The sequence below is a fragment of the Silurus meridionalis genome, chromosome 2 (assembly GCF_014805685.1).
Source record: "Silurus meridionalis isolate SWU-2019-XX chromosome 2, ASM1480568v1, whole genome shotgun sequence".
Lineage (NCBI taxonomy): Eukaryota > Metazoa > Chordata > Actinopteri > Siluriformes > Siluridae > Silurus > Silurus meridionalis.
The window spans coordinates 1,054,965-1,108,017 of NC_060885.1; the positions used below are offsets into that span (position 1 = coordinate 1,054,965).

The 53,053-nt window shown below is 42.7% G+C and overlaps 2 protein-coding genes across 3 annotated transcripts in view; both read right to left on the reverse strand.

Annotated features, from left to right (window-relative positions):
- Positions 1-4,419, reverse strand: part of LOC124375653 (macrophage mannose receptor 1-like) — a 5,941-nt gene extending 1,522 nt beyond the window's left edge. The window contains exons 1-4 of the mRNA XM_046834191.1: positions 4,361-4,419; positions 1,471-1,535; positions 429-800; positions 1-20 (exon numbers count right to left, since the gene is read on the reverse strand). The exon at positions 1-20 is cut by the window's left edge and continues 316 nt beyond it. Coding sequence (XP_046690147.1) covers positions 1-20; positions 429-800; positions 1,471-1,510 — 432 coding nt within the window. The 5' untranslated portion in view covers positions 1,511-1,535; positions 4,361-4,419. The remainder of the gene's footprint in view (positions 21-428; positions 801-1,470; positions 1,536-4,360) is intronic.
- Positions 4,420-17,019: 12,600 nt separating this feature from the next.
- LOC124403761 lies at positions 17,020-37,592 on the reverse strand. 2 transcript variants are annotated; one of them, XM_046877506.1, is made up of 6 exons: positions 37,488-37,592; positions 27,845-27,909; positions 25,908-26,279; positions 18,230-18,565; positions 18,033-18,124; positions 17,020-17,821 (listed from the first exon to the last, which is right to left on the reverse strand). In XM_046877506.1, exons 1-6 carry the CDS (start codon positions 37,517-37,519, stop codon positions 17,678-17,680), a joined length of 1,041 nt encoding a protein of 346 aa, XP_046733462.1. In that variant the 5' UTR covers positions 37,520-37,592; the 3' UTR covers positions 17,020-17,677. The 2 variants fall into 2 exon arrangements, with proteins under 2 accessions (XP_046733462.1, XP_046733470.1); XM_046877514.1 differs by lacking the exon at positions 25,908-26,279.
- Between the last annotated feature and the right edge of the window lie 15,461 nt (positions 37,593-53,053).

Genomic DNA, 53,053 nt, shown 5'->3' on the forward strand with positions numbered 1-53,053 from the left:
GTCAGTGGCATTCTCCCTGCCTATGAGAATAGAAATAAACACATCATTAGAATAATGGTGTAAATAATTAATTTAGGTTTTATTTTTTTTCCTCCATGAACGTAGAATTTTGAACTATTTAAATAAAAGGTAGAAATGAATAATGTACATTTTTACACAACCTCATTATAAAGACCACAAGAAAACATATAACATGTACAAGTATTTTTTTGTTGTCACATTCGATGAAACATAATATAAAGATAAACATACATGTAAAATGATTCTTATTTTAAAATGCAAAATATAGTGTTAAAATTATGCCAAAAAATAAAGTTGTCACACTTTCTTATGGAAATCACTGAGATTTTGAAATGCTGTGTAAATTAAGAATATTAGTGATTTTTGGTATTTTAGAATAAGTTTAAATATAATAGCATATTACTTACCATCAAAACACACAGATTGTAACTGCCATTCACATGGTGCATCATACCATTTCCCTAGATATATGAAGCCACACCACTCATCTCCTAACAAGTTGTTAGGATCTACAACATTCCAGGATGTAAAATTAACAATCTGCTCATTTTCAAACGACCACAGCCACTTGTTGATCTCCGTGTACAGTCCAATCCAAGCCCTGGAATAGAATGCCTTTGCCACTGCTTCCTTCTGAATGTTGACCGTGTCGTTACTGGTGTCGATGGTAGCCAGGTCAGTGTAATTTGCTTGGCAATAAGCTTGAGCATCACTCCAAGACTTCTTTTCATTGATCAGGAAGTACTTACGATCGACAGACAGGACGAGAGGAAGAATCCCTGTGAAGAAGGTAATGCCTTTTTTAAATACTTTTTTGTAAATATGTAATTATAAGAACACAGTGATGGGTAAAAGAAAGTACACTCTCCTTAAATCCTATATTTTTATTTATCACATCTTGTATAACAATTGTGTGGTCCTCAACAGCTTTCAAAAATGCAGGTGTGTGTTTACAGCTGTCAGGCTGGAAGAACGTGCTGGAAACCGGAGTTCAGCAGAACGAAGGTTTATTGGAAGGTAGCACAAAAAGGGAAAAACGGTAAACAACACAGTACATAAAGGTCCAGCAAACCCTGGTAATCCCCTAGAAAGGCTAAGTCAGTGGAACATGCAATGTCCTGGAAAAGGCAGTAATCCTACGTGATACGGCGAAATCCGTAGCTTGAGTAGTCCGACGGTGTTCTTCAGCCTAAACTGTAGAACGGATGGTGACATGAACATGGCTACTAGTTTATGTAGGTAGAAAAATCTCGAGACAGCAGCTGCAGACATAACCTACTAACTCAGCGCCTTCTTGAAAGAAATTCCCACATTTATATATTTAAATATCAAATAAGAAAATGCAAATAGTTATTTAAATCTGAATCTATTTTTAGTTTCTAACTGGGTTTTAAATATAGTCTTTAAAAGCATTACCTTGATATTCTACACACAAGAGTTTGTCCTCACCTGTAAAAATCAGCAGGAATACAATCAGACGGTGATCCATCACTGCTATTCCTCTGCAGAACTCACTAGAAAAGACATGTGATTAACACCTAACTGTGTACATGTATTAATGGTTGTAATGAATTTTTGCTTGAATTGACAATAGAAATCAAATGTGATTTTAAAAAGGTTTAAAAAACATTTATCAAAATAGTTACAGGAAACGAAACAATAAAATCACACATTGGATTTTAATTAGCAAAATGTTCAAGTTGAAAATCATTACTTATACATATGTGTATTTTGTCGGTAACAAAAAGTTGTGACAATGGTCGAACCAAATTCATTAACCCATTAAGGGCTGGATTCGAAACCACTTTAAAATCACACCACAGATCAAAGTAAAATATTAAAATTAGCTGGTTCAACTTGCATATGCTGTGTAAACTTCTCTGCTCATCTGTGAAGAGAGCGAGTTAGACATGCCAGCTTTGATGTTCTCTAGAAAATGGCAAACAATACACATGGAAAAACACCGGAGAGGTAAACACGTTCACCATTTTGGAGCATGACGTGAGGAGGGCATTCAAGAGAGTGAATACTAGGAAGGCAGCAGGACCAGATGGCATCACAGGTCGGGTTCTGAAAGCCTGCGCTGACCAGCTAGCACCGGTGTTCACTGAGATATTCAACCTCTCACTGGAACAGTCCCCTCATGTTTCAAACAGTCCACCATTGTTCCTGTCCCAAAGAAACCCCAGTCTGCCTGCCTTAACGACTATTGCTCTGTAGCTTTGACCTCAGTAGTGATGAAGTGCTTCGAGAGACTGGTTAGAGACTTCATCACTGCATTACTACCAGACACACTAGACCCTCTACAGTTCGCGTACCGTCAGAACTGTTCTACTGAGGACGCCATTGCTCATCATCTCCACACTACGATCAGCCACCTGGACCAAAGAAATGGGAATTATACAAAGATGCTGTTTGTGGACTACAGTTCAGCATTTAACACCATAATTCCCTCCACACTCACCTCTAAGTTGGAGGTCCTGGGACTGGGACTGGGCTTGCCGCTGTGTCAATGGATCTCTAACTTCCTGACTGACAGACCACAAGCCGTACGGGTGGGAAAACACACTTCATCCACCCTCACCCTCAGCACTGGAGCTCCCCAGGGTTGTGTTCTGAGCCCCCTGCTGTACTCACTGTACACATATGACTGTGTGGCCACTTCCAACTCCACCACCATCATCAAGTTTGCTAATGATACCGTTGTGGTGGGCCTGATCTCCAACAACGACGAGACGGCCTACCTACAGGAGAAAACCTTCTCCTGAATGTCAGCAAGACTAAGGAGTCGATCGTGGACTTTAGCACAAAGCAGGAGCGGTCATATCAACCGCTAAACATCAACGGGACCCCAGTGGAGAGAGTGGACAGTTTCCGGTACCTGTCACACCAACACCCTGGTGAAGAAGCCCGGCAGCGTCTGTACCATCTGAGACGCCTAAGGGACTTTAAACTACCCTCTCAGGTGCTAAAGACTTTCTACACCTGCACCATTCAGAGCATTCTGACAGGTAGCATCACTTCCTGGTTCCTAAACAGCACTACGCAGGACAGGCGAGCCCTCCAGAGGGTGGTGTGTTCAGCTGAACGTACCATCCACACCGAGCTCCCTAACCTGCAGGACATCTACAGCACACGGTGCAGGACCAGGGCCAGGAAGATTGTGAAGGACCTCAGCCATCCCAACAACAGTCTCTTTTCTCTGTTGCGGTCAGGGAAACGCTTCCATCATCATACCGCACACGGACACTTTATGGACAATCTAAACCACCCTAAATTGTCTATTGTTTACTATTTCACTGTTTACTTGTATAAGCATTTTTTATATACATCCTTTTCTTTCATATACATATATATATCTTTATATCTTTATATATTCTTATATTTTATTTTATATAGTTTTATACTTTATTTATGTCTTCTTTTTCTTTGTATTATTTTTCTCCCCATCCTATTCCCTCATGCCGGACCGTCATAATAAGCATTTCACTGCATGTCCTACCCTGTATGTATGTGTATGTAACAAATCAAATTTGATTTGATTTGATTTGATTTTTGATTTGACATGGTGCAGTAAGTAAAACAGAATAGAAAAATTCAGCAGTAAAAAAGAGAGCAACAATCTGTGGCCACACCTCCAAAACCATTCTATTAACAAACTAATATCCCTGAAGATGAAATGACTTGGTGTTATATTAAGATGACTGAGCAATCCCTTAAATATTTTTAGCCTGTTTATTTCAGTTCCCTGCAGTGGGAATGCACCAGACATACTGTAAATCTCCCATTCAAACATAAAACATTTTTAATTTCAATATGAATTTTAGAGTTCATCAAGTTAAATTTGGTGGTGCTTGAAGTTCTCTTCACCTGAAAACCACTTGCTACTTGCTGCCTACAGATCATCTTGAGAGAGCTGTAATTGTACCACATACAGTTGAAACCAGCAATACAGTGGTATTTTCCTTTAGGTCTGCAATCGATATGAAAAGGTTTTGCTGAGTTCTCCATCATTAATAACTTCACTTCAATATAATAGTCTTTAAAGTTAAAAATAATTAATTTATAAACAACTCAAATGTGCATACTTATACATAATTTTCTTATTTTCACAAGTGCACTTTTTGATTCTACAGCACAGTTATAATTACAGAAATTCTATTCTTTGTCCAAAATACAAATAGAATTTAAATTTGATGTAGTTACCATATATTTTCCAGTGAAATTCTGGCATCTACTATGAACATACTAGTAAAATGAAATGTATAAAAACATTTGCCCTTACTAATATAAAAAAAAAAATAGCTTAAGTATTGCAGTAGAGTATTGAATAAAATACCTGAAATTTGGGCAGATGATCAGTCTTTGTAGCACTAACAAACCCCAATGTATTTCTAAAAGCCCCTTCTGGTATCTGGTAGAATGAGTTGGCTATTTGTGTTCTATCAGGTTAAATGTCTCATGCAAACTATTTGTGCATATTTACATACTCTAAACAGGATTACTGAAACTCAAAGTGGATGGAAAATGCTTCCATCCAGCCAGTTGTGTACAAGTTGGGGGCCTGCAATGAAAAAACATGTGAAGTTTGTGTTTGGTATCTAATTAAAGTGAGGATTTAGATCAGTTCGATTAAAAATTGGTGACTCACCGTATTTGAGAGGTCAGAAGGAATTACACTGAGGAAAAGCCATCTGTCTATCTATAACTTGTTACAGGTTAGTCAGAGGCTGATTTTGCTGAACTTTGCAGAACCAGGAAACTCCACCAAGAACACAGGTAATATGGCAGAACATCTGTTTATATTCAACATTTCCATTTTTCTGAACAAGAAATGAAAAAAACAACACTCGTGTCAGGGTTTTTCCCCTGCGTTACTGCTAGATGTCAGTATTGCTTTTCTAAAACCGCCACTACTTTGACACTCTCCCAAATTTTTTTTTACTTCGAAACTTCCCAGCATCTCTTTGTATGTATTTCCTTGCTTGGCTTGTCCCCATTCAAATACTAGTTCAGGTAACCACCTCCCCTTTTTCCTAACCAAGAGCCTGAGATTTGTCCGCTGTTGCCTTAAAGCTGTACACTACCCGGTTAGACTTGGCCTTAGATGTGGTGCACCACAATTCAGCATCCATGCAAAGTATCTAAGCAAAGTACTTATCCAACTAGCCATCCATCTCATGTTTGCATCCTTCAGGTTGAATGCAATGGCATTATACACTAAACATTCTTTAAGATAAGATAAGATAGAAATACAAACCCGATTCCAAAAAAGTTGGGACACTGTACAAATTGTAAAATAAAAAAGGAATGCAATAATTTACAAATTTAATAAACTTATATTTTATTCACAATAGAATATAGATAAAATAGCAAATGTTGAAAGTGAGACATTTTGAAATTTCATGCCAAATATTGGCTCATTTTGGATTTCATGAGAGCTACACAATCCAAAAAAGTTGGGACAGGTAGCAATAAGAGGCTGGAAAAGTTAAATGTACATATAAGGAACAGCTGAAGGACCAAATTGCAACTTATTAGATCAATTGGTGACATGATTGGGAATAAAAAGAGTCTCTCAGAGTGGCAGTGTCTTTTAGAAGATGGGCAGAGGATCACCAATTCCCCCAATGCTGCGGTAAGAAATAGTGGAGCAACATCAGGAAGGAGTTTCTCAGAGAAAAATTGCAAAGAGTTTAAATTCTCATCATCTACAGTGCATCATATCATCCAAAGATTCAGAGAATCTAGAACAATCTCTGTGTGTAAGGGTGAAGGCTGGAAAACCATACTGGATGCCCGTGATCTTCGGGCCCTTAGACGGCACTGCATTACATACAGGAATGCTACTGTAATGGAAATCACAACATGGGCTCAGGAACACTCCCAGAAAACATTGTCGGCGAACACAATCCACCGTGCCATTCGCTGTTGCCGACTAAAACTCTATAGGTCAAAAAAGAACCCATATCTAAACATGATCCAGAAGCTCAGGCGTTTTCTCTGGGCCACGGCTCATTTAAAATGGACTGTGGCAAAGTGGAAAACTGTTCTGTGGTCAGACGAATCAAAATTTGAAGTTCTTTTTGGAAAACTGGGACACCATGTCATCCAGACTAAAAAGGATAAGGACAACCCAAGTTGTTCTCAGCGCTCAGTTCAGAAGCCTGCATCTCTGATGGTATGGGGTTGCATGAGTGTGTGTGGCATGGGCAGCTTACACATATGGAAAGGCATCATCAATACTGAAAGGTATATCCAAGTTCTAGAACAACATATGCTCCCATCCAGATGTCGTCTCTTTCAGGGAAGACCTTGCATTTTCCAACATGACAATGCCAGACCACATTCTGCATCAATTACATCATCATGGCTGCGTAGAAGAAGGATCCGGGTAGTAAAATGGCCAGCCTTTGGGCTCTGTGTTAACAGTCTGTTAACAACAGAATGCAGGACGTCGCATGCCGATTCACCAACAGCAGAGGAGGAAATACACGCAGCTATCGTGATAACATGCGAGAATTCCCTGGGCATCATGCTAGTGACTAACAGCTTAATGTCCTTACAGCAGATTTGCTCTTTAACAGTGATGTGACCAGGTTTACACCATCTATTATTTACAAACACTGCCAGTCGTCCTCCCTTTCTCTTACCGCTGTCCATCGTTCTGTCCACGTGCAATAGTTGAAATTCATCCAGAGCCACATCGTATCTGGAGTTAGCTTGGTTAGCCATTACTCCTTGAACATGGTTCATGTTTAAAATCTGCCTTAGTCACTGCATTAGTACCTCACCATGTAACCGTGTTAAGCACATTCATGTCAGCTACAGCAGCGAGTTTTATTAATAATCTTCCGGAAATTACGATATTAAATAGATCTCCGTCTGACCCCGCAGAGCTCGACTGGGCCACTGAATACCTAGAATCAACGTTCCATTACACTCTAGATGATGGAGCTCCCCTTAAGACCAAAATGATCAGGAAGAAAAAATCAGCACAGTGGTATAATGATCATACACACACCTTAAAACAGACCACTCGAAAATTAGAACGTAAATGGAGTCTAACAAAATGAACAGTATTTAAACTAGCATGAAATGGAGAATCTCCTGAGTTCTAGAAAATCTCTTAGTGCTCAGTATATTTCTCCACCCTCATAGAAAATAACAAGCAGAATCCTAGATTTTTATTCTGTACTGCAGCAAAATGAACAGGAAATAAAAGCACTGCACTCACATGCACACCATCAATAGGTAGTAATGATAATAATAAAGTTAAAAACATCGGGCAAGAAATCCAGACGATTAAAATAAATCCAAACTAATTAATAAATAACCCTGTAAACAGCAGTGTCATTATAACAGACCATCAATTACAAAGTTTTACTCCTATTCATGAGAATGACTTCATTTCATTTATTTCCTCATCAAAATCATCAACCTGCATTCTCCATCCCTCGCCTACAAGTTTCTTTAAACAGATCATTCCAGAGGGAATTGAACCTTTTTTAAAAATGATAAACTCTTCCATTAGCACTGGTTATATACATCATCATAGCACAGAGACGGCGCTAGTTAAGGTGGTAAATGACCTGTTATTTCATCAACGCCTTAGGTGGTTCCATGAAATTCCAGAGTAAGAACAGGAGCTTTGAAGATGGATTGGACTGCAGTTAATGTCAACAGTCTGCTACACTGATTAAGGACTACAGTTTGCTCTGATCTCCATCACTGTACCCTGTAACATCATATACTGCAATAAATGGACATTCGGTGCAACCCGGATGAGGATGGGTTCCCGTTTCTTCCTTCTTCCTGCCATCTCAGGAAGTTTTTCCTTCCCACAGTCACCACCGGCTTGTTCATCACTGACAAACTTACAGTTATAAAGAACATATTCATTTTTTATCACCACATTATCAGTGTAAAGCTGCTCTGAGACAATGTTCATTGTTAAAAGTGCAATACAAATAAAATGAATTGAATTAAATTGTATCAGCTATTATTGAAGGGAATGTGTATGGGTGGGCTTAATTAATTTTAAGCAGTGTGGGATGTGTGCAGCATTGGTTAAGGAAATGTGGATAAGACTGTTAACATCTGCTTAAAGATCATTCCTTTTTGGGATTCCCCCCTGGAGCAAACACACAACAAACTCCAGCTGGTCCACTAAGTAAAAGTAATTAATGGTGAGTGAAACCAGCCAAACTTTGCTCTTGTCTACCTAGTTACAGTATAGGAAGTTATGCAGGAGACTCAAACAAAGGAAAACCCAATTGTTGGTTTTAAGGGGACAAGAGAAACTGCAATAGCAGGGCACTTGGGACAAGCCAAAACTTTTTACTATCAAATGACACTTCTCTTGGTTGAGAATTCCTGGAGATGTGCACAGAGAGCATGCAGCATTTTAGCTGAATGTCAGTGTCAGGGGTTTGGCGGACACCGAAGTACGGCTCGCTCGGGTTTAATACAGAGAGTGAGGGAGAGAGATACACACAAGGGCACACGCACACACACACACACACTCACACACACACATGCCCGCGGCAGTCTCTGGGTAGAGAGAGTTCGAGGTGCGCTTGGGGAGAAGCGTGGCTGGTCCAAGATGCGCTGAAAGGAAGCGCACAGCAGGTGCAGGATATTGGAGCCAGGATGAAACGGAACATAAAGAGTCCTACATGAAGCTATAAACACATACACATAGACCGCACGTAACGTCCAACACATATAATAACAAAAGCTGGGTAAATGTGAGAGAGTGGTTTATGTAGGAGCGGGGTGAAGTGATGAGGAGCTTCAGGTGTGCGTGATTAGGCCTGGAGCTCCAGAGAGAGTGGAGGCATGATTGCTGATGAACCGCAGGTATTCGTGGTTAAACCTGGAGCTCTAGGGAGAGCGGAGGCATAGAGAGCCACCAAAGGCGGTGTGGCAGGTGGTTCCCTGACATTACCCCCCCTGAGGGGGCGGCACCTGACGCCCCAAACCCACAGACGCTCGGAGGGCCAAGGCACTCGGAAGAGGATCCTGGTGTCCGTCCAGGGTCGACAGGGACCTGGTCAGAACCGCCGCGGAACCGGAGAAGGCCGGGAAGGACCTAAGGTGGGGTGACAGCCCAGGCGGAGGGCAGGAACCGGACGATGCCCATCCCGAAGACACGGAATGGAACCATGCTCCCAGCGGAGGTCCGAAATGGCGCGTAGCTCATCGAGGAGGCCAGTAATGGAGCGAAACACCGGCAAAGATTAGAGCCGGGACGAAGGCCAGATCCAGAGAGATGCTCCAGCGGCAACCGGGGATGGAGAGCTGCTTGTAGCGGAAACCGGGTAAGGAGGGACGCCTGTAGCGGAGGCTGGAGACGGAGAGCCGTCTTCAGCGGAGGCCGGAGGTGGAGAGGCGTCTTCAGCGGAGGCCGGAGGCGGAGAGACATCTTCGGTGTAGGACAGGGACCAAGCTGTGCCCGCAGCAGAATCCAGAGGCTGAGCGGCCTTCACAGCGGAGACCAGAGACCGAGTGATGCCCTCAGCGGTGATCAGGGGCGGATTGATCCCCACCAGAGAGGTCTGGAGCGGAGTAATGTCCAGCCTGAAGATCGGAGGCCGAGTGACACACTCAGTGGAGACCGGGAACAGAAGAACGTCCACGGCAGAAACCAGCGGCCGTGCGACGACCATGGCGAACTTGAGGGATGCAGATCTGTGAGCCATGACGACGCCTTCAGAGGAACTCGGAGGTGTAGCTTTGCCCGGAGAGGAGCCCAGAGGTGAGATGTCTCTTGGAGAGGGATGCTGAGGCGTGACTTCACCTTCAGACGGTCCAGGAGGTGTGGTTTCGCCTTTTGGGAGACTTGGGGCTGAGACGTCTTCGCCAGAGGAACTTAGGAGCGAGACGTCTCCTCCGGAGGAGTTCAGAGGCAAGACGCCGCCATTGAAGGAGCCTTTAGATGAGACGTCGCCGACGGAGGAGTTCGGGGGTGAGACTTCGCCTCCAGTCGAGCTTGTCGCCATCGGAGGAGCTCAGAGGCGTGAAGTCATCATCGGAGGAGCTCAGAGGCGTGAAGTCATCATCGGAGGAGCTCAAAGGCGTGACGTTCTCAGGATCCACCATATTGAGACTGTGTCTGTCCCCCGAGCAAAACCAAAATATAGGAATTATCAGAAAGTCTGTTTAAGTAACCTGATTAACATTAAATTAAATAGGACTAAACGCACAGCCAGCACCTCTGATCTAAAAATAGGATTGTTGAATATTAGATCTCTCACGCCAAAAGCGCTGACTATAAACGAAATTATTACCGACCAGGAGTTTAATATAATGTGTTTGACAGAAACGTGGATTAAATCGAATGAATATGTAGCATTAAATGAAGCGAGTCCTCCTGGGTATAGTTACATACACCAACCCCGTCTAAATGGCAGAGGAGGCGGAGTCGCAGCTATTTATAATAATAATCTAAACGTCACACAAAAGACTAAACACAAATGTAAAACATTTGAAGTTCTTTACACCAACATAAAATATTCAGTGTCCGAAAGCAGGTCAAGTCAGTTAATTCCACTAATTATTATTTATAGACCCCAAGGGGCCCGACTCTGATTTTCTGATAGAATTTGCAGATTTCATTAAAATCTAGCTACTTCTTTAGACAAAGCATTAATTGTTGGAGACTTTAATATTCATTTTGATAATCAGGAAGACTCCTTAAGAGCAGCAGTTGTGTCCATTCTAGATTCAGTCGGAATTAATCAGAATGTTATAGGACCCACTCATAGTGGTGACACACTCTCGATTTGTTGTTAACATTTGGATTAAAAATAAAAAACTTAGTCATAATTCCACAGTCTGAAGCTATTTCGGCCCTTATCTCATCTCGTTTAAAATTTGCCTAAGTCATTGCATTTCTACCTCACCACGTTACCGTGTTAAGCGTACTTTCACGTCAGCTACAGCAGCGCGTTTATTAATAATCTTCCGATATTACGATATTAGATAGATCTCCGTCAGACCCCGCAGAGCTCGACTGGGCCACTGAACATCTAGAAACAACGTTACGTTACACTCTAGATGATGTAGCTGCCCTTAAGACCAAAATGATCAGGGAGAAAAAATTTGCACAGTGGTATAATGATCATACGCGCACCTTAAAACAGAACACTCGAAAACTAGAACGTAAATGGCGTCAAACAAAATTAACAGTATTTCAAATAGCATGGAAGGAGAGCCTCTTAAATTATAGAAAATCTCTTAGTGCTGCTGATCAGCATATTTCTCCTCCCTCATAGAAAATAACAAGCATAATCCTAGATTTTTATTCAGCACGGTAGCAAAATTAACAGGAATAAAAGCACTGCACTAACATGCACACCATCAATAGGTAGTAATGATTTCATGAACTTTTTAATAATAAAATTGAAAACATCAGGCAAGAAATCCAGGCGGTTAATATAAATCCAAATTATTTTACAAGTAACCCTGTAGACAGCAGTGTCATTATAACGGACAATCAACTACAAAGCTTCACTCCTATTCATGAGAATGACTTAATTTCATTAATCTCCTCATCAAAATCATCAACCTGCATTCTCGATCCTCGCCTACAAGTTTCTTTAAACAGATAGCTCCAGAGGTAATCAAACCTGTTTTAAAAATAATTAACTCTTCCATTAGCACTGGTTATGTACCTAAATCCTTCAAACTGGCAGTTATCCACCCCCTTATTAAGAAACCTGACCTTGACCCATGTCAGTTGTCCAACTACAGACCGATATCAAATCTCCCCTTTATATCCAAAATTTTAGAAAAGGTTGTAGCACAGCAGTTATGCTCACATCTGCTTATGAATAACATTTTGAAATGTATCAGTCTGGATTTCGGCCTCATCATAGCACAGAGACGGCGCTAGTTAAGGTGGTAAATGACCTGTTATTGGCCTCTGATCAGGGTTTTGTCTCCTTACTTGTTTTGCTCGACCTTAGTGCAGCTTTTGACACCATTGATCACACTATACTGCTTGCTAGACTTGAGAACGTTGTAGGAATAAAGGAACAGCTCTCTCTTGGCTCAGGTCTTATTTGACTGATCGCTATCAGTTTGTGGATGTAAATGGTGAGTTCTCCACACTCTATGAGGTAAAGTTTGGTGTTCCTCAAGGATCTGTCTTAGGCCCACTGCTTTTCTCTTTATATATGCTGCCTCTTGGTGAAATTATTCATAAACATGGGATTCGCTTCCATTGCTATGCTGATGACACACAGCTGTATATTTCAGCAAAGCCAGATGAGAGATCAGCTTAACAATGTTGAGAAGTGTGTAAAGGACATTAGACAGTGGATGCTTAATAACTTTCTTCTGCTCAACTCAGATAAGACGGAAGTACTTTTACTAGGACCACATGCAGCTAGAAGTAAACTTTCCGATTACGTAGCATCTCTGGATGGTGTTTCTGTTTCAGCATGTACGGCTGTCAAAGACCTTGGTGTGATTATTGACCCGAGTCTTTCCTTTGAGTCTCACGTGAATAATATCACCAGAATCGCCTTCTTTCACCTTAGAAATATTGCTAAGATTAGAAATATGATGTCGTTACAGGATGCAGAAAAACTAGTTCATGCTTTTGTTACTTCTAGATTAGACTACTGTAACGCTTTACTGTCTGGGTGTGCAGTAAGTGCATAAATAAGCTTCAGTTAGTCCAGAATGCAGCAGCAAGGGTCCTCACTAGATCTAGGAAATATGACCACATCACCCCTGTTTTAATCAGTCTACACTGGCTCCCAATCAAATCTCGCATTGATTATAAAATATTACTACTGACGATAAAGCACTTAACGGTCTTGCACCGCAGTATCTGAGTGAACTTCTGTACCAGTATGATCCTCCACGCCTACTTAGATCAAAAGGTGCTGGCTATCTGTTGGTTCCTCAAATAATGAAGACTACAGCAGGGGGCAGATCTTTCTCTTATAAAGCCCCACAGTTATGGAACAGCCTTCCAATCAGTGTTCGGGACTCGGACACAGTCTCAGTGTTCAAGTCGAGGTTGAAAACTTATTTATTTAGTCAAGCCTTTTATCAGTAGATTTTTCTTAGGTAAAGGCTCAGATCTGGAGGCATGGATATAGAGTGTTTGGTGAACTGGCATATTTGTATGCTGTCGCCCCTCACATTCACACGCTCACTCAGGTTTGTTGACGGTGGTGTGGTGGGTCGCCTCTTATCCCAGAGATCCCTCGTGTCTGTGTTACCTTCTGGTTCTCCCTTTTAGTTATGCTGCCATAGCGAGTCTTGCCGGAGTCCAAACTGCACAGTGACATTAACTTTCATACACCAATAGTTACACTTAATAATCCATATCCTTCTCTTCCTGTCACCCTCTCTCTCTCTCTCTCTCTCTCTCTCTTCGGTCGAGTTAAACATGCTCCTGAGGCTCCAGTGACCACTGTTCCTGCCCCTCTCCTCCATGGATCTTCACACTTCTGTGCAGCTCGGGACGGTCTCTCATCAACACCTTGGGTGGTTCCATGTAATTCCGGAGTAGAACGGGTGCTTTTGAGGACGGTTTGGACTGTAGTTGGTTTTGGCGGTCTGCTGCACTGATTCGGGAGTGCAGTTTGCTTCTGATCATCATCACTGTACCCCGCAACTTTGCATATATGCTTCAAATGGACATTTGGTGCAACCCAGATGAGGATGGGTTCCCTCTTGAGTCTGGTTCCTCTCAAGGTTTCTTCCTTATGCCATCTCGGGGAGTTTTTCCTTGCCACAGTTGCTCATCAGGGACAAACATACTTACAAAGAACATATTTACATTTAATCACCACATTATCTGTGTAAAGCTGCTTTGAGACAATGTTCATTGTTAAAAGCGCTATACAAATAAAAATGAATTGAATTGAATTGAACGTTGCCATCGGAGGAGCACAGAGGCGAGACGTCGCCATCGGAGGAGCCCAGAGGCGTGACGTCGCCACCGGAGGAGCTCAGAGGTGAGACGTCGCCATCAGAGAAGCTTGGGGCTATGGTGTCGCCCTCAGAAAAGTCTGGGACAGCGACATCACTGCCGGATGGCTCTGGAAGCGACCTGGGGCTGTCAGAGGAACCGTGGGTTGCCATGCCACCATTACAGGCGGACAGAGGTGATATGACCTCCTTCTTGCGGCCAGGCAGCAGTGTGACGACCCTTTTGCGGCGAGGCGGCGGCACGACATTCCTTTCGTGGCCAGGTGGTGGTAGTACGATGTCCTTTTTGCGGCCAGGTGGCGGTACAACGTCCCTGTTGCGGCCAGGCGGCGGCACGACATTCCTTCGTGGCCAGGTGGTGGTAGTACGATGTCCTTTTTGCGGCCAGGTGGCGGTACAACGTCCCTGTTGCGGCCAGGCGGCGGCACGACATTCCTTCGTGGCCAGGTGGTGGTAGTACGATGTCCTTTTGCGGCCAGGTGGCGGTACAACGTCCCTGTTGCGGCCAGGCGGCGGCACGATGTCCCTTTTGCGGCCTGGGGGCGGAGAAGTGCTCTCGGGGACTCATTGGAGCGGAGAGGTGCTCTCGGGGACACACTGGAGCGGAGCTGAGCTCTCCTGCCTGGCCGCATGAAGGAGATCATATCACCTCTGTCCGCCTGTAATGGTGGCATGGCAACCCACGGTTCCTCTGAAGCTTAGTGATGGAGATGCGTATTTTTGGAAGCACTGGAACGGAGCGGCACGCTCGTGGGAACCCTGGAACGGAGCGGAATCAGAACCGAGGTGGCTGCAGTGTGGAGCCGCCACAGTCATCCCCAACATCCCCATGAGAAGCTTCATGAAGCTGGTGCATGTGCTGAATTCATTTCCCGCCACGCTTCACATCTTACTGGCGAGAAAAAGAGCATCACCCGACAGGAGAGAGATGTGGAATCCGATCTTAGCTCTCTCCGTGGGGAACCGGAATGGATTCGCCTCCACGTACCTGCCGACGCTCCGTAGAAACACGCCCCACTCAGCCCTGTCACCGAAGAAGGCGAGCGGTGAAATCCATGATGTCAACGAGGGGGCATGGCTCTGCCGAGCACAATCCGTGCGACACGGCAGCGAGTTTCCGGGTTTTCCCGGAGGCGGAGCTTGGCTGCTGCTTCATCGTGGCAGAGCAAATCCCACCTCCGAGGTACGGCTCACACCGGGACCACGGCGATAATCCGATCATGTCTCTTGTAGTGTTTTTTTTTTTATCGTTATTTTGTTAGGTTCGTTATTCTGTCAGGGGTGTGCATGAAACGGAGGCGGAAGCCGAAGTACGGATCACTCGGGTCTTATACAGAGAGTGAAGGAGAAAGATACACACAAGCGCGCACACACACGTAGCGGCAGTCTTTGGGTAAAGAGAGTCTGAGGTGCGCTTGGGGAGAAGCGTGGCTGGTCCGAGATGCGCTGAAAGGAAGCGCGCAGCAGGTGCAGGATATTGGAGCCCGGATGAAACGGAACATAAAGAGTCCTACATGAAGCTATAAACACATACACATAGACCACACGTAACGTCTAACACATATAATAACGAACGCTGGGTGAATGTGAGAGTGGTTTATGTAGGAGCGGGGTGGAGTGATGAGGAGCTTCAGGTGTGCATGATTAGGCCTGGAGCTCTAGGGAGAGCGGAGGCATAGAGAGCCACCAAAGGGGGCGTGGCAGGTGGTTCCCTGACAGTCAGCTGGTGAATCTGCTGATTATCTCACAAGGAACAATGCTACTGTAGATTTGTTAAGTAAGTATGCTGTTTACAGTCTAATGGTACAAGTCCAACCCTGTGGACCTGCTCTCAGTTGGTGACCCTGAGGAGGTTTATCAGATGGATGCAGACCCAGCAACACATTTCAGAGGGCCATGCCAACTACTCATACTATATCAAAGCTGACACAGTAAAATTGGATCTAGTTTAATCTGTTGTATTTTATTCAGTCAAATGCATTTATGCAAATTTTTGAACTAAAGATAAGGACAATAGGATACAACAATAAAGGACAAGTATAGGACAATAATTCAGGAAACAGGTGAGTTTTCACAGACATTTTTCAATTTTATTAACACCCTTTATTGTAGGTGTGGTGTGTATACAGCAGTGGCGGGCCGTACATTTGATACCTGGGCCTGCAGTGAGGATGTACCTGTCTTAATCCACCTCTTAATACCACCACTGTCACATCGCAATTTTGGAAACCGTGAATACAAAAAAACGCTATATGAAAACCATTTTACTAAAACAACAAACCCAGTTAAGACTTCAAACCTCTACACTACAACCACAACTGTGCACCTACAACATCTGGAGCAGGTCAGATTCAATATTTGTCTAATAACATGACAAAAACATTAAAATGTAAATAAAACACAACCTACTACCAGAGATGCAGACTCATCATGTGCAGCACCCCCCAGAGGCTGTAATCCAGTGGTACTGCTCGTATTTACTGGTCTGGAAGTGGAGAACAAACCCTTTCCCGGGCTGAGACGCGCTAGCTAGCTTCAGGCTTGGTGACCTCCTCACCATGTCTAGCTTTTCTTCTATTCTGAGGGCTATGGGAAGATTAAATTGACATGGCAGCACATAGAGGCTGAAATCTGATTGGACAAAAAAATCTACCTTCCACATACACGTACTGGAAGCAGTGCAGCCGAGAGAAACACTACGAAATGAAGTGAATAAACTGATGGGAATAAATTAATACAATTTCATGGAACAGAATGTAAGATTTAGGTTGTAAATGTAAATGTTACTGCCCCTGACCGCCCACCACTGATATACAGCATGTTTATGGAAATCATGTTAAAAGACAGTTGGATTAAGAAGTGTGTTTATTCTCCATGCATTCAATTTTGGTGACTTTAAAAATTGTAAACATAAAGCATCAGTATAAAACAATGCAAAAACTTATTTATAGCTATTAACTAATTAATTGTGCTTTTAACAACATACATTGTAACAACATAATTACAACTGGTTAATCAATACTCAGACACAATGTTTTCTTGAATAAAAATTTTACTTTGATCTTGTTTATCAGTGATTATGTCTGTAAGTGTTTTGAAAACCTTAATCACAATCAACAACTTTATTTTGAAAAGCTGATCAGTGAAGTGTTTAATATATATGACTCTGTGCCTGCAGAAAATAAAACCAGAAACAGTGTCAGATTCTTTACCAAGCAGATAACAACGGGTTATTTAAGTAAAATACTAACTACTTACTTTGTAAGCATTTTTTTCATAAACCACCAACATCTACAGAGCAAATAAATGTACTGCTTTACATTTTTTTTACTGTTTTATTTAACTTTATTATGGTTAATTTAAATGCTTAGCAACAATGAAATCATCAGAAAAGCAAAAACACAAACTGTAAGAAATAAAGCCCTAGCAATAAAAAAATAAATAAATGAAAATAGTATCCAAGGACATTGCAAAAAAACAGACTGAAGAGTAAACATAGTCTTCTCCTAATAATAACGCTAATGTGAGTTTTCTAGCTAATTTTAGCTTCAACTAAAGAAGTATTTCAGCACTTGCTTCTCCCCCCAAATCTCACACCACCCAGGTGGACAACTCTGTTTTTTTAAAAGACTGCTAAAGAAAGTTAAAATATTACATATATTCTAGATACTCAAGAAAAATTCAAGACAATGCTACAGATTTAGAGATCACACATGTTCCTGGTGTTCTTCACAACTGGAGTAATATTCTCCTTGTTCCTGTGAAACACCACTCCATCTGATTGCTCTCTCCATTTTACAGTGATGGTCTCAGCCATTCCATGAGCCTCCAGCATCTGGTTGATCTGAATAACAAAACTTAAATTTAGTCAATGAATAATGCAGGATTGAGAATCTTTTGGGACATTTGTAAAAATGCTACATATACAGATAGCGATTATAATACAGTCTGTTTGTGTCACAGTTGATGAAGCAGATCCTGCTTCCTGATGATGAAGACTAGGGCTATGGCTACAGTTATGAGGTGACTGTACACTGAGTGAAGATGAAACCCACCTTCTCAAAGATGGCTGCCAGTATTAGAGGATCATTCACATCCTGACTGGACTTGACTTTAATTTTTATGATCTGCAGTTGATTTGGGAATTCTGTAGGTATAAATGCACATAGAATCAAATATACAAAATGAACACCAAATTCAAATATAACTTTTATTAGCCAAAATATGAAAAAATAATTTAATTTCAACTCACGATAACAAAAGAAAGGCATTACATTTGAGCACTGGGCTTGATCCGCCTGTCCACTATATAACAAGCCACAACTTTTATTCTGCAAGTAATCATTAGCGTCTCCAGCCCACCACTTAAGGATGGACACGTTGCTGGTCTGATCTGACCATTTCCAGGGGTTTCTGTAGAGGCCAAACCAAACCCAATTCCAATAGTCCTTTCCCCCTACAATTGAGTTTTCTGTTGCGTTTCTTGCGCTGGCCAGGTCTGTGTACTTCTGCCTACAGTTGCTGCGAGCATCATACCACGTCTTAAACTCAGGAATGTAAATATACCTGTTAGTGGCATTCTCCCTGCCTATTAAATAAAAAACACATCATTAAAATGTAGGTGTACATATTCAAGCTATGTATTATCAAGTTAAATTAAGCAATCATGGGAAAAGAAGAAGCAATTGTAAGCATTATGTCCAGGTAAAATCATGTAAAAAAGAAACTGTGCCCTCTTTTAATTATGAGGTTTTACATATCAGGACATAATAAATATCATTTTGTGATGAACAGCAACACGTGTTGTATTAGGGTGTACCCCAATCAGAGTAGTTCCTCTGATTTGGAGTACATGACTGTTAAATTCAGACCATTTTACCTACATTGTAAGTTTACTGTTGTTAAAGTTACAGCTGTTTATATCCAACCAGATGCCAATGCTAGCATAGCATTAGCCTACCTATTTAGTAGGTTTTACCTATTCTACCTGTTCTACCTATTAGAGATTTTACTCATGTGGACAAAGTCAGTTTTTCTTTAGTTTGAACAACATATTAAATGTGCCCCTCGAGGGAAAAAGTCTATTCAAACATCAAAAATTATTTTAGAACAATACAACTAGCACATCTAGGCCAGTCAGAGGCATCTCTCCATGCTCCTAATTCTAACAGACAATATTCTGGCCTGAACGAGCTTCCTCACAGTTGCAAGACAAATTTTCAAGGCAACATTTCCATAGATAATGACCTGGAGTTGTATACATCAACAGTGCTCCTCTATAAAAAAAAAAAAAACTGTGTTGACAATGTCACAGTGGACAAACAAATCAGGGTGTACCCCAATCAGAAGCCCTGGATGACAAAAGAGGTCAAACCACTCCTCGAGGTCTGAAATATTGCGTTCAAGTCTGGAGACAGAGCCCTTTACAATGCTGCTAGAGCAAATAAAAAAAAAAAAAAACTAAAACATTTTACACTAGAAAAAATAAGGAACACTTTAACAACCCACAACAGGTGTGGCAAGGTATTCAGCACATAACCAGCTACAAGACTGGGTATTGCATGACTGCCGAAGGGGACGCCTCAGTAGCAGATTAACTTAATGGTTTATTTGCACGCTATGAGGTAATAGGAGCAGAGACTGTTATGACATTTCCTTCAGTCTCCAACAACAACATCCTCATAGTGCAGGAGCATAAAGTGAGGCATGTGTTTAAAGCAGTAAGAGGCTGGTTCTACAGCACATCAAAGCTAGTCTTTGACTATCTTTTGACTCTCATCAGTTCGCTGACAGAGCAAACAGATCTACAAAAGATGCCCTTGTATCTTCTTCATAAGGATTTATAAGAAATACAACTTACATGAGGATCTGCTGTTGTCTTACTATTGCAGCTCTTTTGAGGGTGTTCTGATGTATGACAATAAAGAGTTCTATTTTATTACACTGTCATTATTTAGTTTATGAAAATAAAGCCAAAATGAAAAAAAAAAACATGTGGAAAACTAAGCACACATTTTCTTTCTTCCATAGGATTTAAAAGGCTTAGTAGCAGGCAGGTGCTGATAATGAAATGCTCTTGATATTTTCAGGGGCATTGTCTGGCTCGATCATTAGGGATAAACTTACAATCATAAGAAGCTTATAAACTTATAGGCATTATAACTTTATTATTGCTTTATCTCTGTAAATCTCTTTTAAGACAATATCGATTGTTAAAAATGCTTTATAAATAAAAATTAAATTAATTTAAATACTTGATCATCATCAAGTGTGAAAATCTCTATAAAAGGTTATCTCACCGGCTTCCAAAGTCCCTGAGGAATATTCTTGCCACCCTGCCTGCTCTGGTTCCTTCTCCTGTTCCTGACCCCTGTTCTGCTCTGCTTTGTTTTTAAACTCTGGACTGGTTTTTGGTTGGTGATTCTGCTCTGCCTTTCATATTTCTGTTTGCTGGTTTTTGGATTGTTCGCCTGTGTTTTGACCCTGGACTGTTTATTGGCCTTTTTTTGCCTTTGCCCCATTACCCATTCTGCTGGCTCTATTGTTTGCCTGTGTCCCATTAAAGCCTGTATTCTCCTTACCCTGTCACATCCTGCATTTGGGTCCTCCATTCAGTCCTCACTCACCCAGTCACACTCGGATGTATTGAGGCATTGGGCTTGCTTTGCCGCAGACCTGCAATTCAGGGACCCAACCAAGAAAGTCGACATTCTGAAGCCCAGCAGAGAACTCAGTATTTCAGGGTGCGCCAAGAACAATCTCTGGTAGACCAAAAGGTTTTATATAGCCTTCTAAGTCAACTGTCCCTCCGGCCCTTGAACTCTGCTGGGGGGGCTGCCCAACCTTCTGCCTGCCTGGGAAAGTCGCCCAGCTCTTCCGACCTGCCAAGATCACCTTTATGCCCGTCTGCCCTGCCGAGGGCACCACTCCGTGCCCAATCTTTGCTGACTACGTAGCTCCAGCCCCTGGGTTTTGCTGACGACGTGGTCCAGACCTCTGCAGAGAGCGTCGTTCTGCCTCAGACCAGCAAGTGCTTGGGGCAGCCACCTGTTTGTCTGTGTCTTTCTGCTGGCTCTATTGTTTGCCTGTGCCCCATTAAAGCCTGTATTCCCCTTACCCTGTCCTATCCTGCATTTGGGTCCTCCCATCCAGTCCTCACTCACCCAGTCAGAGTCCGTGATCACTGACAGACTAATCTGACCCTGCACCAATAGTTTTCTGACAAACTCTGTGTTTGTTTGCAGCATCAATAAGATCAGGTAAAATCTGGGAGTTTTTCTTTGCCACAGTCACCACCGGCTTGCTCATCAGTGACAGACTTACACATAAAGAACATCTTATTCATTATTTATCACCACATAATCTGTGTAAAGCTGCATTGAGACAATGCTCATTGTTAAAAGCGCAATACAAATAAACTAATTGAATTGGGGTAAGTTTTGTTAAGTACTTAAAAATCAAGAAAATGGAAAAGCTTCAGGCTGTATTGCACCTTGCCTCTGCTTTATCACAAGGGGGGGGATACACACAGTCTGTGTATAGCTTGTCTGGGACCAGAGCATGCTTGGTCGGCTCTCGAGAGAGCCGATTGCTCGCACTGTCCTCATGCACACTCCGCTCCCACAAAGCGCTCTTCAAAGAGGGCGCTCTCGCGATCGTTCCTTCGAGGTTCTGGCTCTGCTTCTGCCGAGGCAAATTGTCATGGGACTCACAGATGGATCTGGTAAAGGGAATGAAGATGTGCTTGTCCCATTCTCCTTCCTCAACTGTCAGGTTCAGCACCTTCTCACAGGGTTCAGAGCCCCCCCATGGTGGTTTCTACCCCCTGTAAAGAGGGTTTCCACTTCTCCACTCCACCTCTCTTCCTTCAAGGAGGGGGTTGAGGCAGATGCCATTCTGGACTAACCTCTGGATGTGAATCCACAGCCAGTCCAATTTGAGGACCTCTTAGAGGTAGTTACTCATGTTGTGAAACAGATAAACAAAAGCAGCATCTGCTAAATTAATTGGATGAGCATTTTCTGCGATCGAGGTCACTGCCTCCACGCCAGGGCCTTTTTCCCTGATCTGCACACCGAGGTGTTCAGGTCATGGGGCAGCCCGCCTCTTCAGTCCCAATGTCACTCTATAATCTAATATAGTGGGACTGAAAGAGTGCAGCTATAGGACGATTCCCTGGGTTGAGGAGATGCTGGCTGGCTATCTCTTCCCTGGTGCTGCATCAGCCGTAAAAGCCCTGGTGCTGCTTATATGGTGGTGGGTAAGGCTGGAGGCTGTTTGCTTCTGATGAGCCGTCTGCATGAAGAAATTAGCATAACAGAGATGTGGTCAGAGTAGCTGAGGTGGGGGTGGGGCTCCACACAATACGCACTGGGGATGTTTGTGGGAACAAGATCCAGCGTGTTTGCAGGGCCCTGTGTTCAGGGCTCCGTGTCGTCACATATTGCTTAAGACAGATGCCTCCCTCACGGGTTGAGGGGCGGTTATAAGTGGCATCTCTGCCCAAGGTCTATGGAAAGGGCTAAGGCCTCAGGTGCGATCCAAAATGCCTTTATTAGACCTGGGCATAGTTCTGGAGGCCCTGTCTAAGTCTGCCTTCGAGCCCTTGCCTGAGGTGCCGCTGAGATTTGAGAATAGTCAAGACTGATCTTCTACTTGCCATCTATTATCTTAAGATATTTAGGGACATTCACACCTTTTCCATGAGCCCTTCCTGTTTGAAGTTCCCCCCCAGGCATGGCCAGTGCCTTCCTTTACCACAGGCCGGGGTATGTTCCCAAGTGGCCCTCGGCTGCCTCACGACCAGTTACGTTAGGGTTAGGGCATTATATCCTTCCCCTTCTAGGCCCCCAACCAGGAAAAGCTTAACCAGGTGTGTCCGATGTGAGCACTGGACACATACATCCACAGAACTGCCCTGTGGAGAAGCAACAGAAACAGAACAGCTGTTTGAATGCTATGGTCCATATATGAAGGGTGAAGACAAGCAGAACCTCAGAAGGTGGATTGTGGATGTTATCTACTCCTCTGCCCTTTTAGGTGTCAGAGCTCACTCAACCCGGCTGGTCTAACCCACTGACCTTAGTTAGGTCCTATAGTCTTGACATGAGTGCCACTTCTGGCCCCTCTGTCTTTCAACCTAGCTGTGCCCATCCACACTAGGCAGGGATTGGTCATTCTGGCGGTTCCCTGGTTCCCAGAGGAAATGAGATGCTGCATCTCGGAGCCACACTCCATGCATTAATGTGAGTGCTTCCTTCACTTTCTAAGTTAGCGCCATCTCCACTGCATGTGCTTTTTTAGTTTCCCGGTCATGCTTTTATGTTGGACTTCTTACAAACGTGGTTTAGAGCATGGTCACACAGAGGTGTTCCCTCAGAAAACCAGGGTTACATACATCACATCAATCATTCCCTTGGTCCAAAATCTTATGAACACATCATAAAAGAAGGCAGAGAGTCCAAGGACAGAATTAACAAATTAAAATAATTATCAGATTTGGGAACAAGTAGGAGCAGAGAAGAAGCAGTTCTAAAATCTGAATGCCAGCAAACAGACCAAGAGAAATAAAAAAGAAAACCAAGAGATCCATAAACAAAAGTAAATTTCCACGGGGACAAGGGGCTTGTAAGGTCTCTAACAAATGCCAAATACATTTACATTTATGCCATTTAGCAGGTGCCCCCCATCCAGAGCAAAATATAAACGTGCTTTGAGTCTCTACCAATAAATAATTCTAAACTGGTACACTAGATTACAAACTTAAAATAATTCAGCCTACAACCCTGTTGTCAGGGATTCCCCTGCCACGCCCTCCTCGGCCGCTGTCAGGGATTCCCCTGCCACGCCCCCCTCAGTAGCTGTCAGAGATGCACCCTGCCACGCCCCCCTCAGTAGCTGACATGGTTCCTCATTATCCCGTGCCTGCCTGAAACCACCGACAGCTGTGGCTCATTACAGATCAGACTATATAAACTCACGTTCTCGAGTCACAGGCTGTCGGTTCTTGAATTGTCATGCTGGTCATCTCCTGTTCCCGCGACTACCAGCCTGCCCGCTGGTTCTGTTTTCAGACTCTGTGTCCATGTGCGGATTACTTGTTGCCGTTGCAGTTTACGTTCGTTTTCGGACTCTAAGTTTCGTGTTGGATTACTCGTCTCGAATGGATATTCTTTGTTTGTTTTCTCGCCATGGCAACTGTGAGTGTTTTTTGTTGAACTGACTGAATAAACAATGATTGAGTTATTTCCGCTTCCGCGTCCCGTCCATCAGCCTGACACCTGTTGAGAGGATACTTGACCGACATCATGGTTGCAGTGAGGAGAACCATCCTGACCACTGTAGCAACAAGAAGGCAAGACTAGAGACAATGAGGGTGAAAGGTCAGGAGATCCTACAGGGATTGACAAAGCAGCCCCTGATGACAAGCTCCAGCTTGAAGTCAACCAAATGACCTCTACTTTTCTTTTAGCTGATGCAAACAAGGAAGCCTCTCATGACAAACCAAGTTTGTTTCAGGGGCCTACAGTCATGTACATGCTAAATGCTGGCAGAGTTTCCTTTCCAGTCAGGGGATCATGGATGGGCCTTTTAAGTCAAACTTATGCTGGGGGCCACAAAGACAGCCTATCAAACCAAGTCCAAGCCAGAGGCCAACAGGGCTGCCTCTCCAACCATGCTTTGGGCTTGACCTGGAGGACTATATGTATATAAGCCCCTGTGAAAGTTCCATCTTAAGATTAGTAAAGCAACCTCTGTGTTGAGCCGATTGCTGAAGTTGACAGGGTAGCATCCCATGACAAGCTTTGTCCTGCAGTGAACCTGGTGACCTCAGCTGAAGTGTATACTGATGCATCTGATATGGCAGCCCAACCAGCTCTGCCCTGAGGGCAAATGGGTGACCCCAGACCCAAGTTCATGGATGAAGCTATCCACCCACATGTTCCAGCACAGAGTCAACGAGAGGAATAACATTGATCATAATATTATTTTCTAGACTAGAAAATGTTCTTGTAATAAAGGGAACAGCTCTCTCCTGGCTCAGGTCTGGAAATAGAAAGAAGGACAAAGAGACGTGGTGGTGGAATGAGGAAGTGCAGAAGAGCATAAGGAGAAAGTGGTTGGAGAAACAGAATTGGAATTGACAGAGTGATGAGAAAAGTAGGCAGGAGAACAAGGAGATGCAGCAGCAGGTGAAGAGGGATGTGGTGAAAGCCAAGGAGTTATAAAAAAGGGTAGTGGAAGCCAGGCTGAGAGAAGAGGTGACCATCTGTGAGCAGCAGTATGGTTTCATGCAGAGGAAGAGCACCACAGATGCCTTATTTGCTTTGAGAATGTTGATGGATAAGTATAAAGAAGGTCAGAAGGAGTTGCATAGTGTGTTTGTGGATTTAGCAAAAGCGTATGACAGGGTGGAGAGAGGAGTTGTGGTATTGTATAAGGAAGTCTGGTGTGACAGGGAAGTATGTGAGGGTGGTGCAGGACATGTATAAAGACAATGTAGCAATTTAGCATCTCCAAAGTATTTTGGTGTCATCACTCAGTTGTTTGTTTCATGTTTTCAGATTTTCATTTGACTATTGCTCATAGTCTCATTAACATTTGTGTCTTCCAATGATTCACATGGTTTGCTAACGTTTTTCTGTTTCATGTTTGTGCTGTTAAGAATTTGAATTTGTTTACCTTCCTATTTATATCAATAAACTATTCCTTTTAGTGCTCAGAAAAGATATATATATTTTATATATATCTTAAATAGTAAATGTGAACATAAAAAAAGATCTTTGTAAATATAAAAAAAGTTTGACAATATAAATTTAAAAAAATAAACTGACAATAAAAAATAAAGTTGTCCCACTATCATATCCCACTATTGGAAATGACAGATTTGAAGTGCAAAGTGAAACTAATTTTAAAATACTATTACTCACCATCAAAACACACAGACCTCATCATCACATTACATGGTGCGTCGTTCCATCCATTCAAATATATAAAACCGCACCAGTCATTTCCATGCAAGTTGTCAGGGGTTCCAGTTTTCCAGGATGTAAAACTTCCCATCAGCTCATTTTCAAGGCACCATTGCCACATCCTGGCATCAGTGTACAGTCCAATCCAAGCGCTAGAAATGAAACTTGTTATTGCTGCTTCATTCTGAATGTTGACCGTGTCGTTACTGGTGTCGATGGTAGCCAGGTCTGTGTATTTTGCTCGGCAGTAAGCTTGAGCATCACTCCATGATTTCCCTTGCTGGATGAGATAGTATTTGCGGTCAACAGACAGGGCAAGAGGAACAATTCCTGTGAAGAAATATTTTTTATATATTTTACCTTTACCTTTTTGTTCTTTTTATTGTGGATATTTTGCTTGTTGTACTTAAAATGTTTAGTTTTACAAGAACAGTGATGGGGAAAGAAAGTTCACCCTCCTTAAATTCTGTATTTTAATGATTAGGGCCTGTATAACAATTGTGTGGTCCTCAGCACCTTCCAAAAAATGCAGGCGAGTGTTTACATCAGGATAAGAACAACACACATCAGCCATTAACTCAGAAAAGCGATTGATGCTGCTTATAAATCTGGGAAGGGTTATAAGGCCATCTCCATGCAATTCAAGATTCAATATTCTAGTAAAAAGACAGTTACCAATCAAAAGCAGGAATGGACGACTGGAGAGAGATCTTCTTTTTTATGTTTAAGCCTTCCTTTTGAAATGCATTGCCATCGTAATTCAGAGGAACATTTAGACATGTATTTGGCAAATGTAAACAGTGATAAACAGTCATAAGAATGACTTGAAGAATGAGCACTGTAGTGTCTCATCACAGAGATACAGAACTTCTTTCACTGCTCATTTTAACAGTGGAGCTGAGTACATTTTCTGCTAAAGGAGCTTCAATTTAATTCATGTTTATTTGTATTGCACTTTTAACAATGAACATTGTCTTAGAGCAGCGTTACACAGATAATGTGGTGATAAACTGGAAACTGTCAAGAGAGCAGCCTAGGACAGAGCAAAGCTTCTCGATATGTTTATTGGGTTGTTTTTTGCATCCGAAGCTCTGATACTATGTTCTCAGCATACCTGTTGCAAAGAAGTCTACACTGGCTACTGCAGACTGATAGAACTTTAAACATCTTTAAAATCTTGCAGTAAACAGGAATAGAGTTTGCTCATCCCTTTTCTGTCCAAAGCCCCTGAACTTGAACTTTTAGCCCAGAAGAACTCTATGGTGATGGTAATGGTGTTGGTTGTGTTCTGTTCCTCACATTGTTCACTACCATCCCCTTGATTTTGAATGCATTGAGAAGCAAATGTTGTTTCCTGCACCATACAAAGAAGCTGGTGAGAAATAGTGACCTGATCATTCCTGGTGCACATGCCCACTAGGTCAGAAGTGTGGCAGAAAAGGCGATTCTGATCATTGTGGTGTTGCATTGCCATTGTGCAGTAGATATAAGACTGAACCATCCATGCCTATATGTGGCTTGGATTCCAACTGTAGGGGATCCAGAGACGACTCCAGAAGTCTAAGCTGGAACAGCACTAACAGTAACATGATGTTAAGGCTTCTGTTCACAGCTCCTTCACAGCTGTTTTTTTCCTATACCAACTGAAACATCACTTTTAGTACAAAAAAGAAAGTTTGAATAAATGAAAATGGGATATGTGAGTAGAATCATTATTTTCTACATCAACAGGAGCTGCTGTAATCACCTGCTACTAGCTCAGTGTCATCTTGAAAGAGATTCACACATTTTAATATTTAAATAACACAATCCACAACATTTTTACTTAATGTTAAATATAGTCATTACTCTGATATTTTCATTACTCTGACAAACACACAAGATTTTGTCCTCACCTGTAAAAATCAGCAGGAGTACACACAGACGGTGATCCATCACTGCTGTTCCTCTGCGGAACTCACTAAGAAAAAAGAAATGTGATAAACACCTAACTGTGTTCGAGAATTAATGGTTACAGTGTAATGATTTTTTACTTGAATTGAGAACTGGAGCAAATACAGAAACAGATTTACTGTATGAACACAGTAAAATATAACAGTGAATTCCATATTAAATATCTGATTTTAAAATGACTGTAGATTACTTTGTTTGGTCAGATTAGCATTTGTTTTTAGATTGTATTGATAATAAACTTTCAGCATGTGGATGTTCACACCACCTCCAAGTCCTGTTAATTACAATAAGTTTAGAAAACAGGAACAACTGTATTCAAAAGCCTAATAACAGTACATTATATCTTATGTAGTTTAATCTGGTGCATGCACTTCACTTTCAAAACAGCGAACTGCTTGTCCCTGGAAGGAGGAATGCAGCAGACAAATATCTCACGTTCAAAAATAAGAAAATTAAGAAGGTCTGGTTTGTGATCCGAATGTTTGATGTGGCACACATTTTACGCTGGATGCCCTCCCTAACGCAACCCTCCACATGTATCTGGGCTTGGGACCGGCATTAAGAGTGACCTGACTTGTGCAACCATAATCTTCTTCTTCTTCTTCTTCTTCTTCTTTCGGCTGCTCCCATTAGGGGTCGCCACAGCGGATCATCCGTCTCCATACCACCCTGTCCTCTACATCTGCCTCTTTCATTACAACTACCTGAATGTTTTCCCTCACCACATCCATAAACCTCCTCCTTGGCCTTCCTGTTTTCCTCCTACCTGGTGGCTCCATCTTCAGCATTCTTCTACCAATATAATTCATGTCCCTTCTCTGCACATGTCCAAACCATCTCAATCTCGCCTCCTCACCTTGTCACCAAAACATCCTACATGCTGTCCCTCTAATAAACTCATTTCTAATCTTGTCCATCCTCGTCACTCCCAACGAAAACCTTAACATCTTCAGCTCTGCTACCTCCAGCTCCACCTCCTGTCTTTTACTCAATGCCACTGTCTCTAATCCATACAACTATGCCGGTCTCACCACAGTCCTATAAACTTTCCCTTTCATTCTTGCAGATACCCTACTATCACAAATCACTCCTGTCACTCTTCTCCACCCACTCCACCCTGCCTGCACTCTTTCTTTACTTCTCTAACACACTCTCCATTACTTTGCACTGTTGACCCCAGGTACCTGAACTCCTCCACCTTCTCCACCTCTTCTCCCTGCAACGCATCACTCCACTGCCCTCCCTCTCATTCACACACATGTACTCTGTCTTACTCCTACTGACTTTCATTCCCCTTCTCTTCAGCGCATATCTCCACCTCTCCAGGCTCTTCTCAACCTGCTCTCTACTCTCACCACAAATCACAATATCATCTGCAAACATCATAGTCCAGGAGACTCCTGTCTGACCTCGTCCGTCAACCTGTCCATCACCACTGCAAACAGGAAAGGGCTCAGGGCCGATCCTTGATGCAGTCCAACCTTCACCCTGAACCAGTCTGTCGTACCTACTGCACACTTCACTGCCGTCACACTGTCCTCATACATGTCCTGCACCACCCTCACATACTTCTCTGACACACCTGACTTCCTCATACAATACCACAACTCCTCTCTTGGCACTCTGTCGTCGCTTTCTCTAAATCCACAAATACACAATGCAATTCCTTCTGTCCTTCTCTATACTTCTCCATCAACATCCTCAAAGCAAATAAGGCATCTGTGGTGCTCTTCCTCGGCATGAAACCATACTGTTGCTCACAGATGGTCACCTCTTCTCTCAGCCTGGCTTCCACTACTCTTTCCCATAACTTCATGGTGTGACTGATCAACTTAATTCCCCTGTAGTTACTGCAGGTCTGCACATCTCCTTATGCTTAAAGATCGGTACCAGCACACTCCTTCTCCATTCCTCAGGCATCCTCTCCCCTTCCAGAATCCTGTTAAACAATCTGGTTAAAAACTCCACTGCCATCTCTCCTAAACATCTCCACGCTTCTACCGGTATGTCATCTGGTCCAACCGACTTTCCATTCTTCATCCTCTTAATCGCTGCTCTCACTTCCTCCTTACTAATCCTATCTACATCCTGCTTCACCAACTCCACATCCTCCAACCTTCTCTCTGTGATTTTCCTCATTCATCAGCTGCTCAAAATACTCCCTCCACCTTCTCAACACACTCTCCTCACTAGTCAACACATTTCCTCTCCATCCTTTATTGCTCTAACTTGCAGTACATCCTTCCCAGCTCGGTCCCTCTGCCTGGCCAATCGGTATAAATACTTTTCTCCTTCCTTAGTGTCCAACCTCTTATACAGCTCCTCATATGCCTTTTCCTTGGCTTTCGCCACATCCCTTTTTACCTGCTGCTGCATCTCCTTGTACTCCTGCCTACTTTTCTCATCACTCTGTCGATCCCACTTCTGTTTTGCCAACCTCTTTCCCCTAATGCTCTCCTGCACTTCCTCATTCCACCACCACGTCTCCTTGTCTTGCTTTCTATTTCCAGATGTCACACCAAGTACTTTTCTAGCTGCCTCCCTCATCACTCCTGCAGTAGTTGCCCAATCATCCGGCACCTCTTCACCACCACCAAGCCCCTGTCTGACCTCTTCCCTGAACCTCACACTACACTCTTCCTCCTTCAGTTTCCACCATCTTATTCTTCTTTCAATCCTTACTTTCCTCCTCTTCTTCTTCGCCTCCAAAACCATCCTACAGACCACCATCCGATGCTGTCTAGCTACACTGTCCCCGCCAACACCTTACAGTCTCCAATCTCCTTCAGGTTGCATCTCCTGCATAGCACATAGTCCACCTGTGTGCACCTTCCTCCACTCTTATACGCCACCCTATGATCCTCCTTCTTCTTAAAATACGTGTTCACCACTGCCATTTCCATCCTTTTAGCAAAATCTACCACCATCTGCCCTTCCACATTCCTCTCCTTAAAACCATACCTACCCATCACCTCCTCATCACCTCTGTTCCCTTCACCTACATGCCCATTAAAGTCTGCCCCAATCACCAATCGTTCTTTCCTAGGTACACCATCTACCACTTCATCTAATTCACTCCAGAATCTTTCCTTTTCCTCCATCTCACAGCCAACTTGTGGAGCATAGGCACTGATGACATTTATCATCATCCTTCAACTTCCACCTTCACGATCATCACCCTATCAGAAACTCTCTTCACCTCCACTACACTCTTACTGTACTCTTCCTTCAGAATCACCCCTACACCATTTCTCTTCCATCCACACCATGATAAAACAGTTTAAACCACCTCCAATGTTCCTGGCCTTACTCCCTTTCCACTTGGTCTCCTGAACACACAGCATATCTACCTTTCTCCTCTCCATCATATCAGCTCCCTCTCTCCCTTTACCCGTTATAGTACCAACATTGAAAGTACCAACCCGAACCTCTACTCTCCTACACTGCTCCTTTTCCTGCCGTCTCTGTAGACGTCTTCCTCCTCTCCTTCTCCTCCTTCGGCCAACAGTAGCCCAATTTCCACCGGTACCCTGTCGGCTAACGATACCTGTGGCGGTCGTTGTTAACCTGGGCCTCGACCGATCCGGTATGAAATTCTAATTGGTGATCTGCATATTTGATTTGGCACATGTTTTACGCTGGATGCCCTTCCTAACGCAACCCTCCCCATTTACCCGGGCTTGGGACCGGCACTAAGAGTGCACTGGCTTGTGCCCCCCTAATGGCTGGTTAAAATTAAGACAATAATGACAATTACTATGCTTTATTTTTTCATTAGTTTTAATTTAATAGAATAGTATCTATTTTTTAAATAAAGTATACTATATTTAGATAAATATCTACAGGTGTTGCTTGGAGTTCTCTTCATCTGAAAATCACTTGATGCCTACAGATGACCATGAGATTACACGCACGCACTTCTGGGTTCAGCTTTATGTAGCTTGTGTTGTAGCTCTATGTTGTTTTGTTTGTTGTTGTTTAGTGTAGCACCCGGGTTCTGGAGAAACGTTGTCTCATTTTTACTGTGTACTGTGTACCACTGTGTATAGTAGAAATGACAATAAAAGCCTCTTGACTTGACTTGACTTGGTTCTTCCGCAGCTCCCGCTTCTGCTTCCGGGGTAACGCGAACTTGCAACCGTCCCGGCCGCCATCTTCCCGCTACATAAATGAACGTGGATTCCTCGCTTTCTCTGCCCGATCGTCTCATCAGTTTCCTGTTTTATTTAAAACTTTCCTTCCCCTCGTTTTGCTTCCCGGATTCTTTGGGTTCGGTTTTGGATCTTCTGGCTTTCTTGGATTCTTGCTTTGCTGCCAGTTTGTTTTTGATTTTTCTATTTTTCAGACACATACTGGTTCTCTCACTCAGCATTACCACCACGTGCCACAGTGTGGCTGTAAGTTTTCAGACGCTTTGTTTTTGTGTTTTTTGCGAGTAGACCAATTCTGGCTGGCAGTCGTAAGTTTTTCGGACACTTTGTTTTTGTGTTTTTTGTTCTGCAAGGACATTGTGCTTTCCTGAAATTGTTTTTTGTTATTAAAGACTTGAAATATGTACCTTGCTGGCGTCTTTTCCGGATGAACGCACGAAGCGGGCCTATGTGATCTTCTTACATTCGGGTAAGGCCAAACGGTGGGCCACGGCAGAGTGGCCCACCACTCAACCGCCTCCATCATGGTGCCTTTTTCTCACGTTGACTTAATCCCACAGAACAGAGCTACTTCATCGGGGACCGCAAACTGTTGGCAGTCAAGCTGGTGCTTGAGGAATGGCTGCATTGGTTGGAGGATGCCGAACACCCATTCATTGTGTGGACAGACCACCATAACCTGGAGTATCTACGAGCAGCCAAGCGCCTCAACCCCCGGCAGGCCAGGTGGGGGATATTTCTTGGATGGACCCAGCCCTGTCCCGGCTGGGTTCCCGCGACGAGGAGGGAGGGGAAAAACCAAGTCATATTCTTCCTCTGTCCATTTCGGTCTAAGCCCTTCGCTTGGACATTGAACGCAAGGTGCACACAGCTACTTCGGGGCAGCCAACCCCAGATTTTTTTTCCGGCTCCATGGCCTCCCAAGTAATATAATCTGGGATCGGGGCCCACAGTTTACTGCCAATTTTTAGAGAGAATTGTGCCACGTCCTGGGTATCTCAGTCAGCTTATCTTCTGAGTTCCACCAACAGACCAACGGGCCTTCACATCCTTGGCACCGATGACAACGCCTCTAATTGATATGGGCTGTTAATGCCCATAATACTCTGCCGTCCTTAGCCACTGGTCTCTCTCCTTTCCAGGCAGCTTATGGTTACCAGCAGGTGCCTTAGTCAGTCGCTGCTGCCATGCCTGGAAGAAGACCCAGGCTGCTCGCCTCAGGTCTTCCCACTCCTATGCCTGCTGGGCCAACCGCAGGCACAGACCAGCACCTGCCTACCGCGCCGGCTCTCTACCAAGGACCTGCCCCTGAAGGTCGCATGCAGGAAGCTACCCCTCGCTTTATTGGACCTTTTCCTATATCCAAGCTCTTTAACCCTTTTGGCAGTCTGCCGCCACCTTCCCAGAGTCTTCTGTGTCCACCCCACCATGTTTCATTCCTCAAACTGGTCCAACTGGTTCTTCCCATATATAGACTAATTCAGACTGGCTTAAATTTTGTGCCTTTTGTTCTGCCAGGACATTGTGTTTGCCTGAAATTGTTTTTTTGTTATTAAAGACTTTAAATATATACCATGCTAGCATCCTGCATTTGGGTCCTACTTCCTGAACCCTGACAGTAGATGGTACCACATAGAAACTATCAGTAATGTTGTCTGATATTTTTCCTTTAGGACTTCAATCAATGTGAAACATTTTTGCTGAGTTCATCATAATAATGGCATTTTAATACAGTAGCCTTTAAGTTGAAACTTTAAGTTAAAACTAATGCTAACTTATTTATAAACTTTAATGTGCATTGTCTAAAACTGTGCAACAACAGTAACTTAAAGATTTGTGCAATAACACCATTTTAAACTTATCTACATGCAATTTGTTGAAAGTGTAACTACTATATTGTTTGTCTCTTTTTTTGTATTCATACACTGTGATGTATATACTTGTATTATGTACCTACTTTATATATTTGCACATTTCTTTTCTTTGCTGCTGTAACACAGAGGAACTATGTATATATATATATATATATATATATATATATATATATATATATATATACAGTGCCCTCCACAATTATTGGCACCCCTGTTTAAGATGTGGTCGTGGACTTCTAAAAATTCTCCTTTTTCTTAAAACAACATAGAACCCAAATGCAAAAAAAGAGAAAAATCCAGCAACGCTAATAGTTTAGCTACCATCCTCCTTTCTCATGTACAGTGTCCAGAGGAATCCCCAGGACTGAGCTGGACTTCCTGATCAGCTTGTCCAGTTTCTTCCTGTCTGCATTAGAGATGCTGCTGCACCAGCAGACCACACCAAAGAAGATGGCTAAGCCACCACAGAGTCAAAAGATGTCTTCAGTAGCTCTCCCTGCATTCCAGAAGACCTTTGTCTCATTAGCAGAAAGAGTCTGCTTTGTCCTTTCTTATAAATGACCTCAGTATTAACTGTCCAGTCCAGTTTGCTGTTCAGATGGACACCCAGATATTTGTAATTCCACTCTCACAATGTCCTTTGCCTGAATGTTCACTGGTGATAATAAAGTTTGTTTGTGCCTACAGAAATCCACCACAAGTTCTTTGGTGTTCCCCGCGTTTATCTGGGGCAGCTCCGTTGGCACCAGTCCACAAAGTTCTGGATCAGTCCTCTGTACTCCATGTCATCATCATCCATGATCAGACCGACAATGGCAGAGTCATCAGAAAACTTCTGCAGGTGACAGGTTGCTGAGCTGGACATGAAGTCTGCAGTGTAGATAATGAAGAGGAACGGGGCTAAAACTGTTCTAAAAAAGTAAAAAAAAAATGACTCTCACTGTGCTCTCAGCCTTTTCCATGTCCGAAATAGCCAGATTTAGGAGGAAGATGACAGTGTCTTCCACTCCAGTGTCAGGTTGGTAGGCAAACTGAAGTGGATCCATTGATTAACTCACCAGAGGTCGGAGATAAATACGCACCAGCCTCTCCAATGTCTTCATCAGATGCGAGGTCAGTGCTACTGGTCGGTAGTCTTTTGGGCATGACGTCTTTCGTACAGGCACCACACAGGATGTTTTCCATAGCTGTGGCACCTTCCCCAGCTTCAGGCTCAGGCCAAAAACATGTACAGCAATATGCCACACAGATGGTCTGCACAGGTCTTAACCTCTTAGTCGTCAGCACGGTGCCCACGTGACCGATTTCCCAGTGTTCTCAGGTGTTAATGTTTAGCGATAGATTAAATAAAAAGGGAGAAGAGTAACCATAACTAACTATACATCATTCTAAAGTTCTAAGCCTCAAGCAGCGATTTCTGATCACTGTTTTTTAATGGAAAACTTATAACGAATGTATTTGCTTCAACCAAACAGTAGTGTTGTAATTTAGATGGGTATTCTTTTGTTTACACAGGACTTCGGATGGTGTTTGTGTGTATATATTTTGTTTGTATATGTTTGAGAATAACTTTCACATAAAAAGCGACATCGTGCTGGTAAAAAAACAAATATAGCTCGTAGGGAGAAAGATGGCACCAAACAAACAAAGGCTGAAACAGGAAGCTCCAGTTCAGAGGGAGGTCATGTGGTGGACTGACCAATTGGTGGCCGCTCTGCAGCAGCGCTTTGAATGACACAGACTGGGACATGTTTAGGGTCAGTTCTGATTACGTCAACATGATTACAGAAGCGGTTGTGGGATTCATTGGGAAACTAGCGGATGATTATGTGCAGAAAACCACCATCGGAACATTTCCCAACCAGAAGCCGTGGGTCAATAAAACCATCCGCGACCCTCTGAGATGCCACTCCGCTGCGTACAAGACGAGACCCGACACCGGGGACATGGACGAGTCTGCAAGGCTGCATCTTACAGTGTTCGCAGAGCGGTGAAGAAAGCATAGAGGTGCTACGGTAGGAAACAGGAGTCACAGTTCCAACATGGTGGCTCTAGGAGCCTGTGGCAGGGACTAAGAAACATCACAGACTAGACCATCTCCTAGAATGGGGAATGCCAATGCTTCTCTGGCAGACGAGCTACACATCTTTTACGCTCGCGTCGAGGCTGCAGCTAACCACGCTAGCAGCGCTAGCGGCACAACCAGCATGCACACCGAGAGAGCTAGCGAGGTAAACATTCACCATCTCAGAGCATGACGTGAGGAACAGGACCTTGGTCACACAGGACCTTGGTCCTGTCACATCAACACCCTGGTGAAGAAGCCTGGCAGTGTCTGTACCATCTGAGATGCTTAAGGGACTTCAAACTTCCCTCTCAGGTGCTAAAGACTTTCTACACCTGCAATAATGAGAGCGTTCTGACGGGTAGCATCACTTCCTGGTTCGGGAACAGCACCATGCAGGACAGGTGAGCCCTCCAGAGGGTGGTGCGTTCAGCTGAAGGTACCATCTGCACTGAGCTCCCTAACCTGCAGGACATCTACAGCTGTTCTGCTCTGTTTCTGGTTTTGAACTCTGGACTGTTTTTTGGTTAGTGTTTTGCTTTGCCCTTTTTTTGCTCAGTTTGCTGGCTATTGGATTTTCCAGACTGTTTTCCATTTTGGTTTTGTCGTTCCCTGCATCACCCCGTTTGCCATTGTTTCAGACCCCTCATTTGGGTCCTCCCTCACCTAGTCACCCATGTTCACTAACACAGGCTTGAGTCTATTCTATAGACAGGTGCCCAGGTGACGTTTTTATTCTGCACCATCTATCATTTCAAACCTTTTATTTCCAGCCAGTAGCATTATGGAAACAAAATGATTGATAGAAAATGTTGCCAATAAGTCCAGGATTCGAACGATATATGGGAGGATTTTATTCCCCATGTGTGAGTCTTAGTTTTATTACTCTTTATAAACTCTTACTGGTCAGAGGAGCACACGTGCACACAAACCAGGAAGTGATGCAGCTCTCAGTTTGGCACAAACAGCTGTTTATAGCTCGTGCTAACTGGACTTTGTTTAAATTACAATAAATCTCCTTTATAGTTTTATACCATGTTATAGGTATAATTGCCCGTTTGTTTTTATAGGATAAATGCTTGAAAAGTAAGTGTGTGTGTGTGTGTGTGTGTGTGTGTGTGTGTGTGTGTGTGTGTGAAAAACATACTCATACTCCAAGCGCAACACAAATAAAAATGTATTGAATTTAAATTAATAATCTAATAAATTTCAAAAATGACTTGACTACTTATTTGTTTACATAAGTTTAGAATTTCTTATACACTTGACTATAATGTACAGTTATAAAATAAAAATGATGTGCAATATACCAATGTTCTTTGTTAAAAGCAATAGAAATAAAATGGAATTTAATTTAATAGTTTCATTATACTTTTACAGTGAAATCTGGCATTTACTTATACTAAATATAAATCTATTAACAAGATAAAAACATTTTCCTGATTAATAAACAATAAGTAGTTCAATTAACAGAGTAGAAAATGAAATAAAGTACCTGAATTCTGAAGGAGGCAGACCATCAGCCATGCAGGACTAACAAACCTTTCTGTCTTTCTGAAAGTTCTGGAATCTAAGCCAGATATTTATTTCAACAGGCTTGGTGTCTTATGCAAACTACTTTATCTTCTTTTGGCTGCTTCCGTTAGGGGTGGCCACAGCAGATCATCCATCTCCATACCACCCTCTCCTCCTTATCTGCCTCTTTCATCTTCCTCTTTTTTATTATTTAATTTAAAAAATATATTTTTCAATTATTCTCCTTCTTCTTTCAGCTGCTCCTGTTAGAGGTCTCCACATCTGTCACCTGTCCTCTACATCTGCCTCTTTCACACCAACTACCTGCATGTCTTCACTCGCCACATCCATAAACCTCCTCCTTGGTCTTTCTCTTTTCCTCCTTCCTGGTGTCTCCATCCTCTGTACCCCATGTCCCTCCTCTGCACATGTCCAAACCATCTCAATCACACCTCCCTCACCTTGTCTCCAAAAGGTCCTACATGCGCTGTCCCTCTAATAAACTCATTTCTAATCCTGTCCATCGTCGTCACTCCCAACGAACATCTCAACATCTTCAGCTCAGCTACCTCCAGCTCCACCTCCTGTCTTTTACTCAATACCACTGTCTCTAATCCATACAACATCTCAGGTCTCACCACAGTCCTATAAACTTTCCCTTTCACTCTCACAGATACTCAATTAAATTCACTTCATTTTTATTTGTATATATATCTTTACACAGATAATGTGGTGATAAAATGAAGATGTTTTTTATAAGTAAGTTTGTCCCTGATGAGCAACTGTGGCAAGGAAAAACTCCCCGAGATAGCATAAGGAAGAAACCTTGAGAGGAACCAGACTCAAGAGGGAACCCATCCTCATCTGGGTTTCACTGAATGTCCATTTATAGCAGATAAACGATGTTGAGGTACAGTAATGATGATCAGAAGTGAAAAGAAGTCCTGAGTCAGTGTAGCAGACTTTTGACATTAACTACAGTCCAAATCCATCTTGAAAGCTCCCGTTCTTACTCCGGAATTTAATACTCTTCTATCACAAATCACTCCTGCTATCACTCTTCTCCGCTCCACCCTGCCTGCACTCGTTTCTTCACTTCTCTAACAGGTGTGTTATGCAAACTATGTGTGCATATTTATCTATTATAAACAGGATTACTGGAACTCAAAGTAGATGGAAATTGCAATAGATCCCATACAATCAGATGAGTGGGAGACTGCAACTAAAACACAAGTGAAGTACAGAGAATGAGGATTACAGCAGGACCTGGTTTAATTAAAAGTATGTAATCATGCAAAGAAATAGTGAGATTAAAAGCAGACATACTTGCAGGAAACTTTCACCATGATTCATTATTGGCTGCAAAATCTCATTATTGTGCCTCTCTCCAGTCCGTCAGCAAACAACTTGCATCCTGCTACGACCAAAAAGTTCAGTCCAGAGCACCTGCTGCCATTTTTCTTCCCCCAGTTTCTCTGTTTTCAGTTGAGTAACTTAGACTTGCACTTTATGTGTTGAGGACACTTACTAGTCCTTAACCCTGTGTTTTCTGTGATTATTGTTGTATGTAGCACCAGGGTTCAGTAGAAACGTTGTTTCATTTCACTCTGTAATGCGTCAGATATTTATGGTTGAAATGACAATAAAAGCTTCTTGACTTGCAGGACATCTTCTAATATCACAGGGAAGTAAGCATGAGTTGTGATAGATAGATAGATAGATAGATAGATAGATAGATAGATAGATAGATAGATAGATAGATAGATAGATAGATAGATAGATAGATAGATAGATAGATAGATAGATAGATTTGGATAGATTTGGATAGACAGGATTTCTTTATGTAAATATAGCTTAAGAACTCATTTGTGTTTTGGGCACTTTACATGCTTTTTTGTTTAAAGAATATTTAAGAGTTTGTTGTCTGAAAAGACACACAGCACTGTAATCAGTAAACAGGTAAAAATATATATATATATAACAAAGAACACTATATGAAATCGATTTAAATGAGTAAATAACACTATTTCACTCCATAGCACTTAATTATTAGACTATTTTAACAATACTTTATGTAAATTAACAGCAATTACAATGCTTAATTAAAAAAAATAAAGTACAGGTACAGTAAAGTATGCAGTAGAGAAGTACAGAAAATACAGTACAATACAGTACAAAAAATACAGTAATGGGTACTCACTTTATATAGTATGCTGAAGTGTGTTTTAATGAGATAAACCTTGATTAGAAATGTTAAAACTACCGGTTCGAGCAGCCCGCGGTTGCTCACGAGCCAATCTGAATGAGAGTCGCCGGTCGGAATGAAAGTCGCGAGCATGCAAGGTCACAAGTGCTGAGGCCGCGAGCTCTGAGGTTCCACTGTATATATATATATATATATATATATATATATATATATATATATATATATATATATATATATATCTACTCGCCGATGGCAACCTGGGCAGAGCCAGTCCACCTGTCAGGACCAGAGGCCTCAGAGAACAGTGGGAATACCCCGCTCCTTCTCCCGCTCCAGCCACTTCCCTCCCCTTTTCCTAGGCACCAGAACACTATTCCCCTTTCTTTACATTCAGCTTTATTTCCCAATAAAGACACTTTACCCCCCATTCAGGTTTCCTGTGTCTGTGTTCAGCCCGACGCAGTGGCGAGTTGCCATAATATTTATATGTACATTTTATATTTTTAGGTTATATATTATATAGGTATATGATTGTTTTATGTCAGTCACATGTTTATATTCCCTTTTATGATTTAAGCATATATATCTATCCTTGTTCAAAAAAAGTTTACATATGTACCACAATAGTGCTGTGAGGCACGACACTGTGCTCTTTTGTATGATTCTACGTATGTTGAAATGAAAATTTCACTTGAATTTGAACCATTGAAAAAGGGTTGGATAAATGTAGGCCTTTAATTGCAGTAATTTCAGTTTTCTTTTAACATTTATGTTGATTGACAATAAATTAATGCCATTTTTATATCTTTTAATCATTTTAGCATAAGTTATATAAAGTCATCTTGTGTTTTTCACAGTCCAACAAGGTTTATGTTGGGTTTGTTATGACATGGTTTACCAGCATGTTGCAATCAGCACAGATAAGTTTTGTAAATGTGTAACAAAAGTTCCTAGTAGTTTCTGTTGTTGTTGTAGTTAACTCTATCACTCAGTAGGCTGGGGTGCTTGTGTAGAGGGGGGTAGAGAAGAAGTATTGGGCAGGAAGTAGTGTGCTAAGCACATGGGATATCTTCTACTTTGCTGTTTGTTGTTTGTGTCCTGTTTTAAGGAACAATTTGTTCTAATACTCACATAGGGCTTCTTATGTGAGAGAGCAACAGCACAGTAACAAAGAGAAATGGGACCAAAGGGACTAATTGTCTCCTATCTGCCATTGTTCATTTAGCAACCATCTGTTAATTCTCTCATAAGCTGTGGCCAACTACAGGAAAATTGTTGCTGATACTGATGCTTTACTATTCCACCTAAAAACTGCTTTCACATATCCTAAGACTGATCTCTCTGTAGAAGGGATTCTTCTTAATGTTGGATCTGTTGTCAGCCAGTCGCACAAACATTTCCGCAGTCGCAATGTCCGCTTCCGGTTTCGGCACCATCTTGCAGCCGGCAGCATCTTGCTTCTGTATAAATAAATGCCGGCTGCATGTGCTTGCTGCCAGATTGTCTTGTTTGGCTCCACACTTTGTTTAAAACCTTCCAGCCTTCTATTTCCCCTTGTGGAAAGTTTAGTTTTGGTTTCAGATCTCTCGGTTTTTCTGACTTTTTGCCTCCCTTTGATTTCGGCTTGGTTTTTCCTCTATTACTCTGTTCTCCGGCTCTTGACGTCGGGCCTCATTCCAACACCATGTCACTTATAATCACACTCTTTATGTCACTCAAATGAGGATGGTTTCCCCTTTTTGAGTCTGGTTCCTCTCAAGGTTTTTTCCTCATAACATCTAAGGGGTTTTTCCTTGCCACAGTCTCCATGCTGCTCATCAGGGATAAAAACACACCATTCACCTCGACTGTTGATTTCTGTAAAGCTGCTTTGAGACAATGTCTGTTGTGAAAAGCGCAATAGAAATAAACTTGACTTTGTCTTTCTTTCTATTTCCAGATGTTACACCAAGTACCTTTCTATCTGTCTCCCTTATCATCCAGCACCTCTTCACCACCCCTGAGCTCCTGTCTGACCTCTTCCCTGAACCTCACACTTATGCCTGTCATGATTGATAACTTTTTATATAATTAAAAATAATGATTATATTAATTTTGACATGTTGTCGATTGCGCTGCCTCATTTCGTCTGCTCTATGTAGTGGAGACGGGGCTTAGGCAGAGTCTCCACACACACACACACACACACACACACACACACACAGAACAGACAGACACAGTTAAAGTGAATGCATAAAGCATGTTTTATGACAACATGTTTACTATGCCAGTAAGTCCTAATGGACTTGCTTTTGAAAGCTGCAATTTTCAGCTCCGGTGTGGGAACATTTTGGCTTTAAGCCAAATGAGAGAGCTGAGCCAATTAAGGTGAACGAGCCGGGATGTCAACTTTGTTTAAAAACAGTGGCAGCGAAAAGAGGCAACACAAATAAAGTAAAATCTCACCTTAAACATAACCATCCCACTCAGTTTTTTAATCTGGGAACAATAACCACAGCTGGAGCTGGAGAGGGGTCTTCAACACAGTTATCTGTTACAGATGCCTTTTCCCAAAGGTGCAAATATCAATGTGACTGCGTGAAATGGCTCATGTTCACAGATAGCGTAACTCGTTATATCGCCAAAGAGATGCAGCCATTAAACATGTCGAAAACCAGCATTAAAAAATATGCTGCAAACTTTTGACAAACAGAACAAATTGCCAAAGAAAACGTACATCTCCCAAACTGCTATTCCATCCTTCTCAACACAGTGAAACAGACTTTCTGAAGGAGATTAAAGACATCTCCTTTTATTCTGCCACTACAGATGTGTTCAAGCTCAAATATGACCCCATGAGCCATACACTACATAACAGCTGCATGGACTCTTCAGTCAAAGTGTTTAGAGATCAGACACATACCCCAAAACCAGAATGCGGATGAACTTGCTGCTTTAGCAGACTGGGAATTTGATGAGTGCAAAATGGCCTGTATTACGGTGGCCAAGAAGTGCAAAACACATTAACAAATCAGAAAACAAATAAGAAAACACTAATAATGCAAAAACAAATTAACAAATCTAAAAACAAAATAACAAAGCTGAAAACACAATGACGAGTCAGACAAACTGGAAAAGGGAGGTATAGTGTGTGAATGAAACACTTACCGATCATTTTACAAGACACCTGTCACTGGGGTTTACAGGAAGTATGAAATTTTATAACTTTGTTTGTTGTACATGTGTAAAGTTCTCCATTTACCTTATTTTTTATTTTGATTAGTGCACCTTTAAATATAAGAAAATAACAGTAGTAAACACTGGCAAGTGAGGAGAAACTGTTGTACTTCCTGTATATCTTGAATGACAGGTGTTTTGTCCAATGATCGGTGAATGTGTACACACTGTACCTCCCTTTTCCGCTTTGTCTGAATTGTTGTTGTGTTTTCGGATTTGTTATTTTGTTTTTGCATTTGTTTATTTGTTTTCTGATTTGTTGGTGTGTTTTGCACTTCTCGGCCACCGTACAGTATAACTTCAGACTTCAGGTGTTAATTATTGTGGCTGCAGGACGTGATCGTAGCTGGCCATGGCTCAATTGCTTTAAACATAATCCCCATGTGGATGTTTCCCATGGGCTGGACAGTGACAAGGATCTCACAGCATGTACCATGGGACTTTGTAGGAATCTTGTCAACACCTTCAACCATAGCTGGCTGAAGAAGAGAGACCTGAGGAAGGCACAGACTGAAACCAGTGTCCCCCCACACAATCTAGTATTGGTGAGTGATGATAACTTGTTATACAACACAAAATATTTAAACGGTTAATATAAAGAATTAAAATGTTTTTATTATGATTTATGGTTTACTTTGGGGCCTGTTTGTATGTATGTATTAAATAATTGGTCACATTATAATAACCATGTAAAAATGTTTTGATTAAATAAAGGGAATTTAAAATTTGTATTTGTTGAATAATGTTAGAACAGACAAACTAATAAAAAAAAGCAATAAATCTTTTCCACAGGATGTCGCACGATGGGGCACAAAACAAAAAATTATAGAAAGGGTGCTGGAGCAACTCCCAGTCATAAGACGTGTCCTGGCTGAAGATCTTCAACCCAACCTGGCAGGAGGTTTCTGTGTTGGAATCCATTCATGCAGCCAGTGGCTGATTTCACGGATGTCTTCTCAGTGAAGAAACATGTCACTGTGTCCTTAGTCTAATCTGTGTTGGAACTTTTTACCATCTTGGATCCAAGGTATCGTGGTACCATGGAGGATGCAGAGGTCTTGGAGGATGTGAAAGAAAAGCTCTTGCAAGAACCACTAGACATGAACAGTGAAGAAGGAAAAAGAAAGTGACATTGGTGAGAGCTGTGTTAAAGCTGCAGGGGGAAATGAAGGATCTGAATCTGAACTTCCAGCAACCAAGAAGAAGGGGCTGTGTGACCTTCTCCAGAGCAGAAGAACCTAACTTACAAGTCAACAGACTCAGGCATTGCTTCCAAAAAGAGTGCAGGCTGATGTGGAGCTGACCAAGTTCCTCCAGGAACAAGCACTTGATTTATCATCTGATCCCTTGATGTGGTGGTGTGATAACCATAGAAGATTTCCCTTAATTGCCAAGTTAGCACAAAAATACATGCGCATTTGTGCAACAAGCACTAGCTCAGAACGACTGTTTAGCACAGCTGGTAACATTGTTACTCCAGAAAGATCCTGCCCTAAGCCACACACCCCTCACACACACACCCAATGTAACACACTCTTCACCCTCCTGCCATCAGGAAAGCGGTTCCGAAGCATTCGGGCCTCACATCCAGACTGTGTAACAGTTTCTTCCCTCAAGCCATCAGGCTTCTCAACACAGAACTGAACTGAACTGAACTCTCTCTCTCTCTCACACACACACACACACACACACACACACACACACACACAAAACTGTGTGACTGATCTGTACAACCCGAACTCAAACACACACTCGTACTCAGTTCACACATTCATGTCTTCAGCACCACCAACATTACATCACTTCATTACTACAGACTGTTTACATGCCGTTTCTGCACATCTTTATTTTTTGATTGCTGCATTTTGTTTACATTTTTGTTAATTACAATGTTCACTTTACTCTTTTACACACCACAGTGTGTAATATACAACAGGTTTACTGCTGGTGCTATTTTGTGTTTTGTGTATTTGTCGTGCACTGTTTGCACCAGGTTGCACACGATGCACTTTGTGTTGAGGACAATTACTAGTCCTTAACCCTGTGTTTTCTGTGATTGTTGTTTATGTAGCACCAGGGTTCAGGAGGAATGTTGTTTCATTTCACTGTGTACTGCATCAGATGTTTATGGTTGAAATGACAAGGTAAACATGTTGGTGTTTCTTTCTCAAAATCTGCCTTAAAATTAAAAACAGATCTGGTAGCACGTATGACCTGCTGAGGCATCAGACACTTTAAAAGTCTAAATTGACTATGTTAAACGTTATTTTGTTTCGTTCTTGTTACTGCACTTTTTTCTTAACAAGGTGTATTTATTATTTCTTTCTTTAATACATTTAGGATACATTTCACATTCCTATTCTAATGAAAGAAGATGCTTGCATTATGATAATGGTTATATTTTCTTGCTGTTAATATTTTAACAGTGGCATAAAATGGTCTGAAAATGACAATAATATCATTTATCGCAATTCATTTTGGTGCACTATATTGCACAACAAAAAGTAGTTATCATGACAGCACAGTCACACTACAGTCTTCCTCCTGTATTCATTTATTCCTAAATGTTACTTCTACTTCATGTTGTAGTGTTTCTCTCGGCTGCACTGCTTCCAGTACGTGTATGTTAGATTTTTTGTCCAATAAGATTTCAGCCTCTATGTGCTGCCATGTCAATCTAATCTGCGCAGAGCCTTCGGGGTCAGTACTGCTGGACTTTTTACCATAGTCTCCTTAAAAAATATCTCTGTTTCTTTAACCAATCAGATTTCAGATTCTCCTGACAGGGCAGCTAGCTGGCCCAGATTAGCGTCAGCATTTTTCCTCCTCTGATTGGTTAGTGAGAGGGAAACACGTGTGTAGCTCTGCACACACTAATACATGCCTACGGAGGAAGAGAAATTGATTTGGTCTCAGACAAAACCTGGACCCATGGACCCTGGAACTACCTACCAACTACCGAACTTTTATCAGCACATCACCAGGGGTGAAAGAACACTGGACCACTGCTATACAACATTCAAGAACAGCTACAAGGCACAACCACGTCCACCGTTTGGGAACTCGGACCATGCCGCCATCTTCCTCATGCCTGTTTACAAACAAAGGCTGAAACAGGAAGCTCCGGTTCAGAGGGAGGTCGCGCGCTGGACTGACCAATCGGTGGCCGCTGCCTACAACACGGGGCTCACCACCGGGGACATGGATGAATACAAGGCTGCATCTTACAGTGTTCGCAGAGTGGTGAAAGATGCAAAGCGGCACTACGGGAGAAAACTAGAGTCACAGTTCCAACAAGGTGGTTCTAGGAGCCTGTGGCAGGGACTAAGGACAATAACGGACTATAGAACACCATCTTCCAGAATGGGGTGCGGACGCTTCTCTGGCAGACAAGCTAAACACCTTTTACGCTCGTTTCGAGGTTGCAGCTAACCACCGTAGCGGCGCTAGTGGCACAACCAGCGTGCACGCCGAGAGAGCCGGAGAGGTTAACACATTCACCATCTCAGACAATGACGTGAGGAGGGCATTCAAGAGAGTGAATACCAGGAAGGCAGCAGAACCAGATGGCATCACAGGTCGGGTTCTGAAAGCCTGCGCTGACCAGCTAGCACCGGTGTTCACTAAGATATTCAATCTCTCACTGGAACAATCTGTTGTCCCCTCATGTTTCAAACAGTCCACCATTGTTCCTGTCCCGAAGAAACCCCAGCCCGCCTGCCTTAACGACTACCGCCCTGTAGCTCTGACCTCAATAGTGATGAAGTGCTTTGAGAGACTGGTCAGAGACTTCATCACTGCCTCACTACCGGACACACTGGACCCACTACAGTTTGCGTACCGTCAGAACCATTCGACTGAGGATGCCATTGCACATGGCACTTGGACCAAAGAAACGGGAATTACACAAAGATGCTGTTTGTGGACTACAGTTCAGCATTTAACACTATAATTCCGTCCACACTCACCTCTAAGTTGGAGGTCCTGGGACTCAGCCTGCCGCTGTGTCAATGGATCTCTAACTTCCTGACTGTCAGACCACAAGCCGTACGGGTAGGAAAACACACCTCATCCACCCTCACCCTAAGCACTGGCGCTCCCCAGGGTTGTGTTCTGAGCCCCCTGCTGTACTCACTGTACACATATGACTGTGTGGCCACTTCCAACTCCACCACCATCATCAAGTTTGCTGACGACACTGTTATGGTGGGCCGGATCTCCAACAACGACGAGACGGCCTACCTATAGGAGTTTAAAAACCTGGAGAGATGGTGCCAGGTGAACAACCTTCTCCTGAACATCAGCAAGACTAAGGATTTGATCGTGGACTTCAGCATGAAGCAGGAGCGGTCATACCAACCGCTAAACATCAACGGGACCCCAGTGGAGAGTGTGGACAGTTTCCGGTACCTTGGTGTTCACATCACACAGGACCTGTCTTGGTCCTGTCACATCAACACCCTGGTGAAGAAGGACTGGCAGCATCTGTACCATCTGAGACACTTAAGGGACTTTAAACTACCCTCTCAGGTGCTAAAGACTTTCTACACCTGCACCATTGAGAGCGTTCTGACGGGTAGCATCACTTCCTGGTTTGGGAACAGCACCATGCAGGACAGGCGAGCCCTCCAGAGGGTGGTGCGTTCAGCTGAACGTACCATCCACACCGAGCTCCCTGACCTGCAGGACATCTACAGCACGCGGTGCCAGACCAGAGCCAGGAAGATTGTGAAGGACCTCAGCCATCCCAAGAATAGACTCTTTTCTTTGTTGCGTTCAGGAAACGCTTCCGCTCCCTGAAAGCGAACACAGAGAGAATGAGGAGGAGCTTCTTCCCGCAGGCCATTCAGAGTTTAAACCAGGAAACACCCAGGATCTAAAAAAACTCGCACAGCACAGTGCACTTTACATTTCATATTTTTTATATTCTTATTTTTTATACCACACCATTACACACAAGGAACACTTTACACCACACCAGACCGCACATGGACACTTTATGGTCAATCAAAAACCATGCTTAACTTGTTTACTGTTGTTTACTGTTTACTGTTTAACTGCACACTGCCATAAGCATTTTTTGTATATATATATTTATATCCTCATATATTCTTTTTTTATATAGTTTTTATACTTTATTTATCTGCCTTCTTTTTCTTTGTTTTTATATATTTTTTTTTTATTCTCCTTTCCACCCCATTTTATTCCCTAATGCCGGATCGTCGTAAAAAGCATTTCACTAAATGTCATACCCTGTATGTATGTGTATGTGACAAATAAGATTTGATTTGATTTGATTTGATTCAATTTGAGACATACTTAAAAATCCATTTTGAAGAAAAGCGAGACACAGTGAGGAGGTCACCAACCCTAGCTAGCGTGTCTCAGCCCAGGAAAGGGTTTGTTCTCCACTTCCAGACCAGTGTAAACGAGCGGTAACACTGGATTACAGCACTTTGGGGGGCACTGCACATGATGAGTCTGTATTTCTAGTGAGTAGGTTGTGTTTTATTTACATTTTAATGTTTTTGTCATGTTATTAGACAAATATTGATTGTGAACTGCTCCAGATGTTGTAGGTGCACAGTTGTGGTTGTAGTGTGGAGGTTTGGAGTGTAACTGGGTTTGTTGTTTTAGTAAAATGGTTTTCACCTCCAGATGTGAAACGTCTCTCTGTAATGCCACGTGTTGTTATATTGTGTTTTTGTGCAGTATTGATGGTTTCTGTAATCGTGATGTGATAGTGGTGGTATTAAGAGATGGGTTAAGTCGGGTTCGTCCTCACTGAAGGCCCAGGTACCAAATATACGGCCCGGGACTGCTGTCATTTAAGTGTGTTAACACATGCAGAAACATACTTTAAGCTGAAATATAGTTTATAATGTTTATAACATTTCAAAATCACAAGAAGAGAAATAGACAAAAATATTAAATTAGTAAACTCTGTGAAACAAGATCACAGGAACTTTAAAAAGCTGGATGAACAAATTAAACAGCAAAAAAGAAAATCAAAAGAACAAAATGTTTAAAACAGGAAAAGAAAAACACAAAGTATGCTGAGTGCGGCTCAGAAGTCTAGAAGCATCCTCCATGGGGATCAGGGTCAAAGCATGATCCTCCGTAGAGTTTGGAGGTTAAGCGGCATCCTCCGTGGTGCTTGGTAACTGAGAGGCATGCACTGCGGTGTTCAGGAGTGGGGCCCCAAGGTGGGATGGCACATTAACAGCGTTAACTTCTTCAACAACTTGAGCTACAGGAGCTCATGTGACAAAAGAGCCAGCCTTCGCTCACCACATGCATCCAGTTCACCACTGTTCCTTCCTTGGAGCACTTTTGATAGATATTGACCACTGCAGATCAGGAACACCCCAGAAGAGTCAAGTCAAGTAATTTCTATTGCGCTTTTCACAGCAGACATTGTCTCAATGCAGTTTTACAGAAATCAACAGTGAAGGTGAATGGTGTGTGTTTATCCCTGATGAGCAGCCATGGAGAATGTGGCAAGGAAAAAATTTCCTTAGATGTTATGAGGAAGAAACCTTGAGAGGAACCAGACTCAAAAGCAGAACCTCATCCTAATTTGGGTGACATCAAGAGTTTGATCATAAATCTTTAAACACTACAGAATACTGGAGAGTGAGAACTAACATGAGCACTGCAGTGTGTGATTGAGTGATGTTCTTTCTACAGTCTTATACAGTCATTTGAGGTTATAAAACTAGGAGCTACTGAGCAACTCATAAAATAGCTCCACATCTGAGATCATCACAGATCCAACACCAGCTTCTCCATGCAAGAGCCTTTAAACACTTAAAGTGTCCAAACTCCCCACACGTAGTGGGATCCAATTGGCACTGGTACGTCTTTAGACGGTTCGGGATGTTTGCGAGTTCGGCATCTACTTCTTTAAAGGTCCATAATCTTCATGAGGTGGGACGTGACTGGAGCTGGAGCAACCTCAGGAAGCCTCGGGATGGGGAGAGAAAGAGAAGCAGTGGAGAGGAATTAGCGTAGCTGCTGTTCATGATATTAACAGCACAAGTTGATAATGTGATGTGATCAGATGTTCTGGAGCACAAGGTTATGATGTGATGTGTGTTATGTGTAGAACTCGCTAAAAAAATACGTCTTTAATCTGCACTTAAACTGGGAGAGTGTGTCTGAGCCCCGAACACTGTTAGGAAGACTATTCCAGAGTTTAGGAGCTAAATGTGAGAATGTTCTACCACCTTTAGTGGACTTTGCTATTCTAGGAACTACTAGAAGTCCAGAGTTTTAAGATCTCAGGGAGGGTGAAGGATTGTAGTATGTTAGAAGACTGGAGAGATTCATGGAGATAAACCATTTAGTGTTTTGTAAGTGTGGTGATGCGATCAACCAATTTGATTATTTGTGTGGAAATGGTATGTTCCACGGGTATAAAAGGGGATGAGATTGACAGGCAACCAAGCGCACGTCCCCAAGCGCGTCATCTGGGGTTTCGGAAGTGACGTAACTTCCTGTGCGTCGTGTTTATGTCTACGAGGTAAGCGCTATCAGCAGCAGTTGCATTCCGAACCTTTTTTTTGTCAAACAGGGTAATTTGAGATTCGTTTAAACTTGCAGTGTGTGGCTGAGGAACATTGCGGATGTGTCAAGTGACACTTTGTCAGCTTTTCACTCGTACACGTCAAGTGTGCGGAGCGGCGTGAGTCCTATTGGCAGGTATGTGATCAGTTTCATTTATGTGTAGCGAGGCGCATCCCTTATTTTAAATCTAAAGTCTTGTATGTTTTATTAGTGTCACGGAGGTGTTGCAGCAGGCTTTTCGGGCGCCGTTGAGCTTTGCGCCCTTTCTGCATAATCGATACTGACTACTGAGCAGCTGCAGAAATGAACGCATGAAAAGGAGTGCGATTGTAAAGATTGGGTTGTTTTATTGCTTCATGTTGGTCCAGGCTTGACCCGCTTTTCACTGCCTCTTAACGGATGCATGTAATATGAACTAACTATCATATCTCTACAAAGGGGGAATTGCCTTCGCGACCGGACTGACAGCGCTTCCGGTTAGTGAGAGCACAGCTAAACTTAGCGTGTTGAGTGTTTAAGGTTTTGACTGAGGTGGGGTATTTGCATCGTATATTTACATTTACATTTACATTTGCGGCATTTGGCAGACGCCCTTATCCAGAGCGACTTACAACTGAGCAGGGGAGGGTTTTAGGGCTTTGCTCAAGGGCCCAGCAGTGGCAGCTTGGTGGTGGTGGGATTTGAACCTGTGATCTTCTGATCCAAAGCCCAATGCCTTAACCACTGAGCTACCACCTCCCATATATCTTTGTATTGTCACCCCTGTTGTGTTATTCTTTGTTTGTTTGATTTTCTTTCGTGGTTTTTCTGAAGTTGTGGTTTGTAAACTCCTATTTGGGGTTTTTGTATGATTTGATTTGTTTTGTAAATGTGATGTTTTATATGACGCTTTTGTGCTGCCTATAATTGTTAATGAGAGCTGCTATTGTCAGGTGATGCTAACTCCTCTGGCAGCGGCGTTCTTTTATAAATCATAGTGTGCTGTTTGTATGTGTGTAGTTGGTGTATTTGTCTAATGTTGTTGTTCTTCTCCCTTCAGAATTGGGGTACCAGTGCTAGCCAGTGTCTGCGGTGTGTGGTGGTGGTACAGCTGTCGACTTGTAGTGATCACAATTGGGTTTGTGGTGTGGTGTTGTGAGAGAACATGAGTGCGTGCTGTGTTTAGCTAAAAAGGCAGGACAAAGTCCCCAGTTCTGAAGTGGTAAAACAAGAGTGTGCATGGATGAATGATGTTGTGATTTATTGTACTCTTTTAAATTTTTGCATAGTAAAATGAATCATGTATTTTTAATGTGTTCTGAATAAATTGTGTGAAATATTTCCTGTTGTCTGATATCTGTCTCAGCCACTACGTATTTGCGTGCTTTTTAGTACTTTTGGGTCCCTGGCCCATTTCCAGGGTGGCGTAGTCCATTTACTGCCATATTTGGTATTGGTTAAACACTCCCACATGCCACATTTGGCGTAGTCAGCAGGATTCTTTTGGCTGTTGTACAGACTTAGACACTGTGAAATTGTTCTATTGTGTTTTTTTTCTAGTGGTGACAATAGAGTGGAGATTCGATTGGTAAGTACTCCTTATAGTATTTGGCAATGGAGGCTGAATTACAGGAAATGAGAGATCTTGTGGCCCAATTGAAGGCCGATAATGAGAGACTGCGACAGGAGCAGGCGCCGGTTGGAGTGCCTGATCCTGGCGCAGCCTCTAGTAGCGCGTCACGGCCGGTAACGCCTTGTTCTACTGGTTTAGATGCCAGTGCTGTCGAGCATTTTGTGTTCGTTCCTCGAGAACGGCGCTGTCCAAAATTTAACGGTAGGTCCGGTGTAGGCATTGGAGAGTGGGTCGAAGAAGCTGAGGCATGTATGCGTATGCGGACCATGTCTGTAGCCGAGAAAGCATTTTTTTTTGTTCGACCATCTTGAAGGAGAGGCTCGTGACGAAATTAAATATCGACCGAGTACTGATAGAGACAATCCAGAAAGAATTATTGAAGCATTGTATGAAGTATATGGTTGCGTAGATTCCTATATTGTACTTCAAGAGGCTTTCTATTCACGGTGACAGCTAGAGGGGGAAACGTTGCAAGAGTTCTCCCTTGCGCTGTTGGGTTTATTTGACCGGCTGAAACAACAGTCACCGCATGGCATTCTAAATTCAGATGTGGTAGTAAGGGATCAATTTATTGAATGCGTGCTAGATAATGTGTTGCGCCGTGAATTAAAGCAATTGGTAAGGCGTCAGCCTGCTGCAACACTGTTGGATGTGCGAGGGGAAGCTATTCGCTGGGAATGAGAGGGGATGCCAGGCGGCGCCAGGGGGCGAAGCCAGTCCGCTCCCCTGGTGCAGGGAATTCAATGTGGGGTCCAAGGCGATACTGGGGTAGGCTCTGCGCATGGGGGTCGTTCATCAGAATTGGGTGAGTTACGGGAAATGTTACATCAGCAGCAGAAGCAGATTGATCAGCTTACCCACATTCTAGCCCGTAATCCTAGTCCCCATTTTCGTAGTCGTTCACCACGCCCTGGTTCTGTGATTTGTCGACGATGTCAGCAAC

Bases quoted from the DNA above. Each gene is read 5' to 3' on its own strand.
- LOC124403761 (XM_046877506.1), bottom strand. From the start codon at position 37,519: ATGGCTGATGGTCTGCCTCCTTCAGAATTCAG. The intron at 18,566-25,907 runs GTGAGTAATAGT...TTTATTTAATAG, and splicing joins GAGGTCTGTGTGTTTTGATG to GCAGGGAGAATGCCACTAAC. The intron at 18,125-18,229 runs GTGAGTTGAAAT...TTATACCTACAG, and splicing joins AATGCCTTTCTTTTGTTATC to AATTCCCAAATCAACTGCAG.